Source organism: Benincasa hispida, chromosome 1 (genome assembly GCF_009727055.1).
Source record: "Benincasa hispida cultivar B227 chromosome 1, ASM972705v1, whole genome shotgun sequence".
Taxonomy (NCBI): Eukaryota; Viridiplantae; Streptophyta; class Magnoliopsida; order Cucurbitales; family Cucurbitaceae; genus Benincasa; species Benincasa hispida.
The window spans coordinates 72531223-72603311 of NC_052349.1; the positions used below are offsets into that span (position 1 = coordinate 72531223).

The 72089-nt window shown below is 31.3% G+C and overlaps 3 protein-coding genes across 3 annotated transcripts; 1 reads left to right on the top strand and 2 right to left on the bottom strand.

Moving 5' to 3' along the window:
• The first annotated feature begins 22521 nt into the window (after positions 1 to 22521).
• Positions 22522 to 28330, top strand: LOC120085694 (protein SEH1). The gene is made up of 8 exons (XM_039041840.1): positions 22522 to 22753; positions 24095 to 24206; positions 24394 to 24494; positions 24835 to 24912; positions 25869 to 26021; positions 26162 to 26274; positions 27574 to 27700; positions 28031 to 28330. The coding sequence occupies exons 1-8, from the start codon at positions 22589 to 22591 to the stop codon at positions 28160 to 28162; spliced, it is 981 nt and encodes a 326-aa protein (XP_038897768.1). The 5' UTR covers positions 22522 to 22588; the 3' UTR covers positions 28163 to 28330.
• A 2605-nt stretch (positions 28331 to 30935) lies between these two features.
• On the bottom strand, positions 30936 to 33384 carry LOC120085685 (probable WRKY transcription factor 41). Its single transcript, XM_039041829.1, has 3 exons — positions 32625 to 33384; positions 32372 to 32500; positions 30936 to 31858 (listed from the first exon to the last, which is right to left on the bottom strand). The coding sequence occupies exons 1-3, from the start codon at positions 32945 to 32947 to the stop codon at positions 31225 to 31227; spliced, it is 1086 nt and encodes a 361-aa protein (XP_038897757.1). The 5' UTR covers positions 32948 to 33384; the 3' UTR covers positions 30936 to 31224.
• A 12626-nt stretch (positions 33385 to 46010) lies between these two features.
• Positions 46011 to 47902, bottom strand: LOC120069570. Its single transcript, XM_039021363.1, has 3 exons — positions 47488 to 47902; positions 47229 to 47376; positions 46011 to 46273 (listed from the first exon to the last, which is right to left on the bottom strand). The coding sequence occupies exons 1-3, from the start codon at positions 47682 to 47684 to the stop codon at positions 46178 to 46180; spliced, it is 441 nt and encodes a 146-aa protein (XP_038877291.1). The 5' UTR covers positions 47685 to 47902; the 3' UTR covers positions 46011 to 46177.
• Positions 47903 to 72089: the final 24187 nt, after the last annotated feature.

Here is a 72089-nt window from a genome sequence, read left to right on the forward strand (position 1 = left end):
CATTTTTTCCACAAAGAGCTTGGCCATCTCTTGTGACATCCTTCCAAATAATATCGTCAACATAAATTTGGACAATCATAAAATTCTCATAAGATTTTTTTCACAAAGAGAGTTTTATCTACTGCTCCTCGTTTGTACTCGTTGTTGACAAGAAAATGAGTTAAACATTCATACTAAACTTTGGGTACCTGTTTGAGCCCATAAAGAGCCTTATTGAGTTTATACATATGGTCAAGATGAGTAGAATCCACAAAACCTTTGGGCTGAGCAATGTACACTTCCCCCTTTAAATAATCATTCACGAAAACACTTTTTACATTCATTTGATATAGTTTGAATTTTAGGAGGTAAGAAATACCGAGCAAGAGTTTAATGGCTTTAAGTCTTGCAACAAGAGTGAAGGTTTCATCAAAATCCACGCCTTATATCTGAGTATACCGTCGAGCCACTAATTTGACTTTATTTCTGGTGACATTTCCATTCTCATCAATCTTGTTCTTGAAAATCCACTTTGTGCCAATTACATTCACAGATTCAGACTTGAGAACAGGAGTCCAGACATCATTTTTCATAAATTGCTCAAGTTCTTCTTACATAGCATTGACCCAACATTCATCTTCAAGAGCTTCTTTGACATTTCTTGGTTCTACAGGGGAGGCAAAACAAATATTACTGATCATCTCAAGATAATTGACTTTATCTTTCCTTATGGTTGTCACACCTTCTTCAAGACCACCAATTATGTTACTAGCGGGATGATTTTTACGAACCCTACTGGATGATTGCTTGTTACTAGCTTTTACCTACTCAAAAGCATTTTGGTTGACCTCCATAGAAATTTTCAAATTCATATCTGAAGGCATGTCAAACAAGATGTTAGGAATATCAGTATTAACAAATGGAGTAGTGCTGGAATTTTCTTCTTCCATAGAAGTAGAATCGAAAAAGGCTACATCATCATCGATCACAATATTAATAGACTCCATAAAATACAAGTTCATTTATTGTAGACACAGTAGGCTCGATTGTTTGTGGAATATCCAAGAAAAATTCCTTCATCTGATTTAGAATCCCATTTTCATCTAGCCCAAGTGGTTCCAAAGATGTGGAAGTATTTCATAGTTGGTTTTCTGCCTTTCCATATTTCATAAATAGTACTCGAGGTACCTGGTTGTAAAACAACTCTATTGAGGATATGACATATTGTGTTTAGAGCTTCTGTCTAAAATTGGAATGGCAGATGTTTTGCATGTAACATTACTTGAGCTATCTCCTGAATTGTCTGATTTTTCCTCTCCACAAGTCCATTCTGTTGAGGAGTAATATGGGCTGAGAATTCTTGGTGAATTCCAACTGACTGGAAGAACTCAGGAATTTAAGAGTTTTCAAATTCCCTACCATGATCACTTCTAATGCGTATCACATTCAGATCTTTCTCTCGTTGTAATTGAAGGTAGTGAGCTTGAAAAGCAGTAAATGTATCTGATTTTTTATGGAGAAAACGAACTCACTTGTATCGTGAGAAGTCATCAATAATAATTAAAAGATATCATTTTCCTCTTAGAATTTCTGATTACATAGGACCCATAAGATCCATATGAAGAAGTTTCACTATACGGGATGGACCCGAGTGACCTATCTATTTGTACAGAGAACGAGTTTGTTTTCTTGATTGACGATCTTCACAAATAATTACAGTGGAGGCAGGTAATGAGGGGAGTTTAGGTATAACATTTTTGGATAGAGCCTTTTGTTTCGTCTTCATGCTCACATGCCCTAAGGTGTTTATGCCATAGGCTAGCTTCATCTTTTCTAGAGAGATGACAAAACTACGAAGTATTGTCAAAATTCCACATATAACAATTATCAGAAGAAAGCGTACCTTTCATGACAAGAGCTTTGACATCGTTTGTGACAACACATTTGTCTTTGATAAAACTCACTTGATTAAATAGTTGACTGATGCTAATGAGATTGCTAGTAAGTTCTTCAACTAACATTACATCATTCAATGGTGAAAGGCCTTGGTAACTAAGTTTCCCTTTCACAATGATCTTACCACAAACACTGTCTCAAAAGTGACTGTTCCTGAGTTGACACATCTGATATTAGACATATAGCTCTTTTCACCAGTCATATGTTGAAAGCTTCCACTATCAAGGTACCAATCTTCTTTAGCAAAAGATATGAGGAATGTCAATACAACATTACATTTGTTCTGAACATTCTTCTCTCTCCAAACCTATTTTATTTTTGTCTGTCTTTGATGGTAATTCTGAGAGAAATAGGGAGCCATTATGGAATAAGTGGGTCTGTAAAGAATTTTCAACAACTGATAGCAAAAAGGACATTTATGGTCCACTTTGTCACAATAGTGACAAATCCATCTTGGTCTGAACGAGCGATTGTCTTTCCATATAGAATTGCTAGAGGAAGTTTTTGTAAAACCATAGGACTCTAGATCCTCAGCTCTAACAAATTCAATTTTAAAACCAGAACGCAAGCGTACCTAAAATCCCAATTAAAATTGGGTACTGTCCTCAAAGACTAGCGTGGATAGTTTCTCCTAAACTTAGCTATTGTAGTTATTTATTGATTTTAGTTAGGCAACCAGAATATTGATTTGTGAACGAACAACTAATAAAAAGAAAGAGACAATCAAGAGGAGTTCAATTCCAAGGTGTCGTTTCATTAAGGGTGAATAAATGGAAATTGACATGCAATTAACTAATAAAGATTGGTTGAGGCTAGAAGTTCTAAATTCAGGAAATTATTTTTCAAGCTCAATCCGTTCTAACCCTAGTTTATCAAGTTTGAATTTATTCCTATTGCTTAAACTAGTATTGAATTTAAACCCTTCAGTTAAACCTCTTATTATTCTTGAATCATTCTCATGAAATCTTGAATAACAATCTAAATGACCATGTCCAGCAAATCAATCTCTTTCTCAAGCAGAAGGATTAGCCCTATATCAATTGATTAATGGCCAGTTAACCAAAAACATTAAGAATAGATAATTTAGAAACCTAATCAAGAATTAATCAATCATATAATAAAGAATTCATTCAAGATACCCAAAAATCAACAACACCCTAGAATTTAGAGTTTAGTTACTCATGATTCTACTAATAATAATCCCTAGATAAAGAGAATTCATCATGAAGAAAGAATGAATTAAAGAATTAAAGAAACGATCTCCCTTCACCGTAACCGGGTCTCAATCATGATCTTCTTAACCTTCACCAACGAATTTCAGGTTGACCTCCTACTCAGAATCACTTTCCAACTGAGTGCTCTCTACCCTAGGTCGAACTCTCTCCTAAGAACTCTTCTCTAAAACTCATCTCTTTCTCAGACGACGCTACTACTCTTTAAGAAGAATTATTGCAGCGTTGCACGCTACAATTGCTTCGAACGTCAACATTGCAACACTACAATTCAACGTTGCAACACTGACATTCGAAGCAATCGTAGCGCGCACTTGCCATCGAAGCATTGCAACACTGCATGGCAACGTTGTGACACTACCCTGTTCTCTACTCTCGGGTCTTCAACGTTGTGGGGCAGCATTGCAATGGAAGCTCAACGCTAACCCCCATTTTTTCTTCTAAATTCTGCCTCTTTTTCTTCAATTTTGGCCTCTAGCTTCCCTCCTAATTCCATAGTTGACCCCTAGATACTCATATTTGGACTTTTGCCTCGAGTTTTGATCATTTTTGCCCAATTTGCTCCCAATGTTTAGTTTCCTAAAATCACTCAACAAACCACATCAAACCATACAAAACTAGCAATAGTAATTCCATAATTGAAAGTAACTAAAGCACTTTTCAAGTGCTTTTCACTTCCCTTTGGAATTTGACTGATTATTATGTTGACTTCTACCCTTTGATACTGAAAGTCCTTCCTTTTAAAATTGTCTCCAGGGAATCGTGCTAGCATTCAACAATATGACATTCTTGCACATTGAATTCTTCTCAGCCTTAACTTGAGAAAGTTCACGCTTCAAATCTGCAACAGTAGACATAAGTCTATGATTGTTAGCTATCAAGGTCTCAATTCTTTCTTTTTACATATCAAGATCTTTCTGATCGTTTTGCCATTTGAGAAAAGAGCATCATAAGAAGGATTTGCAGACTTCTGACTTGCAAGATTGTGAACATTTTCTAAATACACATCATACTCAGAAATCTCACATGACAAGGTGTTTAAAGAAATGTTACTAACAAGTGCTTTGACATCATCCTCCGAGTCATTACTATCTTTATATTCAGCATCAGTCAGGGTTAAAACATTGCCTTTGCTCTGTCTTTTTAGAAATTTGGACATTCAGCTAGAATTTGACCATATTCGCCACACTTTCTGCATTTGAAGTTCTTTTCTTTATGAGAAAATAAATTACCTAAATTTTCATCTTCCTTCTTACTATTCTAAGATCTGAATTGATTGAGAAGAGTAGAGCCTCCAGACTTATTGTTGCTATATGCGTCAACCTCTTACCAAAGTGTTTTAGAATACGATTAAATTTTTTTAAGAGCAATGATATAGATTCAGCAAGAGAATCTTCTTACTCTTTACCAACGTCAACAAGCACTTCTTTAACTGAGGATTGAAGAGCAATTTCCCTATTCTTCTTCTCGGTCTTTCCATCTAGAGACATCTCAAACGTGAGTAAGATGCCAAATAGCTCTTTTACTCTCATCTTTGTTATGTCTTGAGCTTCCTCAATGGTAATGACTTTCATATCAAATCTCTTAGGTAGAGACTTGAGAACTTTCTGGACAAGTTTTTCTTCTGAAACTTTCTCTTCAAGAGCGAACAACTTGTTTGCAATGTCTAACAGACAAACATCAAATTTAGTGATGGATTCTTCATCATGCATTCTAAGGTTTTCAAACTTCGATGTCAATAATTGCAATTTTGACATCTTGACTTTAGAAGTTCCCTCATGAGCCATGGATAAGATATCCCGTGCCTCCTTAGTAGAGATACAAGTATTATTTAGTCTAAATATGTTGCGGTTTACTCCATTAAATATGACATTCAGCATGAGAAATCTCCAACGAAGCTTCATCTTCTTTTTAAGACCGCTGAGAATTTGACTCCAAGATTTTCTTTCCATCATCAGTTTTGATGGTAGGAAGAGACCACTTAGAGACCACAACCTTCCAAGTTTTTCTATCTATCGACTTCAAAAAGGTTGTCATTTGAGCTTTCCAATATGAATAATTTGTTCCATCTACTGGAGGACGAGTGATAAAGCCACCTTCTTTGATCCCATCCATGATTGAAGCACCTGAGGTAAAGGTGACCCGCTCTGATGCTAATTAAAGTAGTGTTAGGATGACTCGTCATCTGATATACGAATATTAAATGGAAAACATTGACAACCATTGTATTAACAAAAATATTAACAACAAGTAAAGACACACAGAAGTTGGTAACCCAATTCAGTGATGATCCACCTACGTCTGGGAGCAGTGTACGCAGGATAGATAATTCACTAATATTAAAGAGTTAAATAGTTTAAAATGTAGTACCTATCTGTCGTGACTCACGTAGAGCTCAACTCACTAACCATCTAGGCTCTCCCTAGATGTGAGACTCCCTCTCAAGTGTACTTAGCCTCCCCCTAAGTTTAATAATATTAGTGTTAGACACTTCGGCTTTCCACAGTGTATGAGACTCACCTCATTGAGATATCTACCCCTTAGTCTGCGAAGTCCATTCACTAATGAATCTTAGGATCCCCTAAGATGGAGAATTCCTTTTCCGCAACTGAGTCTTAAGGTGACAGCAATGGCTTAGGTTCTCCCTAAGACCATGATTTACTTCAAAATGTTGTACTTCAACAAATGAAGAACTTGCGTAACGGAATAATGAACAACGAACAAGAACACAATGTAGAACAATTCAACCGTTGAATAGAAATCGTCTTGCTCAATAAAACAAAATATGGTTGACCTAAAAGGACAACATAATTCTCCTTTAAATAATGGAATCCAAGATAGGAAACAAATCTCCATTTGGAATAGAAAGATTGCACTTCAATAAAGGAAAGTACCAGACAAAATATTACAACCGAATAATTCCAAATAAGAACAATATTGTGTAGAAAGATACACTGTTGTCACAAACAGGTGTTAAGAATTTATTTGAGACATCTGCAAAAATCACTGCCTTAGAAAAAATATAAAGCCAACTAAACAAAACTCCAACAGAAGAAAACATTTTTTTTCCAAAATTAAAAGAAAATACAAATTAAGCATGTTGTAGAAATAAAAATTAAAAAAAAAAAGTTAAACTTTGAAGAACTATTCTTTAATTTTCGCCAAGACTTTTCGCACACTACTACTCAATAGCTTGAACACCACCAAAAAGTTCGCTATGTCTTAGATAAGAATGCAAGTTTATTGGAACCTTTTCTTTTGGAAGAGGGAAGAAAAAATATAGAAGAAACCTTTTCTTCAGTAGGTTGTCAAAGAGTATTACTGAGAGAGATATCTTTTGCAGAGAAAACTAAAAAAAAAAAAAAAAAAAAAAAAAAAAAAAAAAAAAAAAAACGTATATCTTTAACAAATAAAATTGACTTAAATGTGAAAGAGAGAGGGGAAATTATTGTAACTCTCCACCCCTTCCCTCCACTACTTCCTACAATGGGAAGTTAACAAGATTTTTAATTAAAATAATTAAACTAAATCTAATCTAATTTAATTGAAATTTAATTAAACTAACTTAATTAAATAAATAAATTTAAATAAAATTTTATTTAAATCATATTCAAATTCATATCTATCTCATAATCTATAGTTTTAATATGAATCTCAATTCATATTAATTTTAACCTATATTTCTAATATGAATTTCATTCATATAATTTATTATTCGAATCTTATTCAAACAAATTGAATATCTCATATTATATAGTTTAATTTATTGTTATTCAAAATTAACTTTATGATATAATGTATCTATATACATTACATTCATTTATTTGAAAATAAATAATACTTTTTATTTATTCAATAATTTGTTTACAAATTTATAGACTATGAGATTTAGGACATAAATTTCAACAATGTGATTGCAACTAGCATAATAATAATAAAAAAAAAATACCAAGAATTACATGTGTGACTGCAAGAGAGGAGGAATTGGAGGAGATTACCAGTTTTAATAATTTTTTATGAATATTGAGTAAAAACCTAAGAGAATGATGGTCATCAAAGGAGAATGTAGCGGCAATAGGGAACAAACCAGATAAATAAGTCTCTTGGCTTGATGGATCTACCTAGAGGACAAGGTGGTCGAGTAGGATAATTATCCAAAATATGACCACTTTTCTGGTAATACCCTGTACTCAATTTTAGGATAATTAACAAATTTATGACCATATAGTTTACAAAAGATGTTGATAGAAGATTCATAAATTATTGTCATTAGCAATGATGGAGAGAATTAAATCGAATAAGCAATTGAACCAAAACTATTAACCATTCACGGAATGGTTGATCGTTGACTAAATTGTTGACTGAATCAAACCAGTTGAATCAATTTTAGTCCATCATAAAAAAAACCTTTGTAAAATTCAGTAGAGGTGTGAATGGCAAACCTGGGCAAAGCTGGACAAATGCTAGAGAGTAAGGTTGGTAGAGAGAGTTGATGTAGGACGATGTGTGCTTAGTGAATCTAGAAAACATATATGAGACACGAACAGAGATGAGTCTAGTACATGAACAGAGGCCTATAATGACAAATCTAGTATTAGGGATGTTCGTGGGTTGGATTGGGTAGGGTTGAAGGACTTTTTGGACCCAACCCAATTGTTTGGGTTGTTAATTTCTTCAACCCAAATAACTCTCCTTAAAAGATGAATCCAACCCAACCCAACCATGAAACATTTGGGTTGGGTTGGTTCAGGTTGATTGGGTTATTTTTGTTCTAAAAGAAAGTAAGTTGTTAATATGATTTAATTATTTTCATATATTGAATTAAGATTAACAACTCAATTTCAATTTATATAATGAATATTTTCTTTCCGAAGTGCTAAGAAACTGTTTTTAGGAGTTATTGAAGAAAAAATTATCTAAAAAAATGATAAAACTTAAATAAATATATGTATATATGATTGTATCATAAGTAAAAAATATACATTATAAAATTAATAATAAGTTCGAGTTGGTTCGGGTCATTTTAGGTGAACTTATGAACCAATCCAATCCACAAAATTTTCATTTATTTAAACCCAACCCAACCCAAGTGAATTGATAACACAACCCAAACCGCATGGGTTGGGTTGGGTTGATCGATTTCTTTGGATCATCGGGTTTTTTGAACACCCTTATCTAGTATAAGCGGCACAGGATGAGTAGAGATGTAACAATATTGAGCTTTGGATATGGGAGTTTTAGACTAATTCGAAATGATAACAAAATGCAAGATGTTAGGCAATAGTAATAGGAGTTAACTAGAAAACTCTACTATGACTCTAATACCATGTCGATTTCTGTATATTATTGATATATTTGTTGCATTTACAAAGATGAATACAAGTGTATATAAGTACACAAAGATATTACAAATAAGAAAAACATAAATTAAGAATATATAATAGAGACTCTAATTTACTAATTTATAGCATAACATATATGGTAACTATACCCTAGAATGCGAATTACTTGTGAAAAAATACTAGGTCCAAAGAATGGTGTCTTTTTCTTTTCTTCTTTTGGTTGGGTTGGTTAAAAAAAAAGTTAATGTTGGAAGTTGGGTTAGAGATATAATAATGTTTAAACTAATACTACAAAAGAAAAGGGGGAAATTTAGTCTTAAATTTGAGGATGGCTTGCATTGATTAATGAAGTTTACCTAACATTATCTTAATGGGGTTTTAAGACAACAAAATACAACTAATATATTCACATGATTTTGTCTCTTTATGTTAGTTCCAAATACCCCTCCTCATTTTTGTCTCTACTCGTGTCTTTATCTGTTTTCATAAAAGAACTTCCATAAATAAATAAATAATGAACAATTATAAACTGTAAAAGAATAATGTCAAAATCAACCGATATAATTTTATAATATCGATTTAGAGGTTAGGGGTATTCGTCTACCACATATATTGTAAGAAAAATATATAAGTATAATTGTAATTGTAGTTATTTTAAAAATATATGTTTAACTATATTCAACTTTTTATTAAAAAATATTTTTTTAAGTATATAAAAAGTTATTCCACGCAAATTCATAAGATATGATTTTTGAGTCGTTCTTTATATATAATTTTTAAAGTCTCGTTTGGTAATCATTTGACTTTTGAAAATTAAGTCTACAAATCTCACTTCTATCCATTGGTTTCTTAGTAGGGTTGGCAACGAGGTAGGGCAGGACGGGAAGGATTCCCGTCCCGATCCCGATGGGGATTTTACCCCATCCCTGCCCCCGTCCCCACCATTTCAAGGCGGGGACGGGGCGGGAATTCCCGTTTTCGCTTTTGTTTCCTCTTGGGGATTTTTTTTTAATTTTCTTTTCCTAAAATTCTCTTTAGTTTGGACTTGGACACTTTAGTTGGGTTTAAATTGAACTAAATTAAAAATTAGGCTAAATGTAAAAAGTTAAATACCTAACATATATATATATATGTATATATAAATCTGTCTCTTATACACATCTAGATGTGTATAAGAGACAGGTCGAGTACGAGGCGGGGATACCCTTCCCATCCCCGCCCTGTCCCTAGTTCGAAACCCTAGTCCCCGATTTGGCCCATCCTCGATCAAACCAGGGATTCCCCACCCGATCGGGTGGGGCCCCGCGGGAAATTTTGCCAACTCTATTTCCTAGTTTTGTTGGATATATTTTATGAGTGTTTTTAAAAACCAAGTTAGATTTTGAAAACTAAAAAAAATAGCTTTTAAAAATTTTGTTTTTACTTTTGAAATTTAGCTAAGAACTCAACTGTTTTACTAAAAAAAGATGCAAATCAAGCTAAAAAAATTGGAGAAAATAGGTTTAAACTTTAAAAACTAAAAACAAAAAACGAAATGGTTATCAAATAAAGTCTAAGTAAAATTGAGGTTTTTCAAATGAGAAACTATAAAGTTTCTATGCTAAAATTTGTTCTCAGTTCACAAAATCTAGATTCGATAGTCATTTTATTTTTAGTTTTTGGTTTTGGAAAATTATGTTTTTTTTTTTTTTTTTACAATTTCTTTATCACATTATTTCTAACTAAACATAGTTAAATTCTTAACCAAATTTAAAAAACAAAAGATGAGTTTTTCTTTTTAAAACTATTTTTTTCCCCAAAACTTAGTATGGTTTTTGAAATCATTTAGTAGATAACAAGGCAACGAAATCAGTAGGAGAAAGTCGTATTTATAAATTTAATTTTAAAAATCTGACAATTAAAAATCAAATGATTATTAAACGAGACCTTATATTGTGGGAGAAATTAATTTGATATTAACATGAAAATTTTCCAAAAATAAAAATGAAAGTTGTTCATATGTATACTCAACAACCATCATAATTATTTAAAGATTAAAACCAACCAGGATTAATATGCAAGTCAAAGCAACACAAATATAATTTCAGCAATAGGTATATAATATTCAACATCTTATGATATCATTTTCCAATAAAAATAATTAATAATTAAATAAATGAGAGGAAAATATCAGATGTGGGCAGCCTCATCTAATTCAATGTTTTATCTTTTTCTCTTGTCTACTCAATAAGCAAAACATGTGAACCAATAAATGAATGAAGAGTTTAAAAACAAATATTATGTGTTCGAAAACAAAAATAAAATTAAGCATTTTTTATTTTATTTTTCCCCTTCTTTAAAAAAAAAAATAATAACACCTGATCAAATTCATATAAGAAACAACCAATTTTAAGAGAGTTTCACACACGAGCATATATAATATGAAAATATGTGAAGTGGAGTAATTATTTATTTTGAAATTGATAATATAAATATTCTACGATAATTTAATTGATCAATTATATTTCATTTTATTTTCAAATTAAAACCAAATTTACAAAATCACATCACATTCTTATCAATCTACTACTAAATTTGTATGCAACAAACTATTGACAATAATTTTATTGGAAATACAATCATAAAAATCACATCTCCCTAATTTATATGGATACAATTCTATGATTTAGATTCTTATCGATTTCAACAACTTGTACCTACAGACAATCTCTTTTCAATTAATTTTTCAGTTCACAAAATTATTAATACTTTTATTCTAATAATTACAAGTAAAAATAACATGTCTTATGAAAAAAATAAAAATATAGGTAACAACTAATTTATTAAGAATAATGTTTAGGTGCAGTATAGACTACACATAATCCATGCTTCTCTTTTCTTTTAAACAAAAAAACAAAATCAATTTTTTTTTATAAAAATCAATTTCTTTTTATGAAAAATACTATATAACAAATTTTTATTGGACAATTGCCTGGTGGAGTCCATTTAATACTTAAATAAAACTATCGATGAAAGACCTCATTTAAATAATCATTGGATAGTGCAAAATCAAAAGAATTATAGGTTTCACTTCGAATATAACTTATTTAGTTCTAATCAATTTCAAAATAGTTGAAATACTACTTCAGTCTTTGTATATGGTACTTTTGATTTTGTCTAATTTTGGTCTTTATACTTTTGATTTTGATTTATTTGAATATGTGTATTTTCAAAATATTTATTTCAGTTTTTAAACTTTGAAAAACGGACTATTTTAGTATGTTCTTTTTCATTTTTGTTTCATTTGATTGGATTAATATTTAAACCATTTCAAAATTAATCCAACTAGATACCTACTTATCTCTCCAACCTCCAACCTATGATGGTTAAAAAAGAGTCTATTTTTTAAGGAAAAATAAGTTTTAGCTGGAAAAAGAAACTCAAACGAAGTTAAAACGATAATATTGCAATAAAGGTAGGGATTATGATTAATTGATTAGTAAGATATGTATGGGAAATTAATTTTATGGCTATTATAGCATGGCCGTGAACTATAATTAATGGAAAGTGCCCCTCTTTTTAGTTTTGCTTTTAAATCATTCCCTTTCAAACTTCACCAACCAATTTCTCACAAACACAAAATCAAAAACAAAGAGAGAGTGAAAGAATTAAAGAGAGAGTTTCCCTCTTCTTATTTCTCTGAAAAAGAAAAAGAAAAGGATGGAAAAAAAAGCTCATCAAACCAAAGACAATCACAAGCCCAATTCTCCTTTGTGGGATTGTGGAAGCTCTCTCTATGATTCCTTTGAACTCAATTCTTTCAAACGCCATCTTGACTCCGCCATAGCATCAAGAACTTTCTCCATGCCTCACTTATCCTCCGACGACCGCCGACCGCCACCGCCCCGCCCTTGTGTCCCGATGACGATGCCCATGTCCAAGGCTTCTTCCAAGTTCTCCCGGTCACTCTCCAAAATTCTCCGCTCTCTTTTTCGACCGAAACCTAATTCCAACACCTCGATTTTTCGGGCTCAAGATCAACCCAAAGATGGATTCTATGTCTTCTATGAAGTCGGGTCTCTCTCGACCATCCCCGAAGTCCCCGAGGCCGACTTCGGAGCCGGTCTTTCGCCGGAGATTAGCTCTTTGGTGAAGAAGACAGCTTCTGAGAGGTTCACGCCTAGCTCCCTTGGCATCTCATGTGCTTTGAATATTTGAATATGGTTTTTAATTTAAGTTAATTACACCCTAGATACTACTATATATTTGTAGCGTTATTAGATTATATATGGTTCATATATGTATAGAATAATTATGTTCATATGTACTCCTTCCCCTTTTTGTTTTCTTGTAATTTTTGTTTTTAATAATGTTTAGGGATGATAATTTTGCAGCTTAAGCTTGCAAAAGTTTAAAGTATCTCATGTCTTTTTTCTCTCTCTCTCTCTCTCTTTTTAATATATAATTTTGTTGACTCTTTTGGTTACAAAATAATATATTTTTGTATGCAAGCTTGTTTCTGTTTATGGCAATAGAAATAAGCTTCATCAGAGAGGCTTAATTTTTTTTCTTCTCTGAAATGTATTTGAAGTTAATTTCCCAATTTTATTATTCGTTTGAGTGATAAATTTCAATCAAATTTGATTTAAATAATTTATGGTCTAGTAAAATGGAGAGTTGGTCAATGATTTCATGAAGACTCAACTTTTTTTATTTTTTGAAACAACTTGAAATTAAAAAATATTAATTACCCATATCATGAGTTTTCTAAATGGGATAGTTTTACTAAAAACTATTATTAAGTTTCGTCATAGTTTCTTGGAGGACTTTAACTAGTAAAACAATAATAATATATATTCAATTTGATTAACTAAAAGAATAAATAAATTAAGATCTAAATAACCTCAATTAATGTAATTTTAATGCCACTTCCAGTTCCATCTATTTATTTGGGTTTTGTTAAAATATAACATAGTATTATTGACCAACACTACACTATAAGAAAAATGAGTTCTCCCGACGCTTAAATCGAACGTTGGGAGTTTGGTCGTCGGGAGAACAGTCTCTTCGACGCCATAAAGGCCCATCGGGCATTTAATATGATAGTTAAGATATTTTATCATTCATTGGTTAGCCTTAACGCTCACATATTTTATTACTTTTTTTAAGAAACAAAAAAATAAATTTGCTAATATATATATATTTTTTTTTTAAAGTGAGCAAAAAATTTTATTTAAAAAAAGTTGATAAGTTAAAACGTGTATAACTCAACCGACATATGTTATCAAGTGATAGATTTAATCCATCTCGTATTTTAAAAAAATGGAAAGATTTGATCTCCACTATTACGTTTAACTTAAAAAGAAAAAGAAAAATATAAATTTTTTTTTTAAAAAAAACATACTTTGTTTTCTTATTTTTTGTTTCACAATAAAAGGTATGCTTTGTGATTTCAATAAAACAAATGTAGTAGCAATCTCACATAAAATATTCTACGTTTTTTTTTATATGATTAATTATACAGGGACAAATTTCAACTTAAAGAAAAATTACTTTAAATTTCATAGTAAAAGAGAAATTATTGCAATTAAAATCATTCATTGACTATTTATTTATTCATCTTTTCTATCCATCAAATTATTCATTAGGAATGAGTTGTATCACCGCTAGTTCCATCTTGTTACATTGATTATTTATTTGTTTTGATCTTTCTTAAGCTTACAAAATACCAACTACCACGTGGGAGATCCAATTTTCAACCCTAAAAAATATAATTTGGATTTTATTGTTAAGTTCAAGTTAAGATTAGTAAAGTCCATATGTCTTACAATAATGTTAAAATTGATGAACAAAGTAATGATAAGGTCAAAATATAATTGCCAAAACGAGTATGACACATTCAAAATATTCTATGATAATTTCGCTGATAATGTTGTTAAGAAAATTGGGTTACTTGGTCTTAATGATGTATGGATGAATTCTTATCCTACATGAATTCAAAATCTAGCTGTAAATTATTTTGATTCAGATTTTGTCCTCGAGACTTAATAAAAGTATTCCTTCGTTCTCAAACAAAAAGAATGTTAATTGTTTTTAAAAAATTATGTTAAGTATATATTTAGAATTTTTTATATTGCAAATAAAATAGAGAGGTTTTTTTAATTAAAAATTCAAAGAACTATTTGACACAAAATTGAAAGTGTGTAAATATTAGACACTTTTTAAAATTTAGGAATCTATCATATATATATATATATATAATAAAAGTTCAAAAACGAATTAAACATTTTCGAGAATTAAGAAACTTAAGGTATGTTTGGATTGACTAGGAAAAAAGTGTTTTTCAAAAACTAATTTTCATTTAGATACTTTTGAGAAAAACTGCTTAAAATAAGAATACTCATGTGTTTAGTTACACTTTATCAAAAGTGCTTTTATATACAAGTTTGTTTAGTTTGCTATATACTAAAAATGTTTCTATTGATTTCAAATTGCTACCAACAATGACTATCAAAACATTATGAAAACTAATAATTTAAAAACTTTTTCATTGGCCAAGTTTTTTTCTTTTGTTATTGTTTTTTAGCATATAATCAATCTAACTGGTCATTATAGTCGTTAGAAGTTGGTTGTTGGAGATAATCGATGTAATTGGTTGACAGAGTTGATATTAGAGCTAATAATTGAAGTGGTTGTCGGAGGGGTTCATCAGAGTAGGGGTGTTCAAAAAACCCGGTAACCCAACCCAAACCGCAAGGGTTGTGTTGGGTTAGATTTTATTTTGGGTTAGGTTGGGTTAAAAAAGTTAAAAAAATATTAAATTCAGGTTGGGTCTTGGGTTACCCCATTTCAGGGTCAGGTCAGCCCGACTCGAACATATATAATAAAAGTTTAAAAAAATAGTCAAATTTAAAAAAAAAAAAAAAAAAAAAAACCAATGACTCAACCCGGCCCAACCCGAAATCCGAAAAAATTTGGGTTGGGTTGACCCTCAAAAAAGAACTAACAGGGTTCATTATTAGCCCATCCAAATTTTTGGGTTGGTCCACAAAAATCTTCCAACTCTATCCAACCTACACCCCTAATCAAAGGGGGTCATCAGAGTTGTTGCTAGTGAAGTCATTGGAGTTGGTGGTGGAGTTGTCAGTGGTGGTCGTTGGAGATGGTAGCCATAAATTTTACCAGAGTAGGATGTCGATGGTGGTGGTCGGAGGTGATCAGTGGAGAATAGCGATAGTCGACGAAAATCATGGTGGAAGTGAGATAGGGACTAGTGAGAGTATTTGATAATTTTATGTATTTTACAAATTAAGCGGTGATTAACTATTAAACACTCAAAAAATCATTTTTATAAAAGTTGATTCAAAGTATTTCTCTCGTATCAACTTATTTTATAAACACACATTTTTAAAACTTATTTTGAGTTGTTGTGAAACCATCTAACTTTTCCAAAATAATTATTTTTTTCATAATTAAACACTTGAAATTAGTTGAAGAAACAAATAGACAAAGTCAAAATCCTTAGATCCACCCTCAAATATTAGCAATACAATACTTTAGAGATGTTGATACAAAATTGTACATCAGTAATAATATATATTATAATAGAAATATTTAATATATATTTCTTATAATATATAAACTAAACTATAAAATATATCCTTGAACTTTATCCGTTGTTTAAAGAATATGTTTATGCTATCAATTGTTACGAAATTATTCTTAGACTTTTATAAACATTTCGAAACTATCCTCAAGGGTCGTTTGGATCGCAGATGTTGTTTTATGAGTATAGATATTAAATGTTTAAGATTCAATTATCTAGGTTTTAAATATATGAAATAATTAATGTTTGTGTTTGGATATAGGATAATCAATATCTGAAAATTAAATGAATATGTTTAATTAATCAATTTTATATATAGAAGCCAAAACTAAATAATTATTTAATCAGATAAGAGAACAAGTAAGGTAGTCATAATTAAATTTAATTATTTAATCACTTGAAATATCAATAAATTTAATTTTTAATTAAATATTATTTAATAATAAAAGTGATTAAATAGATATAAATTAATTAGAATATTAATAGTTAATCATAAAATCTTATATTAAATAGTTAAGATAAAATAAAATATCGATGATAAATGTATTAATTAAATTTATTAAGTCTAAATAATATATTTTTATTTGATAACTAATTAAAAATAATAGTAATGATTAATTGATATTAATTTTTAATTAATTAGTCTCTATTCATCTCCTAGATATAAAAATCCCACAATTTGGAAGGTATTAGGTGGTTTTTATTGTTTCTTAAATAATAATATCTTGGTTTTTAAATAAGGATGTTTAATGTATGTTTGAAATTCCATGAACAATATCTGTGAAACAAACATGCCCTTAGGATAGAATTCTTTTAGAATTTCGATCAAGAATTGAGACTTGAAACGGTGTGGTAATGACCTTCAACAGTGTACATAATTCAAATTTTTGTTCAATGTTACCGCCACAACATTTCTTGTCTCAATTTTTGTTCGAAATTCTAATGAATTTCTACTCATGATGTTAGTTTTATAATATTTATGAATTTTTTGGGGGATAATATTGCTTAATTTAAAGTATAAGGATGTTTTTGAAACAAATGATTGATAGAATTCATGAAGGTTTTTTTTTATTAATAGTTTAGCCTAATGTATAATATATCATCAGAGATGTTTTTTTTATATACTATATATTTACAAATTATTTTTTCTAATAACAAATTAGCAAATGTAATTTTATAACATTGTTCTTTTGGTCCATTATAATTTATTTTTTTTTCTTTCCAGTACTATAATTTCTTCGCTTGATATATTAGTGCATGCTTCTTTTTTAAAATATAAGACCTAAATAAATGGACCTTTAATATTAATATTGTTGTTTTCAAAACTTATTAGAGAAATATTATTGTTTTGAAACTTATTAGAGAAATATTGTTGTTTTGGGAGTTCGAGACTAGAGGTCGAACGTTGAGAACTCGACTGATGTGGAGGTCGAACGTTGAGAACTCGACGAACAAAGAAAAACTTGGAAACAATACATAGGCCGAAACTTCAATCCTCGACAAGGGAAATCTCGCGAATCTCGCTTAGGTTGTCAAAGGTTGAAGTTTCGATACACATTCACCCTCGAGATTGCAAGTTTATTACTTTTCTTTTTCCCTCATAGAGGAAATAAAGTAATGAGATGGTATACTATATGTATCTATGTACTCGAGCTGCTTCTAACAACCTATGCATTTTGTTATCATTTCGAATTAGACGGAGTTTTGTGGGATTGAAGTGAGGGGGTGGGGATGGCTATATTTCTAGGAGCGAACTTGAGGCGAATATGAAGCGCATGGATACAAGTTATACCTTGGAATGAAAGACAATTCCGAATTAGCTTTGTCTACGAACAAAATTTTGTATATTAGGTTGTCGAAGGTTACACACACGTCGAAACTTCAAAGCGATTAAGAAGATAAGTGGGCTGAAGCAGATTAAGGAGAGAACGAGATTCAAAGCGAGATAGTAGGAGAGAGTGAGATGTTGAACAAGATTTTAAGAGAGAGCGAGATTCAAAGCGAGATTTTAGGAGAGAGCAAGATTCAAAGCGAGAATGTTGGAGAGAGCGAGATTTAGTTTATATTGACTAATCTGACTAACATTGAACTTGCTAAAATGAAATGATTGAATAATTGAAAAATGAGATTAATCAGGAATACACATTGAATGCTAAGATTAGGCATTGAGTTTCTGGTAGTAGATCCATAATCAAAAAAGTGTTTGTGATTGTTCAAGAAGAAATGAAAACTAGTAACCATTAATGGAAAAATAACAACAATAACAGAGAGAGCGAGAGGGTGAGAGGGCGAGATCTTAGGAGAGAGCGAGAGCGAGAGGGCGAGATCTTAGGAGAGAGCGAGAGCGAAAGGCGAGATCTTAGGAGAAAGCGAGAGTGAGAGAGCAAGATCTTAGGAGAGAGCGAGAGTCTTCACTCTATTTGAACTTTCCATAGAAATATATATAAAAAAAAAGAGAAAAAAAAGCTAATAATCATACTATAATTGAATAATCATTAGACAATAAATTGAATATATTAGATTATTATACTATAATTGAATAATCATTAGACAATAAATTGAATATATTAGATTATTATACTATAATTGAATAATCATTAGACAACAAATTGAATATATTAGATTATTATACTATAAATTGAATATATTAGATTATTATAATGTAAAACTTTATTGATTACAAAAAAAAAAAAAAAAATTGAATATACAGTAGATTATTATAAAAAAAAATTGAATATAAAAAAAATTATAATAAAAAAAATTGAATATACAATAAAATGAATATATTATAAAAAAATTATTTATTATTCAATCCCTAACTATCTAGAGCCCGTCTTAGTAACGAAAGACACTTCTTTCGATTATGTCCTAATTGGTTACAAAATCCACATCATTGTCGAGTAGCTGGTTCTGTCCAATCCATCTCGTTGTGATAACGTGAAATTTTTATATCACTAATCTAATTAATTTAAATTCTAAATTATTAATTTAAAAATTTAGGTGGTGAGACAAATTTTGTGTGACTAGGACAACCACACATGTAGTTAACCAGTATAGATACATGTTTGATCTACTTCAACCTGAACAGTTACATTACACTAAACCTAATTGAATATTTTATTCACATTTTTATTGTATTTGTCTTTAATATTCTCTAATATAATATTTTGTGTTTCAGGTTATTTGGGAGCCGTACAAAATTATTGTGCATACTTTGCCTAATTTTTGTACAAATGGTCAAAACATATGGTGGACGATGAGTCCTCTCATATGTTTTCACATTGGTGAGTGGCATCTTCTTGACAGGGTGATAGAAACAATTCGATTTTCAGCAGGATGTTCCATCACTCTGTAATACTAAACCCGTACTGCATGATATTGACCTAAGGACTGGAGATTGGTCCGAAAAAATTGTACATTTGGTAGTGCGATGGCATTATCGTGCAAGGTTTATTGCAGTGGGGGTTTCTCTTGAATAATTTGACACAGATGTCACTCCAGAATATATTCATCGGTATAATAATATCACAAGGCGCTACGTCACTCGTCCGGGAGTAGCTGTGAGTCATCTGGTAAATGAATAATATTATATAATTTTTTTAATTTAAATTTATTTTAAATATTGTCTAATTGTTTTATAATTCACAGAGATCGAACAACAGTAGATTTCGTGAGGTTGCAAATGATTCGAACTAGGTTCTTGCTATATGTAGTGACAACCAAAGCTATATGGAGGAAATTCATTATATGTTCGATATACCTATTGTTCCTCCACCAGCTCTTAGACGTAGAGGACCTATTCGGGAAGAGGATGAGTTTGATGAGGTTGCACATAGTGTGGAAGAGTTGTCCCCTATGATGCAGACATAGAGACAAACTGATTATGTTAGTGATGATGATGATGCTAGCATTTGGTTTAGGACATTATGACTCAGAGGCTGGTCCTTCGTCTTCATATGTGCATGGACATGGTCGGGGTCGTGGAGAGCATAATGAATATTTATATTATGAAGCGCATGCAGATGTACCAGAGCAACATAAAGAAGAACCCGAGTAACCTCAAGTTCGAAGTCGACGACGACAACTAGCTCAAAATCGACAACGTCCGCCTCGTGGGACACATTGATTTTTGTAATTATTTTTATATAAATGAGATATTTAATTTACATTTTTTAAATTTTTTATGAGTTATTATTTTTTTTAATTTATTCTTTTTAGAGTTTAAATAAAATAATAAAATATTTTTAGAAATTGTTTTTATAAAATAGAAAATTAAAAAAAGAAAAAGAAAAAGAAAGGATTAGAAAGAAGAAGGTGGAATGTGTAATAATTAAAAAGGAAAAAAAAAAGGGAAAATTGTACGGTATTCTCGCTATCTCGCTATCTCGCTCTCGCTCACTCACGCTCACGCTCACGCTCACGCTCTCGCTCAAAATCTCCCTCTCTCTCATAATCTCGCTCTCGAATTTGATTGGGAAGTTTAGTGGTTAGAAGGAGATTCATTAGCTCGTTATTTAGTCAGACTTGCTGAGATGACAGAATCCGTAAAAATTATTCAACAAGCTTTGGAAGGAATTCCAGGGGACCTTATGAAAATTTAGAAATACGATCTTTTGATAGATGAAGATCTCCAGAATGATAATTAAACAGACTCATAATAATGTTAGGAAGGGCAAGATCGAGGGTTCAAAGTTCGACGTACAAATGAAAGGAAGGTCGAAGGTTCAAAATTCGACCCTCAATTTTTTTTTTTTTTTAAATAATATTTTTACAAATAGTTTGAAAACAACAATATTTTCCTAAATAGTTTCTAAAAGGACAATATCCTTTTAATTTTTCCTAAATAAATCGAAGAGAAATTATTCTAAATGTCAAACTATTTAAAATATTTTTAAATATAATAAAATATCACAGTCTATTAATAATAGATAGAGATCGATTACATAACGAAACTTTTTGTTATATTTATAAATATTTTGATTCATTTTTCTATATTTGAAAACAATCACAACCATACTAAAAAAAATAAATAAATAAATAAAACCTTTTTTTTTTGTAATTACATGTTTATACTTAAATTTAAGAAAATAATTTGATTACGTTTTTTATACTTCATTTTATATAACTATACTACAACTAAAAAAAAGTCAAAACTTGAACTTTTTCAAAATTTGTGATTATTTTTTTCGTTAATTTAAGAAAAGACTGTGATTACATTTTTTATGACTATGGTAACGCTAAAAATAACCTCAAATTTGAAAATTTTTAATTTTTTAAATTAGATTTTTCTATATTTTAATTTAAGAAATGAGTTTAATTACATTTTCTTATGCTTCATTTTTTCTTATAAATATGCTAAAACCAGAAAAAAAAAATGTCAAAGTTGAATTTTTTTGCATTTTTTTTGTAGTTACATATTTGTATACTTGCATTTGAGAAATTAATTTGATTACATTTTTTATAACTATACTAAAGCTGAAACTTTTCTTAAAAAAAAAAAAAAATTGTTATAATTATATTTGTATACTTTAATTTAACAAAACATTTTTTTTTGGTTAAATTATAGATTCTCTTTTATTTTATATTTAAGTAAAATATAAAAACCATCCAAAATTATGTGAATATGTTTCTATGTATTTAAACATACAAAAACAAAACAAAAAGTTATATGTCCATTATGGGCAAAAAAAAAAAAATTATGTGCTCAATATAGCTAATTGTAAGTTCACTCTAGCGTAAAAGAATTTTCAAATAGTGTTTATAGTAGACTACTCTTGAGAATGACAATTTATATCAATTTGGTATTTAGATTTCAAGATTTACATTTTTAATTTCAATATTTATCAAATATTAAATACCAACCTCAATATTTGGAGTTAATGCCTACTAATTAATTTAAAATAATTATGAAGTAAAAATTTAAAATTAATTTTAATATTGATAAAAAAAAAGTATGAAACTTAATTTTTAATAAAAAATTGAAATTAAAAATGTAAATCTTGAAATTTAGGGACCAAACTGAAACAAAACTCAAATTTCAAGAGTAAAATTATAATATTTTTTCATTAGATACTCAATTTTAGTCTTTAGCATTAATATCTAATATTTAATTCATATAATTATAAAGTGAAATTTTAAAATTAATTTTCATAGTATGAAAATATAGTGAAACTCAATTAACTATCATTATTCTAATTTATTTAAATTAATTAATAGGCATGGATACTAAAAACTGGAAATTGGTATTTAATAAAAAAAAATCGAGATATGTGATAAAATTAAAATCAAACGCAAATCATAAAAACTAAAAAAGAATATATTTTTTTTTCACCTTCCTCAAAAAAGTGAAAAGGAAAAAGGAAAAAAAAAAGAAAAAAAGAAAAGAAAAGAGAAAAAGAAAAAAACAGTGCGCCACAAAACCCCGAAGTATTAGAAGAGGGGTGAAGCAAGATTTTGTAACAGGCGAAGGCGCGAACAAGAGATTAAGAATTGAGATGGAGAAGGCTATGGCGACCCTCGGCAAAGGCACGCTCTGTTCAGCTTGGAACTACTCCGCCAACAGATTAGCCACCGGTTCTGCCGACGGAACTCTCCTCATCTTCGATTCTCCCGATCCTTCTTCCTCCTCCACCTCCTTAACTCGCACCTCAAACTTCAAGGTTTTTTTTTCTTTTTCTTTTTTTTTTTAATTATTTTTTACTTTCATTTCTCTGTTTTTCTATTTCAGTTGAACTTCATCATCTTAGGTCGAGTTAACGGTTGCTTACTCTTAGAGACAATCTTACTTTTCTAAGTGGTTACTAGTTTAAATTTCGTATTTGGGCGACATTGAAAATTTTTGGAGATACCTCCATCATGCTGTTAATTTCCTGCTTAGATTAGATTTAATGGAACCTTTATGAAAGCTGTGTGTTCGTAGGTCAAGAGAGAGAGAGAAAAAAATAAGAGTGGAGAGGGTGCAATGGAATTGTTGGGGGTGAAGGAGTGAAATTGAGTTAATGACGGCTGGAGGATAAAATTGTTGATATGAGACTTATTTTCATCATTGCAATGCTATTCTGGAAATTGGGTGTTATGACACTTTTTGCGAACCGGAATAACCAATTCAAGCTAGTAGATGCAAAATCCAGGGGAACATTCAAAGCCAACAATGAAGTTGTACTCATCCTTTTTGTTTCATTTTGGATGGCTTTTGTTTTATGTTTTTTTTTCTTGATAGGTGCAAGGGCTTTAAGCTTTTTGAAGGTGTAAAGGGCAATGGGCACTTTATAAGATTATATTTGGTATCGAAATTGAATAGACGCTGAAATTGTTTCCTATCCAAAAATAATAATAGATAATAATAAAAAACATTGACAGAAAGCTTGCAGTTGATGGATTCATTAATTTCAATAGGTCTGCTAACATTTCCCAAGCTGGTACTGTTAGAGTCATTTTGAGTTCTTGTTGGGGCCTCTCTTTCCCTCTCTCTCAGATTTTGGCCTGTTAAACTTTGATCCAGAAAAGCTGTTACACAGTGAAGGTTGCTCTCGCCTTAACCAGGTGAAACTTGAAAATGGTATTAATATCTGGCCTTTGGGGAGTTTGAGCTTGGTAAACCATAAAGTTATTGCCCTTTAGGTATTTGCCTTCCTTACCTTCTGTATGGTGATCTCAAAAAGTTTAGATTGCTCCATAATTTATTATTTTACACTAATAGATTCTCTTGTTTTCAAAGAAGCTATCTAGAAGTCATTTGTATGTAAAAAAGGGAAGAAGCAACAAGGGAAAAACTAGTTGCGTACACTAACACATTCTTGATATATAGCAACATGTCAAATTAAATGAATGGATATTTTTCATGTCTTTTAAGAAGACATGTTTACTGATATATTTTGGATTTTATTGTATTTTCTTAAATTAATAATTAATATGAACATCCATGAATTTATAACCTATCTCAACTATTTCTTTCTTTCTTTTGTTTTTTTCCCCTTGTGGGGTGTGATCCATCTTTGTAGGTACATGAGGCCGCAATTATTAAGATTGTTTGGGTTCCTCCGGAGTATGGTGATTCTGTTGCATGCATTTGTTCAGATGGAACTTCATCATTGTGGGAGGAGGTTGTTGAAGGTAACCGTTTGGTTTTTGAGGACCCTGGGTCCTAAAAAATTTATTGTTACATTAGTTATGTCTATTTCTTTCACCCTATCGTTCCCTTCACTTGGTCAATGTGTATGGTACATAAACCCTCATTTGACTAAAATTCTTAGTGTGCCCTAATCACTGTGTAAATCCATTACCTTTTGCTGCTTTGTAGATGCCCAGCCTCTACAGTGGAAGCTATGCAAACACTTTAAATGTAATTCATCTCAAATCCTAGACATCCAATTTGGAAATTCCTCCTCTGGTCTTAAAATGGTAAGTTATAGTATTTCTTCTGATTCGCTTTCTTGAAGTATATCCCAGAGTGCTGTTACGGACAGGTGAATGATGCCTGTGTTTTATACTACTTGACAATTCCCGTTGGTTTTTATTGCATACAATTACTTCGTTTTGATGACCTTGGAACATAACATACCATCATTTCTCCCTCCATGATTACAATGGTTTATTTGAATATGAATGTGATAATTGAATCAACAGTAATACACTAGCGATGGTTTAAATATCTTCTCATTGGTTCATTTTCGTTACATTTTGTTATGTTCATGAAAGCTTATTTCCTACTAAAAATACCCTTTACATTTTTTTTCTTCAGATTGCTGCATTTTCAGATGGTCATATAAAAGTTTACGAGCTTATGGATCCTTTGGATCTGAAGAGTTGGCAACTTCAGGTGATCAATCTTCTAATACTTTAACATCTTTTCTACTTTTATTTGGCTGCGGAAGTTATTATTGGAATAACTTATTCCTGTGTAATTGTCCTTCGAGGATGTCCAATAAATATGAAACTTATTCCTTGGTAATCTTACAATCTGAGGAAAGATATCTTGTAATTATTTTGGTCAGACTTCAATCAATAGAATTTCTTCTTTTATAATAAAGGAAACTGACCTTTTGGTTTCCTTTAATTAAAAAATATCTTTCTTTTTAACCTACTGATGAATCACATCACATCTATATTCCAATGTTCTAATGCCTCTCCCCTCTGGAAATTCCACAACTGTGTAACTGTATAATTAGACATGGATATTTGTGTAATTTTTTGGTCAATTGTCTATTATTCGCTGTGCTACTGTTCTCCCGTTTTGTTAGACACTCTGCAGTCAACAGTATTATGAACTATTATTGGGGCGTCACTTGACTTTTGATATGAAATACTTTTCATTTCATTGTTTTGAAGATTGTGTTTAGAAAATATGGACATCTGGAATATTTTGCAAAAACAAACTTCTTCTTGTTCCAGTTTCTTCATCTTCCCTCCCTTGTTTCTTTATCTCTCTTTATAAAAAGGAAAAAGGAGAAAAAAAAAAAGAAGTGTGGTGTGCACGCACACATAAACTCTTCTGAAAGGAAGTACTTAGTTGAGGTCCTTTACCTTCTCGATAGCCTGTTTATTGACATAATGTCTAAAAAAGAAACAGATCATGAATGGCTGCCTAGTTTTATGGTATTCATCTTAGAAGCCCGATGAGCAAACATCTGCTGGGTGCTGAATTTTAGGAATTTAAGTGCCTATTTGTTTCTTGCCTTTTGGTTAAATGAGGACGATGATGATTAATCCGCTTGAAATTTCCAAGTTAGCAATGACCTATTAAATATTTTGACTCCCATTTTTACTTTTGTTCAGGCTGAATTTCAGAATGTTATTGATTCCATTTCTACAGTTAGGAAAGCTTTTTGTTCATCTGCAAGTATATCTTGGAATCCACATCGAGGGGAACAGCAACCAAGCTTTGTTTTGGCTTTTAGTTCCAATACACCACAGCTTAACTCTGCCAAGGTATTCCTAATTTTTCATATCTTATCACTGCAATCAAAATTGTGATGCGGCCAAGTGCTCGCAGCTTGCTGGGAGTCTACCATGATTGCGTTAACTATAAAAATTGTATACCATAGTTAAATGGTACTTGTCCTACACAGGTTTGGGAATTTGATCAGGCGCATCAAAGATGGCTTCCTGTTGCAGAGTTGGCTTTGACTGCAGACAAAGGTGATGAGGTTTATGCTGTTGCATGGGCACAAAATATTGGAAGGTAATGAACTAAATTTCTAATGGAAATACATATGATATAACAGGTGTGTCTGTGGCATGTTATAACTTTTAAAAGTTTAAAACACATAGATTCAGCAAATATATCCTTTATAACTAGACATTTGCTCTTAACAAATCTGATTAATTATTTTGTCAAGTGCTAATTAATACCAAATTATTAGACAGAAAATTGCCTGGGGGATTTAAAAGCGTTCCTTTATTGGCATTATTAAGAAAACGAACTTCATTCAATATCACAATTGTTTTTTAAGAGAGCTTGAAAGGGAGACTCCAATATGTAATTCTTCCCAAATTTCTTTTTTAATTCTTTGATGATGTCCCTGAAGATTCTGTGATTTCTCTCCATTCGAAGCTCCTGGGAAATTCCTTTGATAGCATTTCTCCATGGACCTGTGGCTCAAAAGCCAAAGGTGCTTACCAAGGGAAATATCATGCTATATTGAACTCTTTCTATAAAAAGGCAAATATTTTGAACATAGGAGCAGTGGAGGAGTAGGTTATTTGACTTCCCTCATTTTTCCTTTTACGAAGACAACCCATACTTGGAAAGAGGTGATATTTGGGATGTTGTCTATGCTTATATGAGTAACATCAGTTCTCTTTAGCTCAACCAGTAGCGATTTCTAAAAGGAATATATGATCTTAAGAGTTACAAAGAGCCAAATACGTTTGAAAATGTACTGATTTATAATATGCATGATATTTCTTAAAAATAGGGAAAGTAGGCAGAATGGAGTAGCCAAATCTACAATTTCTTTATCATATAAAGGTCATGTCGGACCTGAGTTCAGATGTAGGTCTCAACATCCCAAGGTATTCCCATTACCCTTTCATTCGAGAAGAGTATCTGAACAGTCTGGAGGAAATTAATTTTAGGGGCCTTTCCATCCAGCCAACTCGTAGTCTAGAAACTGGTAGTCTGTCCTTGCTGGTTTGTATCATCATGCAGGCCTTTCATTTCTCTATACGTCACAAACTTCCTGGGGAATTTCTGATAACTGTTTGTAAGGATCACCACGACGAATCTTGATACAACACATTTTCTTTTACGTGTTACTTAAAATCCTCAAAACCCGTGGAATAAGCTTTAATAATAGTGTTAATAATCGTGTTGGTTATTTGACTACTGTTGTTATTTCATTTCGAACTCTACAATTTCTATGTCTCGTTGCATCTTGAGCAATAGTCTCTTTTCATTATATCAATGAAAAATTTCGTCTCCGTTTTTTATGAAAAAGTTTTAATAGTAGTGGTATTGTGTTGTTGAAGTACCTTTTAGGCCATATGAAGTAATAGCTGTTGCAACCCAGAAAGGAATTGCAATATGGCGCCTTGGATTAAGCCCGGACACGGATGGAAGGCTCTCAACAGAAAGAGTTGCTCTGCTTTCTGGGCATAATGGGGAGGTATCTCTTCAAAATTTCACTCTGTTCTCTTGTTCCTCTTTCTTTTCTTTTTTATTTCTTGAAAATCCGAAGACGGATGAATTCGAAACATCCATTTTGTTAAGAGAAACACCTGGTGGAGAAGTGTTCATTTAACTCCACGTCACCTGGAGCCTTCTAAAATAATTCAAAACACTCATAGTCATAGATAATTGATTGCAAGTGTTGCTAGGATTAAGTTCATATTATTTTGTGAACTGCTTGTTTAAGATTTTGTCTGTTTTGTTTATCCTTAGATGGGGGGAAAGAGGTGGTAGGTAATTGATGATCATGTTTTAACTTGACTGTCAGGTGTGGGAGATGGAGTGGGACATGGGTGGTATGACATTAGCATCAACAGGAAAGGACGGGATGGTACGGTTATGGCAATCCAACCTCAATGGTGTTTGGCACCAACATGCTACATTTGAGCCCACTTCTTAAACTTGAGAACGTTTTATTTCTTTATGATGTAACCACTTCCTGTATTCACTGTAAGGAAGAACTTCGAAATAATATTATGTCTTGCTGAGTGGGGTGCTAATGTCAGGAATACCTTATTGGAGACCCTTCGGGAAAATCAATTGTCGTTGATACTTTTATTTCTCCAAATTGCTTTTGCTGAGTGGAGACTTGTTGCGTGAGTATGAAGTTCACTCAGACAAGAAAGAATAAAACTTCACTTGAATTAGAGATTGAGAATTCGAAGGAAAATAATCAGAGTGTGAGTTTAAAACTAAGGACAATATAGTATTTCTATCCATTTTGATAACAATTCTTAAGAAACACTTAAAAGTAAATTTCTGAAATCTAACTTTGAAAGTGGTTTAATAATAGCTGACAGCCCAATGAAACTTCCACTTTAAATTCGTTGGCCTTTGCAGAATTTCACATCAATTTATTGAAATGATCTTATGATCCTGCTGGATAGCTGCTGGCCGCTCCGCCTTATTAAGAAGCTCCCAGTTTGTCTGGGGTTTTCCTATTTCCATCGGTGTTTCTTTCATTGAGAACCGTTTGGAAATTTTGTAGTTGTCTGAAGAGCATTGGCATTGGTACCTTTAAAACTTTTCTTCGTTATTTTACTCCACACCAGCTTCTTCTACTTCATTCGCAGATTGAAGTATGCCTCACACTCAGTGCTGCTTATTTGTCCCCGAAGCTTGTGAGTCTCTCAGATACTCTTTAGTTTTTAACCACTATTATGAATGCTATTTGAAAACTGTGAATAGAATTTTGGATAAACTATATATTGGTGATTAGTTTCCATTAGTCGTATTGTCGGTTTTATACCTTTGAGCAGCTTGTTTATGAAAATTTTGTTTTTGACAATTCTATGTTTTTACTTAATTAGCTTGGCGGCCGTATGAATCCGTAGTTCTAGCTTGAATTCGTTTTCGGTGCTATAATCTGTGGTTCTTTCCTGTCTTCTTTATATGAGCCATAATCTGAAATGTTTATTTATCAAAAAAAAAAAAAAAAAAAAAAGAGAGCTATAGTCTGCTTGGACCAGCATAGTTAAAATGTTTTTGTTTTTTTTTTCCCCTTTAATTTCCCCCCCTAGTATACTCTCTTTTTCTTTCATTCTTTCCATTTTGGTTAAAAGTTACCTTCTTTGGTTATATTGATGAAATTAATCTACAAACTTTGGCTTGTAACAATTTAGTCCCCGTGCTTTTAATTTTGTAACAATTTAGTTTTTGAATTTTAACATGTAACAATCTAATCTAGTCCTTACACTTTAAAATTTGTAATGATTTAGTCTCTATTATGAAAATTAATGTTAAGACTTAATAAGATTTTAATAAGATTTTTGCATAGGTGGATCATAAACTAATTTGGATTCCAATATGTTTATAAGCTACACAGTCTACCTCCTTAGATAAAAACTGACATTTAATTTGGATGAAAATTTTCATGATAATGATTAAATTGCTATAAATTTGAAAATATATAGACTAAATTATTGCATACTCAACTTTAGAGACTAAACTATTAAAAAATTGAACATATTGGGACTAAATCGTTACAAACTAAAGTTCAAAAACTAAATTGTTATTTTCATAAAAGTTTAGGGATTAAAAGTATTTTTTTAATCAACGTTTTTCTCATCCCAATGTGAGGGTAGCTCAAATTTTACTAGGTAACATACTTCTCCAGCTATAGTCCATCCAAGTGATTAAATCAGTTTCTTTTAGAACTCCTGGCTTCTTTATATTGTTTCTGCAGGGGGATATTGGTAGCCTCTCTCTATCGAGAAGGCATATTGAAATTTCTAGTCTGTGCTAACTGGAAGTGGTTTTTTGTTTATTTATTTTTTATCTTCAGCTTGGGTTGAGTTTTTCCTCAACCTCTTCATTTTTATATTTCCTTTTACTTATGCAGTAGTTTCTTATCCTGAAAAGAACAGCATCCTTATGAGTCACATTTTTTCAATGCACAATTTCTCGACTCTGTTTCGTTAGTTGAATTCTGTTCTTGATTGAAGTAGGCTCTTACCTTTCTTGATTAAAGAAGCTTAAGAAGTGGCCTTCATTTTTAAAAGGAACCAATAAATTTACTTCAGTAGCTTCTTGGCTTTTACCTTTTATCATTGCTTGATGATCTTGTGCTGCTCATCCTTAATCATGCCCTCCTCCTGACAATGAGAAATGTTGGTTAGTAATTCATTGACAATTGAAGCCCGTTTCCCTTTCTTTCTTTCTATTTTTTTCCTGATCAATTTGACTATCTGTTCAAGTTGTCAGGGTCTTCGAAGAGGTCACAATTTTCAAAAAGGGAATAAAATGCGTATGCCTTATAAGTTACTACTTAAAGAAATTTTTGGTGTCAGTGTCCAGATATTCTTCTTTTGTTATTGCTCCTTTGTTTTCCAAGTAGATTGGAGAAGATGATTTTGTAATCTTATATTATGTAAGATGTTCACCTTGAACTGATTCATCTAAGATTCTCATATTAGCCAAGTATAGCGAAGAACAATTGCATCAAAATGAATCTTTGTGGTTTAGTGAGTTTTTATAGTAGATATGCTCCTCGTGGTGTGAAAATGATCGTTGACATTCAGGGTTTTGTTCATTAACAAAACACGTCTCTCCTTTTCTTTTTTCGATCTCCTTAACATCATGATGATATTTGATATAATATTAATGTACATGTCATCTCACTCAAATCTACTAATATAAATAACAACTTAGATTATAGAACGTGCACGATAAACTACAAGGATATATTTTTCGATTACTATTATTGCTTTGAAGTTTCCTAATTTTAAACAGGTGCAGTTGCTTAGTCTAATGTTGATGCAATTAATTGGGATCAAAATTAATAAAAGAACCAAAAATGAACCTGCTAGTTATATTACTAATCCCCATGCTTTGCTAACATTTTAGAAAATGAATCTGGGTAGAGAGAACCTTGTTTTCTTCTGTCTTGGTGCATAATTGAAGCTACATTCTAGAGGATTTGTTATTAGCCAGGATGCAATTTTATTCTCATGCCTAAGTGGTTTAGTAGAAAAACCCTTGGGAATTAAATGGGAAATTTGGGTTGATCTGCTCTGAATCAAATGGAAAATCCCAATCCAGGATAGGGGAATTGGTAGCTGAAGTGTTGGCCGAGAAAATCTCATGAACATCAGGTTCTTGATGTTGCACATTATGAGTCCCTCCTACGTTGCTCCTTTGGCATGCGGATGGAGTGAAGTAGTTTGAGTCGGGTGTGGTTGGGGAGATAAATGACTGGGTAAAGCTTCCCAAGGAAGCAAGCGTGTCAATGGCTAAATTTGAAAAGCCACCATTTATAATATCCTTACATCCAACAGAAGTTGAGCTTGAGCCAAAGCAGAAAGTAGATGCCTTGTTTTCGAGCTTTTCGATGTTCTCAATGGTTTGATTACTGAATAGATTCTCTTGCAAAGGCTGCAGCTGATGATGGTCGTGGATGTGGCTGTGGTCCTGGTCATTTTCCTTCTTTTCTTGCTTATCTGGTGAATGACATGGTAGGGCTAAATAGTTCCCTTGGGAACAAGTGTGCTTTCCTCGGTATGTAATCTCAAACACAGAAGGGTCTTCATCTGATCTCTGCACTTGCTTTACTGCCCAACAATTCTGAGTATTGCGGAAAGTGCATCTATAGTAGCTTCTGCAAGTATGCAACAACCAGGTATTAGATTATTTGATGGAGAAATCTTATTATCTTTAATAAGATTATAACTATAGTTCAAGTCCTAAATCATGTTTTGATATGGAAAATTAGATTTATTTTCCCTTATTTGAAAGTAATTCTTGTACTTTATTTAGTTTAGTTTATGATGTTTTTCATTTTATTTTTTTTATATTAAATTAGCTTCTTGGCTTATTAAAGAAGTGGACGTTTACTTTGAATTTTGAGTTAGTTGACATTTCTGCCTCATTTATTTTTCTGTCAAACTCCTACTCAGTTCTCTTTCTATTTCTCTTTTGGGTTTCCTTCATATGGCCTATTGCATTCTTCCATTACAAAAACAATAAAACTTTAAGATCTCCCCTCCCGCTGGCATGTTTGTATTTATACACTGAAGGAATGATATTTATTAAAATCACTATGTGGATATTTGAATAGATTTTCAGTATAAGTCTTGCATGTCTCTCGAGGAAGAGGAAGAAATCATCTCACCTGGGATATGTTGCACCGAGGATGTCCTTTTGGCCATATTTTCTCCAGCTATAACCATCCTCATGGGGTCCTTCGAATCCGGTCTCAGAGTTCACTTTCACTTGTTCTGTCCATCTGGGCTGTGTCTTTCTGTAATCACAGATAAAGTTGTTTTAATTTTGTTTTTTAAAAAATTTAAATTTGTCTATCAATCAAATTCTTTTTTGTTTTAAGGTTGGCTTAGAAAAGTTGGAAAGAAAATTCTTCTATTCACCTCTTCTTTGATTCTTTTCTGGGGTCCTGAGGGTCCTTGAGACCTCTACCAGAGTCATCACTAGAATGGCTTCCATTGACAGAAATTGGAGAGCCTGGCAAACCAGGGGTTGCTTCAACCATCTGAGGCTGATTCATTGGTCCATTCCATTTCAGAATCAAAAGAGCCTTCTCATAGGACGACAAAATCCCTTGCACTAATAATCCTCTGCTTTCTTCTGCAGATGCTGAACTCAACTCTGCTCTCAGTTGCTTGGTAAGCTCCATCCCTTGAATTAGCTCACCAATGAGTGACTTTTGATCCCAGCTCCACCCACTTTCCATTTTCAATTCCTCTCAGTTTCATAAAACAAACTGAACTACTTTACTACTGTGCTAGTTGATGGTGGGAAGAACAAGAGTTGAGTACATTTATGTTTGGATTTGTAGGTTTGTCAAGAAGCCGAAGCTTCTATCTAGAAAGAAGAAGCAAAAGCAAGAGGAAATGGAAGACCCAAATGGTAAAGAATCAGAGACAACAAACATGGAAGTAGGCAGATGAGGTAATTTGGTTAACTGGGTATATATATATCTAAAACTGAAGTGGAAAAAAGGTAGAAAAAGAGAGAGATAGGAAGAGAGAATGAGGAGCTTTGGGTTTAAGAAGAACCAGAGATGGGTTTTTATAAAGAAAGGAAGACAAGTTTGTTTAATGATTTTAAAATCTGGTTGAAGAGTTAGAGAGTTGGGGGAAACTTTGACTGAAATCAAACAACCACCCCGAGTTGCTTTCTGGTCTTTGGTCATTGGTAGAGTGGAGACTGAGAGATTAGATTAGTGTGGAAGTCCAAGTTCAAAAGCTGACCAAGTCCACTTCCACTTGGATTTTAACTTCCAAAAGGGGTTCTCTTTCTCTCTCTAGATCCTACGGCTGTGATTTGACGAAGATGAAATTCCATGATTGAGATAGAGAGATAAGTAGAAAGTCAAAGTTCAAGCTTGGAGAGTAGACCAAGAATTTTCAAACCTTGCATCCGCGTTGTGGTATAATAGTAAACATGTGCTTTTGTAAGTTCTTTTATTATTATTATTATTATTTCTTTAAACAAAGAATTCTAAAGCTTATGATTGTGAATGGACAGCCCTTCTCATAACACCAGCTGGCTTGGATTTTTTGCATCACCAAATTCCAAGTGTTGAGACCATTTCTTCTCATACATTTACTAATTTTTCCAAATCCTACGTAAATTAGATCTTAGACCTTAGTCTTAAAGGAACTTTGTAGTCAAAATTAATGTTTTTCCTGTCTATTTATTTATCTTTATAATTTTGAATTTTGGTCATTCTCTTCACTATTCTATCTGATATGATGCCATAGTAGTATGATGATATGATGCAATTACAATTTGCTACACTTTTTAGGTTGTATTGTTTTAGTTAATTACATATTTGGTTCATGAGTAATCTTTTCTTACTTTCTAAACTTAAAATTTAACACTTTTCGCTTGTAAAAAAAAAAATCTAACTTTTATTTTCATGAATCGAACTCGAGTGTTGGCATTTTTATCATTCGTTTTTTTTTTAATATTAGGTCATATTATATTTAATAATTCTTTTGAACACATGTTATTGTTTTTTTCTTTCCATTTTTGCCTCCCTATCATTTCCAACCTTCAATTAATTATTTACCAACTCATATGTATTAAAAAAAATAGTCGCGTTTGTGTTTAATTAATTACTATGAGCAGTGTTTCCTCTTAATTAATTTAGATGCCGGTCTCATTTGATTATGTTTGTTGTTGTTTAACATTGTTTTATAATCGTAATTATTATGTGGAATCTACACTCCCTTTTTTACTAACTTTTCATCATTTTCCTTTTTCATTACGTTTTCCTATGAAAGTAAGTAACAACAATGGATTTTTTAGATTCCCTTTGCACTTAGGTCAAAATGTAAACCTATCACGTTTGTGGCAATTTTAATTATTGATTAGTAAGCATAGCCTCAAACCAATTTTAATTCTAACCCGACCAACCTGGACTACCCAACCCAAACCACAAGGGTTGGGTTGGGTTAGATTTTATTTTGGGTTGGGTTAAAAAATGTTAAATTCGGGTTGGGTCTAGGGTAGACCATGACCCGACCCGACCATAACCGGTGACCAAACCCGATCCAATCTGGTGACCCAATCTGGCCCAACTTAGTATATATATAAGTTTAAAAAAAATAGTCAAATTAAAAAAAAAAAAAAAACAGAACCGGTGACCCAATCCAGCTCAACCCGGAAATTTTGGGTTGGGTTAGGTTGGGTTGACCCTCCAAAAAAGAAATAATAGGGTTCATTATCAATTTTTGGGTTGGTCTACAAAAATCTTCCAACCCAGTCTAATCTGGACTATGTACACCTATTTTCTATTATACCATATAATTTAATTCTCCAAAAATAGGTGGTATTTTGATTAGAAAAAAAACCATGGGTGTAGCATGCACTCATCATCCGTTGTGCAACTTTTGTTGCACCCAATAATCCATTTTGTTAATTATTAACAAGTTATTTTTTGATGTGTGCATAAAAAAGGGTAGTATGAAACATAGGTGCAGCCAAGATTTGAAATATCGATGGAAAATATCGAGGTCTCAATTTTATGGAAATATCTATGAAAATTGATGAGAATTGTTATAATTAGTTTATGAAACTTTGATTGTGGTTTAATTAGACTATAATTAACAAATTTTAATTCACAATTTCTATAAAGTAAAATAACATTGTCTATTGTAAATATCTCTGTAAATGTTGATTGAGAGTAGAAATTTAAAAAAGAAATGGAAAATAATTACAAAATAATATAAAATTTAGGAATATTTTGAGATGAAATGATGTGAAAATTATGAAAGTTTTTTTATGGTTAAAGAAAGAAAACTCACATCAATTCATTTCGAAGGTGAAATAGTGTGAAAATTTAATGAAAAAAGTTTGAAAGAGGTTAAAAATATATATATGTTATTTTTTGTGGTTTTTACAAATTCAATTTCTTTATAAATGAAATTTTGGGTTGACAATAAAGCTAAAAATTGAGGAAAGTTGGAAATTAGAAAAAGTAGTCCATAAAAAGGTTTAATCCTTTGGCGAAATGACGTATTTTTTTTGAAATTTTCTTGAAATAATTTCGTTGAAATGGGGGAATCGGAATATTCTCTAAATTTTGAATGTCCTCGAATTTTTTTCAAAATGTTTCCAATCAAAATTTCTAGATATGGAATTTTTAAACCATGGATGTAGGCACCTAAGTATTATTATTTTGTTATCATTAATTAATTATGTAGCGGATGTGTCCATATTTTTCTAATTCATTTTACACCATCTTCTCTCCTACAAACTTCCCCAAGCTTTTATTATTATTTTTTCTCTCTATGTAGCGTTTGGCATTTGCTCCTCCTCTTTCATTCTAGAACGTTTAAGAAATGTTTTAAATCTTGTGATTTAAAATCTAAAAAATGATTTAAAATTAATTATTTTATTGAAACAAAAAAGTTTTGAAATGAATGTATTTAAAATTTTGCGTTTAGATGGTAACTAAAAAAGAAAAAATCAAGAATTTACTAATACAAATTTTTAACTATAATATATTAATTAAAAATTAAAATTTGACAAGATTAATTAAGTAATTTATTTTCAAATCATATGAAATTCCGTAAAATCCTAACATTTTAGTCCAGAAACTTTTTTTTTAAAGTAAAAACTGAATTTGATATCACTTTAAATTTTAAAATCATTCTATTTCATGTAGTACCAAAACGATGGAATTTATTAAAATCCATTACGAATTGAGATCCATCAAAACATGAGGTTCCAATCAGACCATAAATCTTTATTTAAGAGGGTTTGTTGAAGTTATTGCGACTAAAATACTCTCAAGATTTGACAATATTCTCCTTCACTAAACCAATTTCTGAAGAAAAAGAAAGGAAAAGAAAAGAATAGAATAGTGAAAGAGAATTAATAAACAAAATCTGAACAAAGATTTTTTTTTAAAAAAAAAAAAAGAAAAAAAACTAATAAACCCAAAAGTAATCAATAATACAACAATTGCTAATTTCTTCACCTATCTCAAAACTCACATATTGTTTACATGTTTGTTGTATATATGCATAGATACATGTCAAGTGTGGATATTCTTGACAATATATAGTGGATTTGTTTTTATTTTTGTTGAATTTTTTTTCATGGCTGTATAGATAATTTGATAAGTCAATGTTTTTTTTTTTCGTATTTTAGAATATGGTTAACCAACATGTTAATTAATCAATTATGATAAATTGGATCAAATATTTAAAAATAAAATGTGGAAAAGTGTGTACGTAATATGCATAAATGTGGGTAAGTATGTAACATGCTAATAAATACAAGCAAACAAAAATACAGGTAAATAAAAAGACAACCTCACAAACTAAATACTCATTAGTAATAATGAATTTCATGAAATATATATGCATAAATATATGTAAAATTATAATCATATTCAAGGAAAATGAGTGCGAGACCTAACTTTTGCCTTTAAAAATTTAAAATTATAATATGAGAAAACGTGGTAGATCCTAAACCCTTATTGAAAACAACATTTTCAAGAACGATGATTTTTCATGCTAAAATTAAAGTTGATTTTACACCTATCTCCGATAGCTTTGTAAACCGCAAAACTTTTCTATTGAAATTTAATACAATGAAAAAAATCCTCCAAATACCTATCCATGTATCAATTAGAAACCCCAATAAAACAGAAAATCTCCCAACCCCCTCACTACAAGAATGAAGCCATTTTCCGATGCGAAAAAGCATTGACAAAGATAAAAAATTTGTCGGAAGTATTTATGCCAAAAATATGAGTACCATTTGGTATTGACAAATATTTTATAACGCAAGGATAAGTCTATTTATGCAATAAAAAAACTGTATTAAATTTGTATTGTTTTTTTATTTAGAATATTATTAGATCAAATTGACAAATAAAATATCTCAAATAAATACCAAATTTCATTCAATACTGTCATATACGTCTAATAAATGTTTTATATGACACCTAATTAAAAAATAAAATTACATAACACCTAAGAAAAACTTGACATAGAAATAAAGTTACAAAAAAAAGTTAAAAGAAAATAAAAGTTGCTTGACGATATTAAGTGTTCACTCTTCATCTAGACAAAGAACATCCCACCGTACAGTTCACCCGCATTTAAGATAAAGATACAATATTTAAACTTACAACTTTCAAATAATATCTCACCCCACATTTAAGACAAAGATACAGCATCTAAACTTAGAGACTTCTAAGTCTCAAACAATGTTTTATACAAGTACTCCTTAAAATATTAGTTACCTTAGTTGCTATCATAATTGCACGATAGCAATAAATCTCAAACAATGTTGTATGTACACACTCCCTAAAATATTAATTATCTCAATTGTTACCATAACTACAAGATAGCAATAAATCTCAAACAATTTCGTATATATACTCTCTAAAATATAAACGATCTCAATTGTTACTATAACTACAACACATAGTAATAAATCCTCGTTATGGGATATTTTTTTTTCATAATGTTAGAAAATCATGATAGGATGATTTTTGGAACAAAAACATCCACTTTTGAAAGTTAACACCTACTTTTTCCTCTCATCTACCTCATAGAGATTTGTTTTTATTACCATCGAAGAAAATATGATGATACAGTATGAACATTAACACACTGCCACTCCCCATTTCAATGTGACAGTGACAAAAATCAAATTGTACATATCTTTAACTTAATATTGATAATTGATATAATTTAAATATAAATATTGTTACGAAATCGACAATTAAAGAATACAAAAAGAAACGTAGAGATAAAGAAAATCGATACACAAATATACGTGGTTCAACGATATGTTAGTTCTGTCCGAGGGAGAACAGTATTATACAGCGCACTACTCTAAACCCTAAGATCATAATCATAAATAACTATAAATAAAAAAATATGCTAAATACGAATTTATTAGCGATGCCCGTACTTAGTTATTTGAAGCGCCAACAAACAAATTCAAGGTATTCTAATAAATATTTAAAAGATTTTGTTTATCCTGATTAGAACACGAAATGTTAGGGATTTTATACGGTTACATTGTTTTTTAAAATGAAAATTTGTCAAACAAATTTTAATTTGAGAGGATTCGGCAAATATCAAAGTATAATAATTGAAACACAATAATTTCACATACCCCCTACTCAAACGAAATGTTCTTCCATCAACCTTATGGCCTCCTTAGGCCCACTTGTAAAATGTAACGGGCCGTGTAAAATGGACGGCCCATTAACAATTAAAAAGAATGAGATTTTTACGTAAAAAGAGACCATATTTTTCAAAAATGTCCTTTTAAGTCTTATTTTTTTTTAAGAAAGGCTTTTAGTATTATTTTTTTTTGGATAAATTTAACCTTTTTTATTATTTTTATTTTTAATTTTTATATATATTTCTCTATTTATGAAGCTTCTTAACGATAGAGAAGAAAAATGTATTTAATATGATTTTTTTAACATTTTCAAATGAAGGGAGAAAATTTGAGATTTTTTCTTTTATTTAATTTAATTGGAGAGAGAAAATGCATTTAATGAAATTTTATTTTCTGTTTTCATTGGTTTCACGTATTTTTTTTTTTTCCCGGATTCATGATTATTTAAAATATACTTAGAACATTTTGTTAGGTATTTAAAAATATTCTAAAGAATATATGAAATATACTGTAGTATATAAATTAGAGATTGATTCAATTCTTCACATAATCATCATTTTGTTTTTCACGTTGATTTTTGATATAAATATGTTTTGATATGTATGTCAATATATTTCGCCCTGATATGTATGTCTGTATACCTTCGAACGTTATTTTAGATGTCTACAAATATTCAAACCAATATATAAAATAACTAGTAAAATGGGTTTAAAACATTTTTAAATATACTAGTAAAGTAATATATATATATATATATATATATATATATATATATATATATATATATACCATAGTTTAGATACAAGTTATTTTTAAATATACGTTAACATTTTACTTAGATGTTTGTAAATATTATAAACAATATACAAAATACACTAGTAAGATTGGAAATGAATATATATAATCATAGTATATATAAAAAAACCACTTTATATATTGAAAAAGAAATATATATATATATATATATATATATGTATATCACAGTATATATGAAAAAAAACCATTCTATATATCGAAAACTAAAAGTATCATACTACAATTATATATATATATATATATATAAAACCCTCATATGACAGTATATATCTAGTATATATACAAAAAACCACCCTATATATCATCATCGACCGTCATCATGTAGAACACCACGCAGACGGTTCATCCCGCATTGGATATGTCCACCCCATGCCGGAGAAATAACCCTTTGGATCTGCTCGCCCCATGCTGGAAAAATAATCACATGTCGGATCTCCTAGTCTGAGTCGAAAAAGATGCCTCACGTCATATCTTCTCGCCATACGCCGAAAGATGCACCGGATCTGCTCGCCCTGCATCGAAAGATTCGCTCCATGCACTGAATTTGAGGAAGAAGGTGATGGCAGCTAGTTAGTAGCCTAAACAGAGGGAGACAACGGCTGGATCGGGAGGCGTGTTGTCGACGGTGGCAAGGTGAACAGAAGGAGAGAGGTAGCGACGGAAAGATGAGAGAGAGACCATAGATGACGGAAAGACGGTCGGTGGTGTGTGGAAGTCGACAATCGAATCCAATAGGTGAATGGTGGCGGCGGCGGTTAGCCGAATGGTGGCAACAAACGGTGAACTGGTGAACCACGACGCTGGCATCGGCCAAATCTGACGGGCAAATTGTGACAGTGGAGGGGTGTGAAATCGCTAGAAGGAGAAAAGAGAGGGAGGGGGAAGAAAGAGGAAGTGACAGAGTCAATGATTTTTCTTTTTTGAAAAAAACATTGATGAGCATGAAGGCTACCATGGAGGAGAGAGAATCACAACTATATATATATACACACCAAGGCCTAAATTGTAAACATGAGTGGAAAAACAAAATCCAATAATTCTTTTTATATATAAAAAATGAAATATTCAAGACATAAATGTAATATAATCCTATTTTAAGGTATTTTATGTCAAAACCCCTTAAAAAAATTATGTTCCATAAGAAAAGCCCATAAATCAAGTGGCCTTCTACAAACAAATTAGACCAGTATTTTCTTGAACATCTGCAATGAGACATAAACTTTAGCTGCAGAAAAGGACGAAAATGTCCCTTGAGGAACAAATATTGAACATGGGCTGCCTTCTTTGTGTTGATGGATTATTTTTTTTAATTACACTATGTTTTATGATATTATTTTTGGGTATATATCTTTTATTTTATTTTTGTTATGATCAATATATAACTTTTGAGTAAAAATTATTAGATTTTATAGGTGGATGCGGTCAATAGGTCACGTGGTTAAAATTTTAAATGAAGATCACGGTATTTAATTTAATTTAATTTTTTTAAATATCATTATATAGGAAAAATATCAAAAAGAAGTTTAACACTCGTTTGTTTGAGAATATGATCAATTTTGACATCTTAATTGTTTTCATTAAAAAAAAAGATAGAACCAGTGTAAATTCTAAAATTAATAAGATGAAATCAAAAGATTCAAAATGATCATTAAATTTAAAAGTTAAACCTAATGTTATATCCTCTTAATAAATATGAAAAGATTCGTATTGAGACTTACAAACCGAAAACATTATGATATTGAAACATTAGCTTCAATGTTGTAGGAAAAATATAGGGAAAATAATATATTTTCTATATTTATTTTCTTTTTGTGAAATACAGATTGATGAGAAATATGGAATGTAATTATTTTTGTCAAGGACGCCTGGTTTAATTTGGATGGTCTCTAACTCTCTCGAACGAAATTAAAACTCTAAAATCTTAAAAAAAAAATATATATATATATATATATANAATAAATTAAATTTCAAAAGTTACATTGAAAATATTTGAAACCATAACCTACACTATCAACAAGTGCCCACATTATATATATATATTATCAAACAAATATTTTCTTTATTTTGGGAGTATGATTTTTTTTTTGAAGGCAATATTTTGTTCTCTTTATTTATAATATTTGCATTTGAAGAATTTGGAAGAATAAATAGAAGTGGAAACTTTAAAATCTTACTCTCAAGTCTTTCAAAAAGTAAACCATGTTAGTTTAAATACTATTTTACTTTTTTTTTTTAAATTTATTTTAGTCTATATACTTTTAAAACATTCAGGTTAGTCCTTATAGTTTTAATTTTTATTCATTTTGCTCTCTATATTTTCAAAATGTCTATGCTGGTCCCTTAAAAATGAATGGACCAAAATGGTCACCCTTTAAAAATTCAAAGATTGAAATGAATTAAAATTGGAAGAACAAAGATCAAAATTGAGAATTTTGACTGTACAAAAACTAAAATAAACTAAAATTGAAAATATTAAGACAAAAATAAATGTTTTGAAAGTATGATTATCAAAATGAATCAAAACTGAAGATATAATGACGAGATTTGTATTTAACCTTCGAATTCATTTCATAACTAATAATAAATTTTTGGCATTTTTCGTAAAAAATAAAAATAAAAAATATTATATTTTTTAAATTATTTTTGAGTAATTATTATTTTAAACTTATTTTCTTATCGATATGCATTTTAGTAATTGAATTAGAGGTCTGCAATTGAAATGTCTCCACCTCTATTAACTGAAAAAAAAAAATTGTGGTTCCATTGCACTCAACAAAATTACTTTTATTTCGACTACATGGATTTTAATAAAAACTAACCTTTTTTTTCCCATTACTTGTTAGAGCTTTTTTCTTCTTCTTTTTTTTTTTAAAAAAAATAGATTTCAATAAGATCTTAATACAAGAATTTAGCTAGTCATGATTACCAATTATTAATTGAAAAGAGGAAATTATGTAAGCACTATATTATTTCTATTTTCATTTTTATATATAATTCTTCATGAAAGACAGAGAGCCTATTTTAGTTTTTATACTTCTATTTTTCATTCTATACTTTCAAATTATTTATTTTGATCTCTTATTTTAAAAATATCTATTTTATTCTTTATGCTTTAAAAAAAATAATTCTTATAAATAAAAAAATTAAAAAATTATTTACACTTTTAAGAAATAGTTTCAAAATTGTGTACTTTTGAAACTTTTTATTATAAAAAATAAATATTTTTAAATATTCTTTTATATTTAAAAAGGTCTCTTATTATGCCAACATTATAAAATTTTAAAAGTACAAAGATGAAAAAAGTAAATAAAAGATGAAAATATATAGTTAAAATAGAATTTAAAGTTACAAAAATTTATGTCACAGGCCCCACATATTCTTGAAATACTACATTAATACATATTTTTATTTCAACACAATTTTAAATGATATATTATTTTATTTCGTGAACCTCACACTATTCTTAAATGTTTCTTTTATAACTAACAATAAACGATGATATAATATATGTTTTTTTTTTCATACTATGATAGTACTAAAAACGTTTTTGGATCATTGTTCCTCATGCAAGGGAATTTTTTTGAACAAACACCTAGCAACACCCTAAATGGTGAACTGAATTTTGGCAATAGAATAAATAATTATTGAACCAAATCTCTTCATATTATAGGAATTTTTAGATATAATGCAATTGGGAAAAGGGTAGATAAAAGGGAAAGAGATAAGGTATATATAACTAATAAAATGTGGAATGTCAAATAGGGAAAATGCCATTTTGTATTGACTTTCTTTCCATCCTTATTAAGAATAAGGTATTAAATTCCTAAGAATAAAAGGTTAATATGCTCTATTCCCTTATTTAATTGCCTCATGGAGTTTCCTAAGAGGCATTTTTTTGAATGATAATGGAAGAAAAGTAATCTAATGCTTTCAATTTTATCATATGTTATTTATAAAAATATTATTCTCTCTTTTTCGATATAATTTTGTTTGAGCTAAGTCACTTTTAGTAAATTCTCTACCAATGCAATCCACATGTGACAAAATATATATATATATATATATATATATATATAAATAAAAGTGGTTCCATTTAGATTTGATTCATATTTTCAATCCATTTGAAATATGTTTTTGAATAATTGAGTATCTTTTAGATAAATTATTTTAATTATTTAGTTGTATAAAATTGAGATATATAAAAGATCTTACATTTTGTTAAAGACTCAACCTTTGTTTAGAGATGGTTAAAAAAATGAAGATATTTACTATCTTTATGTAATTCTCAAAATTTCGGATTACCATTTATATATGGATTATATTATTTATTTAAATTAAAAATGTTGAAAATTAGCAACTATGCTAGAGTATATTGTAGGGATGTATTGTTGCCCTAAGAGCTAATTTTTAGCCTTCAACAATTGGTTGTCTTGATTAATTAAGTCTAATTGTATTAGGGTATGTTTGGAAGTGATTTTGAAATAGTCAAAATCATTTTTCACATTTTCAAAATTACTCCAAATTATGTTTTAATAATTATTTTGATGATATAAAAAGTGTATTAAAAAGTGTAAAATGAAATAATAAATTAATTTTGAGTGATTAAAGACGAGTTTCAAGTAATTTTGAATATGAAAAAATGGAACAATTTTAAAATCACTCTCGAACGTGAAATTAAAAAAATCGATAAAATTGATTGATCAAGATAAAATATCGTTATCAAACAAATCTTACCAAAAACAAAAAAATAGGATTAGTGAATTTCACTCTTGTCCATAGTTCAAAAAAAAAAAAACAAAAAAACAAAAACAAAAGATTCCAAACTTTAATTTGGTATCATAAAAACTTCTTTTTGAACCCTATAAAAGAGGGTATAACTTAAACCAATAATCTCATTCAAGAAGGATGAAGTAAATAAAAAGCAATGAGGCTCCTCAAAAAAGATATACTCTTTGCTTTCTCTCCCTCAAGGGCTTCGCCAATGGCGATTGACATGATTTCAACGCTTTGTTCGAAGCCCTGGGGAGGGGACGCTAAAGGTATGTCTTCTCCAATAAGTAATGAATAGAAATGCCACTTCAATAGATTTCAAATTTTATTATTTTTTAATTATCATTTCAATATTTTTTTATCTTATTAAAATATTTTTCTTTTAACCTAATTTTGATGTCTTATTTTATGGCAATATATTATGTCAAAATTTGCGTAACTTATTAACTTTCGACGTTTATGTTTTGTATTGATTCTAAACTTTATAGTAAAAGACTATTTTACTCCCTGTCAACCGTATATGTTACATGTTATTGAACCCTAATTGAATATATATAATTTGAGAGGTAGAATTTAGAGGCCAAAATGTTTACTTTCTAAAATCAACAAACATGTTACTTAGAGTATAGTGGCTAAATATAATAATTGAGATATAACCTATCTTCCATCCTTGAAAAAAAAGGAAATATAATATAAATGAGGGGAAATCATTGATGAAAAGCTACTCAACTTATTCTAAGGGCAATGGGAAAGGGCCAATGAAATTGTTTTAGATGCATGTGATGAACTGAGGTGGACATGGACCCACAAATGACAGTCTTTTTTCAAGTTTGATTTTTTTTTTTCCTTACTTCTTTTTCAAAATGCATTTCATTTTAACCTTAACTAGGAAAAGCAACCTGCAATGAGAGATTCCCATGTTCCATGGCAATCAACTAGAACAGGAAATTACAACTTTTTCACAATTGTTTTTGTTTTCTCCCATCTCTTTCTATTAGTTGTTTGAAAAAAACCCTAAAGACTGATAATCAATTCAAAGCTGAAACAGTCTCGGAAGTGATTTTTGAAGGATTAAAATCATTTTATCATTTTAAAATCACGTCTTTATCATTCAAAATCTTTTTCACTTTTAAACATAATGTTCATACGGTCAAAATTGATTTTCAATGATTAAAATAGTATTTTGAATAATTTTTTGAACTTGCAAATGTGATTTTAACAATGTTAAAATCATTCTCAAACATACTTAAATATTCTAGCTTATATATATCTTTAGCTGAAATGACTATGTTGAAAAACTACTATGATTGTATTAGGTTCAACTCCAAGATTAACACAAGATAAAAGTTTAGATATCTTTTGCATGATTGAAAAAAGCTATTGTAATTTTTTCACTTTTATAATTCAATAATGGGAAGATGAAGATTCAAACTCCTTGAATTTTATTTTGTAGTAGATGTATATATGACTTCTTATCTTTTTCTTTTTTTTTTTTTTTTTTTACAATAATGCATATATGACATATCTCTTTGAGTTTTGTTTCGGTTTGTGATTGATTTAAGAAACTTTATTTTCATGAACTAACAAGACAAATCTATTTAATTCTTCAAATATGGTGGAGATTACGAACCTTTAACCTCGAAGTTGTTAACGATACAAGATTTGATTTAGAAAATTCCAAATATAATTCTCTAATTTTCTTTTCCCTTGTGTTTTAGTCACCTTCTTCCCTTGATGTTCCATTAATGAGAGGCTGGTCTTGATTCTTCTCCACCACCCTCACTCCCTCTGCACATCTAAGCACATTTGCCTGTTTAATCATCAAAAAACCAAACCATTTATCATTAAAAGAAAATCTTAGTTGTATCTATTTTGAATCATTTTTCCAAGACCTTTTTTTTTAAAACTATTTATGTGGGAATAGAAAGCTGAAGTTAATGTGTCCTTTTCCCTTTTACAAATCTAAAGGCTATCTTATTTTCTTTCATTAACAACCTAGAAAAAGAAAATGAAATACCATCTAAATGTTCACTTTTGGGACAATAAGGTTTCTTTATAAATTAACAATTTTCAATAATTTCCTAATTTATTTTCAACAAATCTTTTTTAATCAAAGTTTGACAAACTAAACTTTATGGTAACTAAAATCAATTTTTCTTTCCTTTTTATACTTAGTACTAACATCTTTAACCCAAAAGAGAGAGAAAAAAACTTGTTTTGGCAATGATTTTGCGTTGGGGTTTGTGTTTTTAGGACAATGTTTTGGAAGTTATTTTTTCTATTATTTTCAGAATAATTCAAAACCAACTTTGATAATATAAAATTATATTCAAAAATATAAAATTAAATATTAAATTAATATTAGAAGTGATTAATTGTATGTTTTGGAGTGATTTAGAATATAGTAAAAATGATTTTAACAAACTTCAAAATCACTCCAAAATATAAACTTATATCTTATAAAATACTTCTTTTAAGTTATAAGTTATACCTCCATTTTCTTTTTCACTATCTACCCATTTTAAAAATCTTAAGAAAACTTATAAAAAAATTAAAAATTAAAAATCTCGACAAAATATTAAAGAAAAAATGCGTATTTCTAAGAACTATTTCTTAATTATCAAAGTTGAATTTGATTTCAAAAAGTGAATGTGAAAGTAAAGGAGGAAACATTATAAAATAAACAAAAGAATATAATCTGAATTTTTCTTTTGTAATGGCTTGAATATTGTATTAAAATGGTTAACAAATGAAACCTTAAATACCTGATCTTCGGTAATCTCGACCGAAAACCCGTCAACGATGAGAAAAGACGAAATTTTTCTGTAACTTCCGGGCTCCAACCACCTCCCCAGAATCTCATCGTGTTTTCTACTCAGATACAGATCAAGCTCATCTACCCCTTCCCCAGATCTTCATACCAAAAATAATATCAAATTAAAAAAAATGTTAGAAAATTAAAAACTTGTTTTTTTTTTAATAAAAAGAACCGATTTTAGATTGTTGTCCAACACTTTTACTAACCGATCAGCCCGAAGACGTTCATATTCAGGATCATAGTTCATGAAAACGAAGTAACATTCGCCGCCGCATCCGCCACCGCCACCGCCGCCTTGTTCGTGTCCACCATCGTATCTGTTCTCCTGCATTGTGGCTTTCTTCTCGGTTTCCGGCAAAGATTTAGAAAATATGGAGCTATTTAATGCATGAACTAAAACCATCACCAGACAAATATATATATATATAATATTTCCTTTTTTCTTCAATATATATAATGATTAAAGTACAATTTAATTAGGGTCGGTTGGATATATACTTGTTTAAAAATATAAAGTTTAATTTTGGTTAGTGAGGGGGAGGGCATCGAGTTCCCAAAAAATTCAAATGATTAAAGAAAGTTTTTTTGCTTTTCTTTTTTTTTTTTTTTTTAAAATTGACATTTTGCTAGGGGTTTTGATCATCTTCTAGGGTTTCGTGTGTTCATGAACTTGAAATTTCTTAAGTTAAGAGCAAATTGAAAAATAATGGAAAAATATTAGGTTTATTTATGCATTTTCCCCCCTTTATTTTATTACTATTATTATTTTTAATATGAAGGGTCAAACCCTAATCAACCATTAATTAATTAAAGTGGAAAAAAGACCCCACATATTTCAAGATATATGGAATATTTGGATCTCTACGTTAATTATTGCTGTACTTTTAAGTTTGGATGGATAGATTTCTTTTTATATTTTATTTAGATCGTTTTGTATGTTAAAAATGTTGACTTTTTGTACAAATTCTATAACTTTAATTGCTCTCATTATTGTCATGATAGTAAATACACTTTGTATATTTAGAAAATTTGAATTTAAGCACATTCAAACGGTCTCAAAATAGGGGGTCCATGATGTAGAAGTCTAACCCAAAAAAAAAAAAAAAAAAAAAAAAACTATAAATGAAGGTAAAAAAAAAAAAATTCACAACTTCATCTATTAACTAATTTATTACATTACAATTGCCCTCTACAAGTTTTCATGTTTTGAAATCGATCCTAAATCTTTACTTACTTCTGGTTTGAATAGATAACAACATAAATAGAATGTAGCATCCTTTGAAATGTTATATTCTAACTAATTAGAATATTCACTTAACCCAGTTATATCACCTTGACTTTGTACCAAAATTCTTAGGTGGAAAAGTATGATTTCAAGGCTGACCTTTTAGTAAATATATTATATGAACTTGATCTCGAATATTATAATTATAATAATAAATTTTAGTTCTTAGACCAAGATGTGTAGGTAGTTTTTCTAGATTGATTTCCATTTAAGATATCATTCATAATCTAAAACATTTTTCTTCTTTGGATAATATTTTTACCGTCTCTATTGTTGTTTTTTTTTTTTTTTTATAATATCTCTGCATATTAATTTTTGAACTAACTCTACAAAATTATTAATAATAAGAATGTTACATTCTATTATATTGATTTAAAGGCATAAAAACTTAAAGTCTAAGAAGATTTTAAAACTTATTTGTCAAGTTTGCATGTCTAAACGAGTGACAACAAATAATTCTCTTGCTTGAACTCTGAAATTAATTTTAAAAACCTATACGAGTAAATGTGAATGTAAAAGTAACATGTAAATAAACAAAAATATGTAAAATGTAATGTGAATATAAAAATTATGTGCAAAAAATGAACGATATTTCTTTAATCGAATGTTCTTGAGATTGAAAAATAAATCTCAAAAAGAAGGAAAAAAAGTCTAAAACTGTCCAGTCTTGTTGCTATAAAAAATATTGTTTGATTATTTTTCTTTATATGACTTGGGCTTTAAAAGCTCATTAGAGATGAAAAACACATACAAAAATTTGAAATAAAATATTGCAAATAGTAAGAATCAAACTTCTATTTACTACCATCCAAACAACATCACACACCCAACAAGCCAACTCCATTTTTGTTACTTATCTTGAACTTTTATATACATATTAATATATATTACTTTATAATTTATATTAAAAATAGAAAAGAAAGATAAACTGAGGGGGGACACGTGCCTTGCTTAGCTCCTATGTGACTCCGTCCATGTCGATGATTTGGTTCATTAAGAGTTTATTAATATCTTGATGTGTGACAATTTTGATTAACTTTTTTATCTTGTTAATAAAGATCAGTCCTCTCTTATTTCTTTGTAATTGTGTTTAATTTGTAACCTTCGTAAGAAAAAAAAAAGAAAAAAGAAAGAAAAACATTTCTATCATTTAAGTTCGAGAAATTGTTCAAATTCATCCTTAAATTATTGTTTTGGCAGTTAATTACATGATAGTATGTGTTTGCATTGTATTCCTTTGTCAATTTCTAATGACTAATAAATTTCTGAAGAGAGTTTTCATTTTCTTACTTCTCTTAAAATTTTCAAAGAAATTATATATTTAAATTGGTTTATTTATTTCATTGTAGCTAGGCATACTTAGGGCATGCTTTAAAAGGTTTAAAAACACTTTTAAAACATTTAAAATGTTATTATAACTATGCTATTACTTTAATTTCAATTCAAGAGATAGGTCCCATTTGTTTTTTAGTTAAGTTTTATAAACACTATCTACTTATGAATTTTTATTTGTTTCTATTTTGTTATATATCTACTTTATAAAAATGTCTTTAATTAATCTCAAGTTAATAGAAAATTAAATGATGTAATTATTAAAAACTTGTTTTGTTTTCTAAAATTTGGCTAAGAATTTAAATGATATCTTAATAAAGAAAGATGAAGACCATGATTAAAAGATTATGAAAAATAAGTAACCATTTTTAAATACCAAATGATACCATCATTATTAAGTTTGACATTTGTATTTTCTATCCGAATCAAATTTGTATTCACATCAATTGTATAAGATAATTATTATATGAGATTTATTTCAAAACACTATAATAATTTTTTTTTTCTGGCAATGTGTATATAGGGTGAGAGAATTGATTATTTCTCACTTTTAAGCTCTTTTACTACAATATGCGGGGATGAGAAATTGAAATTCTAGTCTCAAGATCGATAGTAAAAAACGTTATAATAACAATTTAGTATAATGTAATAAATGTATTTGAAAAAAAAAAAAGAAAAGATGAAGGTAGACATTTTTAAGGTGTTTAAAATGAAGCTTGGTAAATAATCATTAAATATATATTATTAAACTAGGCAATTATTATCTGTTAGAGTATTTTATATATTTTAATTCTAATATGTAGAAGGCAATTGAGCTTTTCAGCTTTTAGAGTATTTAAAGTCAGTTTCAATTTTATTGTATTGTGAATAAAACCCTAATCTAATAAATAATCTTTATGTTCAAAACCTATTTTACTTCCTAAAATGGCAGTTAATTAATTATGATACTTTGATTTAAAATAATATATTGGAGTTGGACTTAAAAGTTTAACATAATTATTTTGTTTTAAAATGTAAGCTAAAAATGGTATGGAAGAAAACGTGAAAATGTGTGATGGAAAAAGCCCGTGTGTCAGAGCAGATGAAGGACCAACATGTGTCATTGTCGGAATGGTCAGCTCATGAGAAAGCTCCACGTGTCAATAGGAGAGGGGACAAAGGTGGGGGACCCTGGAAATAAACATGGGCCTAACCACAGGGAATCTTTGACTACTTTTTGCTTAATTTTTCCAACTAACCCAAAACTAACCTCCTCTTCCTAACATTTTCAACCAATTATTTTGGATTTTTTAAAAAAATTTATATCTGAAATTAAATTATAAACATTGACAATGTATATATATTAAAACTTTTAAAGGACCAAAATTACTAGCCAGTTAATAATTAAAAATAGTTGTCGGCCTGAGCATAAATCAATTAGTTTATGCAAATAATCTTGATGATCAAAAAGTCCAATATTTAAAATCTCCACTACACATCCTTTAAAAAGAGTCTCGTGTAAGATAGGTTTGGGTATAGCCACTATCATCAATAAGAAAATCCTTAGGCCCTTTCCCTAGTTTTAGAGCTAGGTAATGCTAATGAAATTCCAACACCTATTATAAGCCCAAATTTACATCTAGTTAACTAGTTTCATGTATATAACCAAACCATTCATTTACCTACCTTTTGTGCATGCATTTCATTTAAATCACGTATATACCAATGATCGTACATTTCAATGAAACCTACAAGTGCCAACTACACGTTGAATATAAATGCTAAAAAATGGATAGTTATTACAATGCAAATATCAGTTGCATATTTCAAATGAAAAATACTTGAATTTTCAGAACCATCTTTTTCTATTAGAAGAGTGTCAATCACATTGAATAATTTTTTTAAAGAAAGGGTTCGATCGGACGGTCTCGTGTATCCGCCAGAGTGTTGGGGCAGAGGAGGGGTAGGATTGGGTTAATTTAATATTGGTGGTCCTTTTCCAAATATCCAAAACAGTGGGTTGTTTTTCATCAGTACTGCAAAGAGAAGCACACCTGATCAGCTGAAGCTATTTCCATGGCCATGGGTTCAATGAACAACGCTTAGTTCTCAGTATACACAGCCTTCTGCTCCTCTGCACCATATTTCATGGTCAAACTTATTTTATGTTGCTCAATTTTATGGATACTTTTTTAATATGTATTATATATAACTGTCACTTTCATACCAACTTTAATGTCTAATATTACAATTTTATTTTTTTTTTTAAAAAATTGTTTATTTTCTATTATTTATTTTTCAAATGAAACTTTTACTTTCTTTTAACTTGGCATTTTAGATAACAAAATGTAATCTCGTTTCTTTTCTAAGAAAAAAAAAAAAAACCACTAATGAAACAATTTAGTTTTTTTTAGTATAACAACGGCGTAGATGAGAATCAAATCTTTGACCTCTAACAAAGAAGATGTGAATTATCGTTGAGCTAAATTTAACTAAACTTCACATACCTACCTTTTAACTACTTTTTGGGGGTGAGGGGACCAATAGAAAAAGATATTTTTAGTAATTTATTGAAATTCTCAAATTATCATTATGGTCTTTGTTCACATAAGATTTCCAAAGAAATTTAATTCGTTGAATTTTGTATTGATTTCAGTATAGTATCGTGGGTACAATTTCTAATGTTTGATTCTTTGATGCCGTCTCTCAAACAAGGGATATCGTGGGTACTTAAACTTGTATGTGGAGACATACAGGTGGATCATGTTTAAGTGATAACCTAAATGACTTGTAGTAGATGGATAAGGCTAGGTACCTTATCCTGGTGACACTACGAGTATGTCTCGCTTTATAGATGTTACAAATGTTGTAAAGTGCTACAAATGATCTGATCCTAATCATTCTTGTATTAGACATGCGAGCGGAAATATTTTATACAAAGGAGTTTGTATAAGACCGAACCACGAAATGTTTAATCTCATTATATAATATCGTTCATAATAGAGACTTTCATTTCACTAGGATGACCATAGATAGCATGACCTTAATCCTGAGTGAGTTGTGAACTCTTGCATATGAGGACGATCATTTGATTTGTATGGGTGAGAGTGACCAGATCGCCGACTCAACAAACTTACCATTTTGGAGATTCGTCTAATTGGGGAGCTGGGAACTTAGCTACATAAGATAGAATTCACTCATTCCCAAATGCAGGGGTATGTAGATAAATTGCTCCCTTAAGGGCTGATTCTGGGTCTTGAATAATGTAGCGCCACACCCTCTCCTGGCCCGAGAGGGGTTTAGTCATAATGGGACTATGATCTATTGTTCATTAGAGAAATCAATGGTATTTAAGGAGTTAGATGTAACAACAGGGGTAAATCGGTGATTTGGCCCAGCTGTACTTACGAGCAATTTGTGAAGGGTTCTTGTATTGTTGATTAGTTATATTCGATGGACATAGAAATATATCTGTAATACGATGAGTGCAGCTGTCAGCCTTTAGTGGACTGCCCGATAGTTAACGAATGGTGGATAATGTAATTAAAGAGTTTAATTAATTATTCACGTATCGTTGGAGTTTCAAGCTAAAGGTTTAGATCCATAAGGTTCCCTTGGTAGCTCAAAAGAATTTAGTTGAAAATCAATTTTTTGGTTAATTTGAATTGTTCAAATTAATAAGAGAAAATTTTATTATACATGATATAATTAAATTGATTCAATTATATATGATATAATTGACATAATGTATTTGATACATTATTGTTTAATTCGAGGATTAAATATTTGAATGGGATTCAAATATATTTTTTATGAATGAGATTCATAGTTGTTAAATTTAATATAAATATGATCTATATTAAATGCCATAAAATAGAGAAAAAATAATAATTTATATTGTATATAATGCAATATTAAAACTAGGTTATAAATATAATATGATAGGTTGATTATCATATTTATTTATATTATTTATTATTTTAGATAATAAATTCCTTTTTCTCTCTAACCACCTGGTTAGTTGATTTTTATGGCAAAATAGAATAAATAAAATATGATTTTATTTTTTCATAACGAATAAATACGAATTTTACAGAGCCTATACGATAGAAGCTTTGAACTACACTATTGGAGAATATTGTTATGCGATAGTGCTTCTTCCTCAATTGTCTTCCTCCTCCAAACTCTCTAAAACTCACTCTTAACCAAAATAGTCAGAGTCCACCACTCTTGGATTCTCACCCTGAGAATATCGAGGTCTCCAAGAGGTAGTGTCTTCACACTTTTGGTTCAAATTTTGTTGCTATTCGAGGAGTTCGTGACTGTTCGAGGGTTGTACAAGAAGAAGTGTTCTTCAAAGGTATAATCACTTGAACCTTTTTTCTTGTATTAAAAGCATACTGTAATTTTGCTTAGTGCATAATCTGTGTGTTTGCTGTAAATTTATGTTTTCAATCAAAATGAGATTTGGACGATCCGCTTCTGCTCATGGATCTTTTGTATATGAGTTCCTTCAATTGGTATAAAAGTCAGGTTGTAGTTCTGATTCCAAATTCTATTTTCTGTATTGAAATCGTTTACAGTTTTGGTGGGTTTTAATTGTTCTGCATTGCATTTAAATGTTGAATGTATGTGGATCGTTGTTGATAGATGTTTCAGAGTAGTAATCTCTGTTTTTGCTTTCTGTTTGAATTACAAAAGTTAATTTGTATGGGCCCCTGCATTTTTTTAGCATTAAACTTACAATCGAGTTTGTATTCGTTTTAGTTTTGAGTCGTTCGTGAAGCTTTAAAAGTGAAGGTTGCAGTGTGTTTCGATGCAGAAGAAGAAATGGTGGACGACACATCGTGTAGCTGGAGCTAAATAGTTGTTTAGATTTTACTATGCATTCGTGTAGAATTTTCTGTACGATCGTGTAGCTTCTGCTAAATGATTGCATAGCTAAATACTACATGATCGTGTAAAGTTGTTACACAATCGTGTTGCGTTGGCTGCATGATCGTGTTGGCGCACGCAAAGTGGACGATCGCGCGGTATATGTTACTCGACGCAAGGCATATCGCATAGTCAGTAGCTATATGATTACATAGTATACAATACTCGGCACATGCTACTCGATTGTGTAGACTATCATGCTCATCGCATAGTCTTTAGCTACACGATCGCATGGTATACGCTACTCGATACACACTGCACAATCATGTGGTCTTTCATGCTCACCGCATAGTCAGAAGCTACTCGATTGCATTTACATAATTTTTTATACTCGACGCTCGTTGCTCAACGATAAGAAGTTTACTACACTATCAAGTTGCAAGACTTCAAGGCGAGCGGTTCAAGACCCGGTTCACTTGTTCCGAACCGATGGACTCAACTTTTATAATAGTTTAACCTTTGTTTTTCTGGTTTTTGAGATTAACTATCCCGGTCCATCAATTTTAATTAAATATGCATATGATATATGTTTAATTTATATGCCATAATGTATGTCATATAGTTTTAGAACCCACCATAAGTTATGCATTCTTTTCATGCATCATTTTATATTATAAGTGGTATAATATATTAGTATGCATGATTTAAATTACATAAAGCATGCTCATGCATCATTTATATTATAAATGTTATAATATAAAGTTGAATGTTTGTATGGAATGTATGCTATAGTTTAATTCATTACTTATTCATATAAAAGTTATATATTAGTAATGAATGAACATTGCATGAAGTATGACACTATCTTAGGTTAATTTATCATTGTTATAAATAACTTATGTATGTTTAGCTTGCAATTTTTTTTGGTTTTAATTGTTTCATTTCTTATAAATGTTATAATTAATGAAATTAGAATTAAAATCAATAATAAAGAGTTACATGAAAACCTTAGGCTTTAATCATTTTTTAAAAGTGTTTTAAAATTTGATTGAGATAGACCTAAATTTACGTTTCTAATAAGATAAGAAATCTAAGTTTAATCTTTTAAATCGGTTTAATAGGATTAAATTGATTCCTAATAAAAAAATTAAACATGTAACGAATATATCTATAAGGGACCTTTTGTCTAAGGTGGTTCTGGCTAGGATGGGGTACTTAAGTTGATGGAAACGTCGCATCCCTATCTGGGAATCTACCTGGAAAGGTAAATTAGATAAATTTGTTACATACATGAAAATTTGATGAAAGTCTGTTAAAGAGTTTAATAAGACTTGAATCAAAGTTGTTTAATTATCAAAAGCAAGTGTTGTTTTTTAGCAACTTAAACAAATCACTTAGATAAAATCAGTAGCCAGATTTTCTAAGTTAATGAACCCTAAGTAGAACATTTAGTGGGAGAAAAATGGAGTATATGATACTTCACTTTAACCTCTATACATTTCTCCCTAAAAGTTCACACCGTGAGATCTATCCTCGACCTCAAGGCACCTGGGTGTCCCCCTACGGGTGGCATTTAGGTAGGTCAATACCAAGGTGAATGAAGAGAGTGTTCATAGTAAGTGGAAGCGAGACATGTGACAATATATCCCTCAGTCTCTCTCTCATTAGGTTGGATAAAGTTTTATGCATTGCCTCGTGGCATCGTGGGTGTCCCCCTAAAGGATGGTAGTTTTGCATAACTCTATATTTGATCTCCAAAAAATGGATAGAGTTGTTTTAGTCTCTTGTCCTAATCGAATTTTTCCTAAGGTTGGCTCATTAGGGCGGGAGTCTAGGACCTAAAATGAGGGGTTACACTTACACAAAATTGTTAAGAATGTTAACAAATTCTGGACCAAACAATGGTAACAATTAGATTCAGTTACAAGGAGTTGTCTCTGTCTAATGGTTGAGATTGTCTCATTTCAGTGAAGGGGCACTTGATCACGAAGGTGACTTTTGTCCTGTCTCACCGAAGTATCATTGCAAAATAGATGTAACTTAGGGTATACTAGACTATTTTGCTAAAACTTGATTGGTTTTATAAAAGTGGTTTAATGCAAGTAGACTTAATTAAGTTTGTACATTTTTCAGCAATTTAATTATGGCTACCACGACCTTAAGTTTGTTTGCCGTTGATAAACTAATTGGCAAGAATTACACTGGTGGAGGAAAGTCCTCCTATTCCAGCTCCTACTGCTCCTCGAAATGTTCGGGAAGCATAAGAGCGATGGACACGGACGAACGAAAAGGCCTGAGCATATATCTTGGCCAGCCTTAACGAAGTTTTGGCCAAGAAGCATGAACCCATGGTCACTGCAGGTGAGATCATAGAGTCTCTGCGGGAATGTTCGGACAACCATCTGCACAGCTCAGACATGACACTCTAAAGTACATCTTCAAGTCACGGATAAAAGAGGGGTCATCTATTCAAGAACACGTTTCAACATGATGATCCACTTCAACGTCGCTGAGATGAATGGGTCTAGCATCGATGAGGCCATCCAGGTTAGCATTATTCTGGAATTCTTGGCAGATAGCTTTCTTCACTTTCGTAGCAATGTTTTGAACAAAATTGACTACAACCTTACAACTATACTCAACGAGTTACAAACTTTTCGATCCTTGCTGTAAAGTAAGGAGAAGAAGGGTGAAGCAAATATTGCTTCACCATCTAAAAAGTTCCACAAAGGTTTGACCTTTGGAACTTACACCTCTTCTTTCGGCACCAAAATGTGGAAGAAGAAGAAGGGTGGTAAGGGGAAGGCTCATGCTAACCCACAACCTGCTGCTCCAAGGGTAGACCACCAGGGAGGGTTGACAAGTGAAAAATATTTTCATTACAACCAGGACTGGTAAGGAAGAAGAACTGCCCAGATATTTGGCAGAGAAGAAGATGGCCAAACAAGGTAAATATGATTTACTTATTTTGGAGACTTGTTTAGTGGAGAATGATGATTCTGCTTGGATTATTGACTCTGGGACTACTAACCATGTTTGTTCTTCATTTCAGGGAATTAGTTCTTGGTGGCAACTTGGTGGTGGTGAGATGACGATGCGAGTTGGAACCGGACACATCGTCTCAGCTGTGGCAGTGGGTGGTCTCCAGTTAACTTTACAGAATAAATTTCTCATTTTGAATGGTATTTTTTATTCTTGGTTTAAAAAGGAACTTAGTGTCTGTAAAGTGTTTGTTGGAATGTAAATATCAACTTCATTTTTCTTTTAATAAAGTGTTTATTACTAAAAATGGTGTTGATATATGTTCTGCTCAACTGGAAAATAATTTGTATGTGCTAAGACTGTTGGCAACAAATGTCCTCCATAACATAGAGATGTTTAAAACTACCGTAACTTAAAATAAACAACTTAGAATTTCTCCTAAGGAAAATGCCCAACTTTGGCACCTAAGATTAAGATACATTAATCTCAATACGATTGAGAGGTTGATGAAGAATAAACTTTTAAGCGAGTTAGAAGAAAATTCTTTATTTGTGTTTGAGTCATGCCTTGAAGGCAAAATGACTAAAAGACCTTTTATTGGAAAAGGTCATAGGGCCAAAAAACCTCTAGAGCTAGTACATTCAGACTTGTGTGGTCTGATGAATGTAAGAGCCAGGGAAGGTTATGAATATTTCATCACCTTTATTGATGATTATTCTAGGTATGGGTACGTTTATTTAATGCAGTAGAAGTCTAATTCTTTTGAAAAGTTCAAAGAATTCAAGGCTGAAGTTGAAAACGCATTAAATAGAAAAATTAAAACACTTCGATATGATCGAGGTAGAGAGTTTTTGGATTCATCTTTCCAGAATTATTTGATAGATTATGGAATAATTTCCTAACTCTTAGCACTTGGTACACATCAACAGAATGGTGTATCAGAAAGGAGAAATCGAACCCTGTTGGACATGGTTCGGTCTATGATGAGTTACGCTTCCTTACCTGACTCATTTTGAGATTATGTAATGGAAACTACAGCTTATATCCTGAATTGTGTTCCCTCCAAGAGTGTTGCCAGAATACCTTTGGAGTTATGGAATGGTCGTAAAGTTAGTTTACGTCATTTCAAAATCTGGGGTTGTGTAGCACATATGCTTGAGGCTAATCCCAAGAAACTGAAACTACGTTCAAGGTTATGCCTATTTGTAGGCTACCTCAAGGGAATGAGAGGTAGTTATTTCTACAATCCTAAAGAAAACAAAGTATTTGTATCGACAAATGCTACTTTTCTTGAGGAGCACCATATAAGAGAACACAAATCTAGAAGCAAAATCGTGTTGAATGAACTTTTAAAAGAAACTACTGAATCTTCAACAAGAGTTGTTGAAGAGCCTATTACCTTAACAAGAGTTGTTAAAGTAGGTTCATCTAGTAGGTCGAATCCACCTCAAGTGTTGAGGGAACCTCGACGTAGTAGGAGGGTTGCGAACCTACCTATTCGCTATATGGGTTAAACTAAAATCCTAGCTATGGCAGCTGATGGCGAGGTTGAGGATCCATTGTCTTATAAAACGGCAATGAGGGATGTTGACAAAGATGAATGGATCAAAGTCATGGATCTTGAAATGAATTCAATGTACTTCAATTCAGTTTGGGATCTTATAGATCAACCTAATGAGGTTAAACCTATAGGTTGTAAATAGATCTACAAGAGGAAACAGGGTGTTGATAGGAAGGTGTATACCTTCATGGCTAGATTGATGGCAAAGGGTTATACCCAGGTAGAGGGAGTCGACTATGAGGAGACTTTCTCACCTGTTGTCTTACTGAAGTCTATTCGGATCCTCCTATCCATTACCTCATATTATGACTATGAGATATGGCAAATGGATGTTAAGACTGCTTTTTTGAATGGCAATCTTGAGAATACCATTTATATGGTGCAACCTGAGGGATTCATAGTCCAAGGTCAAGAGCAAATGGTTTGCAAGCTTAATCAGTTCATTTATGGACTGAAACAGGCATCTCGGTCTTGGAATATAAGGTTTGATACTGCGATCAAATCTTATGGCTTTGATTAGGACGTTGATGAGCCTTGAAGAAAATCATCAACAGTTTAGTAGTTTTTCTAGTGTTGTATGTAGATGATATCCTACTCATTGGGTATGATATAGGTTTACTAACTACAGTTAAGAACTGGCTAGCGACCCAATTCCAAATGAAATATTTGGGAGAGGCTCAGTTTGTTCTTGGTATTCAAATCTTTCGAGATCGAAAGAACAAATTGCTAGCGTTGTCTTAGACATCGTATATTGACAAGATGTTGATCAAATTTTCGATGCAGAACTCCAAGAGGGGCCTATTGCCTTTTAGGCACAGAGTTACTTTGTCCAAAGAACAATGTCTTAAGACACCTCAAGAGATTGAGGATATGAGACGGGTTCCTTATGCATCTGCCGAAGGCAGTTTAATGTATACAATATTATGTACCAGACCTGACATTTGTTATGCAGTAGGGATAGTCAGTAGATATCAGTCTAATCCAGGATATGATCACTGGACAGTCGTTCATAACATCTTTAAGTATCCACGGAGAACGAGGGACTACATGCTTGTGTATAGTTCTAAGGATTTGGTTCTCACTAGATATACAGACTCTGATTTTCGTACTGATAGGGATTCTCGGAAATATACTTTAGAATTAGTGTTCACTCTTAACGGAGAGGCAATAGTATGGCGAAGCACCAAGCAGGGGTGTATCGAGGACTCCACTATAGAGGCTGAGTATGTGGCAACTTGTGAAGTTCCTAAGGAGGCCGTTTGGCTCAGAAAATTCCTGGTTGATCTGGATGTTGTTCCAGACATGTTAAAACCCATCACACTTTATTGTGATAATAGTGGTTTTGTGGTTCTCATGAGCTTAAAAGTCATAAGTGCGACAAGCACATAGAGTGGAAGTATCATCTCATCTGAGACCTTATGCATCGAGGGGACGTGATTGTCACGAAGATAGCTTCAGAGTACAAGGTTGCTAATCCGTTTACGAAGGCCTTCATGGCTATAGTGTTTGAGGGTCACTTGTAGAGAATGGGTCTATGGGACAGACCAGGTTGGACTAGGGCAAGTGGGAGATCTTGTACTGGGCGTGTTATACCCTAGTTTATTGTTTTGTGTACTTGTATTTTTTTATCTTGTACACCCTCTAGCTTTAGGACAAGTGGGAGATTGTTGGATTGATGGGTTGATGCCCTAAATCTCGTAGGGTCCTATAGTTTGTAAACCTTGTATGAACAAACTTGTAAGTGATTTACAATATATGATATTTTATTCACTTTGTCTATGAAATATGTGATATTTTAGTTGCATTAACCACAAACCAATAAACTAACATCCAAGGTTATCGTTATAACTTAAACATGTATGTGGAGACATACAAGTGAATCATATTTAAGTGATAACCTAAATGGTCTGTAGTAGATGGATAAGGTTGGGTACTTTATCCTAGTGAGCATACGAGTATAGCCCACTTTGTAGATGTTACAAATGTTGTAAAGTGCTACAAATGATCTGTTCCTAATCATTCATGTAGAGACATGTGAGTATGGGCTGTCTCTTATACACATCTAGATGTGTATAAGAGACAGCTTTGTAGATGTTACAAATGTTGTAAAGTGCTACAAATGATCTGTTCCTAATCATTCATGTATTGGACATGCGAGCAGGGATATTCTATATAAAGAAGTTTGTATAAGACTGGACCACGAAATGTTTAGTCTCATTATAAAACACTGTCATAACAGAGACTTTCATTTCACTAGGATAACCATAGGTAACACGACCTTAATCCCGAGTGAGTTGTGAACTCCTGTCTATGAGGGCAGCCCTTTGATTTGTATGGGTAAAAGTGGCCAGACAGCCGACTCAACAAGCATACCATTTTGGGGATTCGTCTGATTGGGGAATTGGGAACTCAGCTACACAAAATGGAATTCACTCCTTCCTCGATGCAGGGGTAAGTAGATAAATTGTTCCCTTAAAGGTTGATTCTGGGTCTTGAACAATATGTGCCACACCCTCTCCTGGCCCGAGAGGGGTTTAGTCATAGTGGGATTATGATCTATTATTCATTAAAGAAGTCAGTGGTACTTAAGGAGTTAGATGTAACTACAGGGGCGAAATGGTAATTTGGCCCAGCTGTACTTACGAGCAATTTGTGAAAGGTCATCGTACTGTTGATAGGTTATATCCAATGAACACAAAAATATATCTGTAATACGAAGAGTGCAACTGTCGGTCTTTAGTGGAGTACCCGACAGTTAACAGATGGTGGATAATGTAACTAAAACGTTTAATTAATTATTCACGTACCGTTAGAGTTTCAAGTTACAAGTCCATAAGGTCCCATTTGTAGCTCAAAAGAATTTAGTTGAGAATCAATTTTTGGGTCAATTTGAATTGTTCAAATTAATAAGAGGAAATTATATATATATGATATAATTAAATTGATTCAATTATATATGATGTAATTAACATAATGTATTTGAAACATTATTGTTTAATTTTAGGAATAAATTAATGTGATTCAAATATATTTTCTATGAATGAGATTCATAGTTGTTAAATTTAATATAAATATGATTTATATTAGATGCTATAAAATAGAGAAAAAAATTATAGTTTACATTGTATATAATGCAATATTAAAACTATGGGTTATAAATAAATATGATATGTTGGTTATCATATTTATTTATATCATTTATTATTTTGGATAATAAATCCCTTTTTCTCTCTAACCATCTTAATGGGTGGTTAGTTGGTTTTTATGGCAAAATAGAATAAATAAAATATGATTTTATTTTTCCATAACGAATAAACATGAATTTTACCGAGCTTATACGATAGAAGCTTTGAACTACACGATTGGAGAATATTGCTATGCGATAGTGCTTCTTCCTCAAATGTCTTCCTCCTCCAAACTCTCTAAAACTCCCTCCTAACTAAAATAGTCAGAGCCCACCACTTATGGGTTCTCATCCTGAGAGTATCGAGGTCTCTAAGTGGTAGTGTCTTCATACTTTTGGTTCAAGTTTTGTTGTTGTTCGAGGAATTCGTGACTGTTCGAGGAGTTTGTGACAATTCGAAGGTTATACAAAAAGAAGTGTTCTTCAAAGGTATAATTACTTGAACCTTTTTTTCTTGTATTAAAAGCATGTTGTAATTTTTCTTAGAGTGCATAATCTATATGTTTGCTGTGAATTTATGTTTTCAATCAAAATAAGATTTGGACGATCCGCTTCCGCTCATGGATCTCTTGTAAACGAGTTCCTTCAATTTTAATATTCTAAATCTTCAATCTTCAGAAGGTGGTAATCTCGAGATCGATCATAACTTCAAAATCTTGAGAGCTTTAGAGCTTTAATCTTGATTTCCAGAGCTTCAGCAGTTCGTTGCCAATTTTTTCAACCTCCCAAAATAAAAGGGCAAGACCTTTATGTAAGATTGGTATGACAAACCTAGAGGGGTGAATAAGGTTTATTTAAACTAGTGAAAAACTTTTTATTAATGTGGGTCAAATTAAACAAATTAACAAACTTTTGTTAATTAGTAATTTAAACAAGAATTTTATGCAAATACATTCAATTCAAAAAATCAATAAATTGGTATAAAAAAAATTCAAGAACAAACAATAGCAATTAATTCTATGTAATGAAATATATTAATAAATTAATTACAAAATTAAATATGAGATGGATACAGAAATTGACACCGAAAATTTTATAGTGGTTCGGCACAACCGGCCTACGCCCACTTCCCAAGCTCCTTTTGAGTACTTCAAGTCTTTGACTATTTCCACGACTTAGAGTCGAACCGCTATAACATTGTTTTTCCGAGCACAAGAACAAATTCGATCCTTTTCACGGTTGAGGATCAAACCGTTATAACGGCTTTTGTTTTTCAGGATCAAATGCAACCCTTACAATAGTTTGGAAAAATAAATAGCACACTGGATAAACTCTCTAAAAGAGTGGATTTACAAATTTAGCACTCAAGAATCAATCCTCACAACATAAAATATCTCTCTCAAGAAGAAGATGAAAAGAAGAAAATTGAAGCTTGGAGAGAGAGCAACAATGGTAGTTTAACGAGTTATGGAGGATTGAAAATAATAATAATTGTTGTCATGACTTGGAGAAGAAAATGAATTTAAATAAAAAGAAAAAATTGTAAAAAAAAATCACATTTAATTTGAACCATTGGATCTTGGAAAAAGAAATTTTAAACATAACTACCCGTTAGACTCAAACAAAAAAATAATATAATAATATATATTTTTTAAAATCATTTCTTTTGAAACACAATAAAAAGCAATGTTACCATATGTCCAAAACTAGTCATTAGACTCAAACATAAAATAATATTAAATTTATTATTATTATTTTTTAAATCAATTCAAAAATCAAAAGTCCACCATGTGTCACCCGTTCGAGATTTTTTCATTAAGTTTGTTTCGGCTATATCTTGTTCGTTTGATATCCGATTTAGGTGATTCAAATTGCGTTGGAACTGTTGTTCCAAGCACTACGTAATGGAGACTTCAAAACATTTAAATTATTAATAAATAAAAGTAGATTTTTTGTCGTCAAAATATTAATTAGTTAATTAATTTAGGACCAAAAAGCCAACAATCTCCCCATTTTTTTTATGATGACAAACAACTTAAGAAAAATGAAATCCAAAGTAAACTATGATATGAAATATGTTCTCGATTAACAATCAACACACATATATAATTTCAATTAGTTTGAAAATGATGGATATTTCATTAATAATATGCTTTCATTTTTCTTATTACCTCTCCCCCTTTTGGAATCAATAAAAAAATGATAATTAAAAAAATATCATAAAGTCATGAAAGCTTCTTCTAAAATCATGAACACATAATTTTATAATTCTTCTCCTATCAACATGCCTTCTAAAAATAAGCAACAATATTGTAAATTCAAGAGGCATCATATAAATTTTAAGATCAATTTCACAAAATTCTCCCCCTTTTGAAATCAATTGAATACTTTCCTTTAATAAGGGACAAAAAGACATTTAGCATATAAATCAACTTGAAGGTAGAAATATCAAATAAATTTCCAAAACATATTACTCCAAATACATTAGCTCCCCTTAAAAGGATAAACAATATGCATGAGAGGGATACACTTAACATAACAAGACACTATGGAGAGGCAATATCATCAAATATATTAAATTCACATAACAAAAAGTGTATAACTCCTCCTAAAACCAAACATTCTCCTTTTAGTAAGAAGTACTGATACTAACCAAAGAGATAAAATCGTTCAAGTAAAATTCAAACGATTGAGATACCAAAATATCAAATATTATAAAATAAACCAATAATGACACCAAATAATAGAAAATCTATTTTAGAAAATTCAATGCTACCAAAAGAGAGAATACATTATCAATCAAATATAAGCATGATAACAACACAATAAAGCATTACACCAATTTAAATTTAAAAAAAAAAAAAAATCAAGGGTTGAAGAATATATCAATTCTATAAATAATCCCCCAATGGAAAAGAAATTAACAACTTTTCCAAATAACATGCACAATTATCAATTTTATCCAATAGTATAAGAAACATATATTAATCATCAAAACAAAGACAATTTTTTGAAAAACTCACCTTTTCCTCAATATTTTTCAAGAAAAACACAAGGATAAAGCAAGCATCTAATTGACCAAAAAGCCAAACTAATAAGCAATATAGATAAAGACCCAATAGATAGATATTCGGTCGTTTCTCATGAGCATTGAATTCTATATACAATATAATTCAAGAAAGCAAATTTAAACATTCAAAAACCACTCAAGAGATACTTTTCATAAAGATACCAAAAAGCATAATTATCTCAATAATTCAAAAAAATACTAAGAGCTACCAAATGTGCAATTTTTCTTTGTTGGATTCAAGTAAGTTATACTAGCTGCACAATTTGAATTAGTTCCTCATTTGAAGTCCAAGCAACAATTGTTTCTTGAATCAACTTAGAACTAAAGCTCAACCAAAAGATTTTGGTACCCAATTCTTTGGTCCTTCATTGTTAGTGAGCAAAGACTTTGGAACCCATTTCAAATTAGTTCCAAAATTATTACCATTCATTTTTGGCAAATAACAAGTATGATATTTCTGATCAATTTTTCCACAAGAATAACATATAACATTAGGTAAGAATTTCTTTTTAATTAATTGATTTTTCACAATCTTTTTCTCAAAGAATTTTTTTGAAGCATTTTTCAATTGAAAACAATTTGGTCTAATATGACCTTTAACTCCACAAAAATGACATGTAGGTACAAACTTTGATTTCACATGCATATCTCTAACATTTCTATGATTAGGCACAATTTAGTACTATTCTTGCAATTAGTTTTGGCATTGGAATATTTAGGCATAAACTTTGATTTTTCAAATACATTTCTAGCCTTTTCATGCTCATCAAATATTTTTAAGCTTCTAAGCTTGGTGCAAGTTGTAAAGTCATATCCTGCCTTTGCTAGCAGCTTATATGCCTTTGGATTGAAACCATTTTTTGTTTGTTTTTCTAGAAGAATTGCTTGCACGTCTTCTTTCTCAGCCTTTTTTTACTTCTCCTTTATCCATCTTTATGAGTGGTGTGGTGAAGCTTTCCTTCAAAATTTCGACATCTCCGATCATCAGAATTTTTTAGTATTCTACAAATGGTGATTCATCTTTCTTGTAGGCTTATCGTCTTTTCATTATTTAACACCTCAGACTTGATTCGAGTGGTCTGTTCATCATTCTCTCGGTTGCTAAAAGAATTTACTTCATTCGACTTCGTTGTTGTGAAGTTTATTGCTCGAGCTTATAAATTCCTTTGGCCACAGGAACTTCTGTCGATGTAACTTTACTGATATTATCGCTTTTTAGATAAAACTTTGTATTAGCAAAATGAGAATCAGCCTCTGAAAACGGCTTCGAGTCAGCGTTGACTTTCTTGATGCCCTGTTGATAGAAGTTAAAACACTGGTGGAGCGTGGAGGTTATTGTTCGAGAAAAAAAGAAGGAAAAATGGAAATGCACTATTCTTTTGATATGCGTTAATCTTTATGCATTGATGGTCATGCATTGGACTGAAGAATATGCAATATGTGTTAAGCGTGTATGTGATGACCATGCGTTCTTGTCACAAGTTTTTTTGCTCTCTTGCCAAGTATAACGAGAACGCAAGTTTCTCGAGATGATCCGAGGTCGAACACAGGGACTTGTAACTAAATGATGTTTGTGAAGTAATGTGTTTGAGGCGATGAATAAAAGTAAAAAGAAAGAAGTTAATGGACTATGCGCTACTCCTACTCCTAACTAAACAGATTGAGCAATGGAAGTTTAACTATGAGAATTGGTAGAGATGCGGCAACTGTTAACACATAATAAGGTGAATGAAGAAACAGAATTGTGGAGGGAACAAATTCACCTTATCATTATGCTTGGTTGCTAGAGTACTCCTAGCTCACCATACTAACGCATCGCACACCTCTCGGTGGTCAGCCACATGCTTATATCTCTATAATGCATGGTTGCGTTGAGTATAAAACCGTTCCTATCCTTAGGAACACTGCTTACTTTGCTTAATATGTTCCACTACTTACCCTCTCAGGTAGTTGGTTGTAGCTACTCAGCTCATAGACAAGCATTGTGATAGCCTCACACCAAGCAAAGAGGATTAACTCACTAAACTCGTGCAATGCACACTTCTCGGTGGTTTGCTACATGCGTCATATCTCTAGGCCGTATGATTGAGTATGCAACTTGTATTTAACACTTAACTAAACGATGAACGTAAACAGTGATAAAGAAGAAGAAGATGATGAAGATGATGCTGAAAGAACGAAAGAGATGCATTGATTACAAGATGTATTATGTCTTAAGCCAAAATGTAATATAATACAGAAGTAAGAGGAGAGGTGGAAGGCTAGATGTAAGAAATCTTTTGCTTTCATCCGAAGTATGTCAAGGCTATCGGTGTGCCATGGATGAATGGTGGAGAAGTCTCTTTCGAGCTCTATCTCCGACAAAGCTCTGTTCATCACTTGGGAGGGGTTGTGGAGGTGAAGAACTCTCAAAGAATGTCTTGCTCATGCTCTCATCTGTGATCACAAGAATCTGCCTAAGGCAGAAACTCGGATGGTTTAAAGTTGGGCTCTAAGGCTCTATTTATAGAGCTCAAACACCGACAGCATTGATAATCCCATTTTGACTCATTGCCACTTCTGTCGCGGTATATGAAATGTCAGCATCACCTTACCTTGTTGATACTCCCAAGGTATGCGTTCATGCTCGTTTCTCCTAAAGTATCAACACATTCCACCCACCTTGTAATCAACCTTCTATCACGATTATCACTCTGTGGATGCAGCATTCCATGCAACGAGCTAGTCTTTATGAAGATCAATGTATGTAATCAACTTTACAGTGGTCTGGGATCAACACATGCAATCAATTCCTACAATAGTTGCAAAAATAGACATTTTGATGCAGAATAACGAATGATATAGGGTTAGTGAGGATTTTCAGTGCTGGTCGACGCAATCTCACTTTCCACATGAATTCTTGGTATTATTAATGCATATTCTTCTTATTAGCCCTTATAATTCTAAGTAAAAGGCTATAATAGCTTGTATTTCTACAAGCTATCAGTTACTACTCCACTTTCGTGAATCCAAGGATGCCCTAACAATAGCCTGTAGATGGTTCTTGCATCGATCACGTGAAATATGGTGTTCGCTTGCAAATCCGCTATGGTGATTTATAAACGAATTGTGTTTATCACTCGCTGCGCTCCTTGATTAAAGCCTTCAATCACCAGTTTACTAATTGACAACTCCTCCATTAAAATGCCCAATTGATTCATGGTTGATTTTGACAGTATGTTGATAGCTGAGCCATTATCGATGAGGATTCGATTGAGTTTTTGCTCTCAAACATACCCCGACACAAATAAGGGTCTATTTTATGAAGCTTTGACCCAAGAAGCACATCTTCAGTGAATGATATCGATATACAACATGAAGCACATGTATTTGTTTGGGTTGCAGAAGTAATCGGAATTCCAACATCCTTTAATATTTTGAAAAGTGTATTTTTGGTCTCCCGCGGGAGTGACAACAAATCATTTATGCTGAAAGAAGGTAGTTCCTTCAGCTTGGTCTTTACTTCTGCAGAATTTGAAGGGGTGCGGTTATCTCCAGTCGTACTGATGACGTGGCATAAAACAATTTCAACTGGAAAACTCCTTGGAAAGAAGTCTTTCAAGGTTATTGGCTGTCGAGGTCGAAGAAGCTCCTCACTTTCTTTTATGATTAGTCAAAGCCTTTCATATTCCTCCTTGCTTTTCTTCTTTGAGACTTACTCTTCCTTTTATAGTCTTAGTATGAACGAGATTCTTTCTGAACAAAATTTTGTTTACGCTTCTTCTGATGAGTTACTAATTTTCGTCCTTCATCTGCATCTTCCATTTACTATTCTTTTTCTTGGAAGTCAACTTTCTGGAAGTCGGTCTTTTACGAGACCTCCAGTGAAGAATATATAGTAATATGCTCAAGAGATCCAAATTGGATTAAACTCCCTGTTGTAGATAGTCGAATATCAAGATGAATCATTACTACAACATGATTTTTTTTGTGCCACATCATCGTGGTCCACCTTAATCTTTTTCTCTTGAGCTAATTTCAAAATTAACTCCTTCAATATAAAACACTTTTCTATTGAATGACTAACAACTCAATGATATTTGCAGTAATTGAGATCATTTACTCTCCCCATTTTTGTAGATTGTTTACATTCAAGAAGTTCAATGAGTTGTTTCTTCAATAATTGCTCTAACATATTAGGCAAATCAGAGTCTGAAAAAGGGTATACTTTTTCTTGTCTCTCTTTCGACGTCAGGTGCCTTTTCTTGCCTTGATCTTGGCATTTCTTAATATTTTTCTCCTTGTAGAAAGGAGTTATATTGACGACCACAACTTCTTAGTAGCACCGTTCAATACCTTTTGAATGCTCTTCACTTCTTTCTTTTCTTTCTTTACTTCTAGGACCAATAAATTGTTGCTTCCTCTATTAGAAATGATTAGCTTCATATCATGGGCTTGGGTTACTAACTTTCAAAGGTGCAGGGTATTATCCCTTGTAGGACATACAAAAGTCACTAGTGCATTCCTTGAGTGCACATTTCCACTACCGATAGTTCAATTAATCTATCTTTGTAATCAAGGCTTAATGCTCTCCAGCGATTGATGTAGTCAATGGTTGGCTTTTTGTTGTTTGGTGGTGTTGAGCTCTATCATGCTGACGATACGCCTAGTGCTGTAAAAGCGGTTGAGAAATTCTCTTTCAAGCTGCTCCCAACTATCAATAGTCTCAAGTTTAAGGTCAATGTGCCAGTTGAATGCATTTCCCTTTAGAGTTTGAACGAACTATTTGACCATCAAATTTCCTTGCGTACCAGCGTTCTCACATGTTTTGATGAAATGAGCAACATGTTGCTTTGAGTTGCCTTTCCCATCAAACTGTTGAAACTTAGGCGACTGGTACCCATTTGACATTCTTAGATTGTCTCCTTTTTGTATATGGCTTGAAATATAATAGGGAAGTCTGTGTAAGTCCACCATATTGAGCCTTGATAAAGTTTGCAATCATCTCCTGCAATTGTTGAACAGACAATGAAGCAATTAAAGTCGAATTTTTTAGTTGACTTTCTTGCAGAACAGTCTTCCTTTTGTCATTATTCTTGACTATGAGTGTATTACTTGATTCAGCAACATCACGACTCTCGATGTAATTCTTGAAGGATGTAATTTCATAATCCCTTTCTTCGACTACTTTCATCAACATGTTAACTTTCTTTTTGAGTTTGCCTATCTTTTCTTCACTTATTCCCACGTCAACCATCATGACTGACATTATATTTGGGTGTGATGCCTCGTCACCTGATTGTTCAGAAGGTGGAGTATGCTTATTAATTGCAGGACTTTCTCTATTGACAACTCTGCCTTGCGGTTGTTTTGAAATCAGTTTCCATATATTCCTCGTGATCTCAAAGAGTGGTAGCTCTTCAGATTGTTGAATCCTCTTAGAGCAATTGGGAGTAATTAGTCGGTTGTAGACATCATTAGAAGTTTTGGGAGCGTTGTCTTTTGATGACTTCTTTAGGAAAATCTTGTTGTAGAGAAATAGATGAAAGGTAGAGATGGTACCACTCGGTGTGCCAAACTATTCACACGAGATTTTCGAAAAAATTTGATTCGTGGAATTTTTTATTTCAGTATAGTATAATGGATACAATCTCTAATATTTGATTCTTTTATGCCTTCTCTCAAACAAGGGACAAAGTTTAAAATTTTTAATTCTTAAATCTTCAAGAAGTTGCTTTGAGTTTCGGTCTTCTGAAATTCAAGGAAGTGTTAATCTTCCAAGTTTTCAATCTTCAGAAGGTTGTAATCTTGAGATCGATTTGAGTTTCAATCTTCTAGAATTTAAGAAAGTTTTGGTCTTCAAAGCTTTCAATCTTCAGAAGGTGGTAATCTCAAGATCGATTAGAGCTTCAAAATCTTGAGAGCTACAGAGCTTTAACCTTGATCTCCAGAGCTTCAGCACTTTGTTGCTAATTTTTCAATCTACCAAAATGGAAGGGCAAGACCTCTATTTTTAGAGGACTTCCATGGGCTTTAGGTGGGTTTGGGCCCATTTGCTTTTGGGCTATAGGGCTTAAGCCTAACTATTTTTTGGGTTTGGGCTAAAGTTAGGCTTGGGTCCAATTTTTTTTTTTTGGTCCAAATTTTCCATCGTGGGCTTGAATCCGGTTGGACTTTGGACCCAAGCGACTTTAGTTATTCGGCTCGATCCAATTTACAATTTAAAGCTCAATTAACCCTTCGGCCAAATTTTTCAATCGTGATTTATGCTTCATCACCGTTGAAGTTGATAAGCCCATTATTGTTATCTAATGGTCGGATGGAAGACACCTGACATCTTGTAATTGGATCAAAATTTTCTATTATTATTATTATTAAGGGAAAATTTTGAAGGTTGGAAAACGAAGAATATATATAAGATGTGAGATACATTTTTTAATTCAATATTTATTTGGAGACTAAAATTTTAAAAAGGAGATTTTAGTTCTCTAAAGTTTCTAAAACGATTGTAAATGATGTTAGACAACTATTGAAAAAGAATGTGGTCAATTTAAATGATACTTACAATTATACCTTGAACAAATATATCTTATTTTCAAAAGTGAGATGACTTTTTTTGCA

Excerpts from the sequence above, each read along its gene's own strand:
- LOC120085694 (XM_039041840.1), top strand. The coding sequence starts at position 22,589 with ATGGAGAAGGCTATGGCGACCCTCGGCAAAGGCACGCTCTGTTCAGCT. Across the intron at positions 24,207-24,393 it reads GTGGGAGGAGGTTGTTGAAG|ATGCCCAGCCTCTACAGTGG; the intron begins GTAACCGTTTGG and ends GCTGCTTTGTAG. Across the intron at positions 24,495-24,834 it reads CCTCCTCTGGTCTTAAAATG|ATTGCTGCATTTTCAGATGG; the intron begins GTAAGTTATAGT and ends TTTTTTCTTCAG.
- LOC120085685 (XM_039041829.1), bottom strand. The coding sequence starts at position 32,947 with ATGGAAAGTGGGTGGAGCTGGGATCAAAAGTCACTCATTGGTGAGCTA. Across the intron at positions 32,501-32,624 it reads AGAAAAGAATCAAAGAAGAG|AAAGACACAGCCCAGATGGA; the intron begins GTGAATAGAAGA and ends CTGTGATTACAG. Across the intron at positions 31,859-32,371 it reads CTCGGTGCAACATATCCCAG|AAGCTACTATAGATGCACTT; the intron begins GTGAGATGATTT and ends GCATACTTGCAG.
- LOC120069570 (XM_039021363.1), bottom strand. The coding sequence starts at position 47,684 with ATGGTTTTAGTTCATGCATTAAATAGCTCCATATTTTCTAAATCTTTG. Across the intron at positions 47,377-47,487 it reads GAACGTCTTCGGGCTGATCG|ATCTGGGGAAGGGGTAGATG; the intron begins GTTAGTAAAAGT and ends TTTGGTATGAAG. Across the intron at positions 46,274-47,228 it reads TCGAGATTACCGAAGATCAG|GCAAATGTGCTTAGATGTGC; the intron begins GTATTTAAGGTT and ends ATGATTAAACAG.